Below are 71,665 nucleotides of genomic sequence, written 5' to 3'. Positions count from 1 at the left end.
GGGCATTGGGACACCCTCGAGCAGTACCGCCAACTGGCAGTGCGGTCGCTGCAGACAGCGATGACTATTATGGGGCGGGACTTGCCCGGTGTCACACAGGTAAGTACTTTCCTCTCTCGTGCCGCGTTGTTTTCTCTCCGAGCCCCCTCGCAGTGTTTGACGTGCGTTTTTTGTTTTGCCTCCTTAGGAGCTTGAGACCCGATCCCTTGGGAAATCGGTGTTCCTGCGAAATGAGAGGGATATCTGGGACCAGCTCCGGCGGCAGAAGGGCCTGCTTGCCGATGCCCAGGGGCTTTTGTCAGCGCGGAGTGCGGAAGTGGAGGACCTCCGCCTTTGTTGTGCTGACATTCAGGCCGAGTTGGCCACAGCTAAGGAGCAGTCCGCCCCTCTGGTGGCGAAGATCAAGGAACTAGAGGAGGAGCGAGACTCCTTCAGGTCTCGGGCCCAAGAAGCGACGGCCTCTGCCAAGGTCACAGCCGGGCAGCTGGGTGCGGAGCAGAGCGAGCATCAGGCGACGAAAGTCGCCTTGGCAGAGGCTACCAAGGCGGCCGAGGCCTCTCGGGTCGAGGTCTCAGCCTGGAAGAGCAAGGCCGAGGGTAAGTTCCGCTGAACCATGTTCCTCGTTCCATTTGCTCTGGTTCGCGTTTGACTCCTGACCCCTCGTCGCGACGTAGATCTGGAGAAAGAGGCCTCCCAGGCGGCAGAGGCCTCCGTCGTAGCGCAAGCGGCGCTGGATGTTGAGGTTCGGGAGCACGAGGCGCTGCGCAGCACTGTCCATACCGCCTGCGAGGCCCTTGACGTCGAGGGAGTCCAATCAGGCAGCTCCCTTGGGAGCCGCCTGATTGCGTTGAGCGGCCGCGTCCACGAGAGGCTCCGGGGGGCGTTGCACACGGGCGTCAAGCGCGCCCTGGCCGTCGTCTCCTCGCACTACGCCATCAACCTCGAGGCTGTCAGCGACGGCTACGTGTTGCCAGAAGATGACGAGGAGGCTGATGCGGAAGTCGTGAAGCTGTTGGAGGCGGCTGAGGCACCTAGCACAGCGCTGGCCGGTCTATTTGAAGAAGAGGTGGTCCCTCCCGCGCCGGCCGCCGACCCTTGAGCTTTGACCTGGGCCAAAAGGGGCCATGTAACCGGATTGAGTTAGTTGCCATACCGTGACGTTTTTGTGGCCGTCGAGGCCTTTAAAGTATTTGCGTATGTGCGTCTTTTAACTGTTTTCTGTTCTACTTCCGAGCCTGTTCCCTCTATCTCAATCTTGGGAACCCGCAAAGGAATTCCTCGGAACCTAAGCCGTCCTTTGGCGAAGGGTGGTGAGGGAGCTGCCGTAGCCCAGAGGCGTAGGCCGTTCTCATGACTCGACCGGCCCTTTGGCCTCGAGACAAGCTTTTGGTCTTTGGGTTTCCTGTGAAGGTCCCGCCGGAGCGCGAGAGAGTTTGGCGTAGAAATTTTTTGAAAGACCATTAACAAACGGTGTTCGGGACTTAGGGGGTTCCCCCTTTATAGCCCCCGAGGGAGGCTCGGCTTTGCAGAGGTAGAGCCGAGTCTCCCTTATATCGCTATTGTGATGTCGAGCCCCTATTGATAGACAAGCTCTCTGTACAGAACTTCCTTGGAGCCTATGCTGTCCTTTGGGTGAAAAGGTGGTGAGGGAGCTGCCGTAGCCCGGAGGCGTAGGCCGTTCTCACGGCTCGGCCGGCCTTTTCTCCTTTGAGACGATCGTACGGTCCTTGGGTTCTATACAATCGACTTGTTTATAAGGGGGTTCCTCGAAAGATTATAACAACTAAGAACGCTTCTTTATTGTATTTCGAGAAACAATGTAAACAACGTTTGGAAATTTAAGGGTAGAAACGACGTAGCTGTTCTATGTTCCAAGCGTTGGTGAAGATTTCGCCCTTCTCGTTGGCTAACTTGTAGGTCCCGGGCTTCAGCACTTGCCCGGAGCGGGGAATGGTTGCCCGTCCCCTCGTCCTCTTCGCCCGCCTTTGGCATCCCGAGCCCGACGTGGAAGCACTCACGAGATGGATCGTAAGTCCCCTCGTCGTCGGAATCGGAATAGCCGAGGCAGTAGTCGCTTGCGGCCAAGAATTGGCACAAAGCCCCAGGGTTGTGGAGTTCGGAGAAATCCACCCCGGGCCATGCCTCGTCCTTGTCCGAGGAGTCAGAGTGGGTGCTCAGGTCGAGAGCGAAGCGCTGGCGGCGTTCTGAGAGGTGCTCGTGAGCGGTAGTGTAAGCGTAGGCATAAGAGGCGGCGGCATTCCTCAACCCAAAGGGGTATGAGGATGGCGCCGTCTCCAGATTCTGCCCCGCCGGGGTCGGCTCTCCAGGGGGTGGTGGAGCGGAGCTGGACGACTGGGCATCGCCGCGAGCCACCGGCGATTTTCCTTTGTCCACGCTCAGGCCAGACAGGTCCCCAGCCAGGGACCCCGTACCAACAGCTGGTCGTAGGATATCGGCGGGGAGTGGCGTGCCGCCCCGGGTTCGTGTAGCGTCGGGGTCGCCTTGCTCACGTCGTGCCTGGCGAGCGCGGCGAGAGTGGCCGCCCGGACGCCGCCTGCGCCTAGGCTGCCGGGGCGTGACTTCCTCGTCGGACGGTGGGGCTCGGGGAGTGAGGAGCACCATGTCGTACTCATGCCCTAGAGATATGAACTCTAGGCTCCCGAACCAAACTACGGTGCCGAGACGCAATGGTCGTATGGGGTCCGCCATCCGGATCCTGCTGGGATGACGAAAACGACACGCAGCCGCCCCTACCTGGCGCGCCAACTATCGGCGTTTCGGACCGGGGGGGTCCTCAACCAACCGACTAGTGAATTTGTGCTGCGTGCTCCTGGACCGGATGGTGATGCAAAAAGACACAAGGTTTATACTGGTTCAGGCAATCGAGGCCCTACGTCCAGTCTGAGAGATCGATCTTGTATTCCTTGCACCGGAGTGCTCGTAGTAGGGGTTACAAGCTAGGTGAGAGAGGGAGCTAGCCCCAGGTCTCGGCGGGCGAGGTGCGGGCTGCTTGAGGCGTTGTTCTCAAGCAGCGTGGAAGCGTGTAGTTCTATTGGGGAGTTCGTCTTTCTGTTCGTTGCTCTCCCCTAGAAATGGTACCGGCTACCTCCTTTTATAACTGCAAGGAGAAAGCCAGAAGTACATGAGAAGGCTACTATTTGCTGACGTATTCTGCTCCCCGGAGCAGCGCGGCGTCGTGGGAGTTCCCGTCGGTGTCTAGTCGGTATGGTCTCCAGGCCGGCGACATGCTGCGCTCCTGTACATTTGTTGACTTGGTGAAGTGCCGAGGCCTGGGGACTGCTGTGGTCGGTTGTGCCGAGACCTGCTGTGCTGAGGCCGAGACCCGCTGCGCTGAGGCCAAGACCCGCTGTGCCAAGGCCTGCTGTGCCGAGGCCTTTGCAGACGGCAATGCGGGGTCTTGGCGGCCATCGTCGTAGTTGATTTAGGCGGAACAGTGCGGAACGTGCGTCTACAGGATATGGTACCCTGTATTGTCAGCAAGGGATGGTAAAAAGGCGATTTGACCGTTGTCCCGTCGCTCCTGTCGCGGTGCACTGCCGATCATGGCTTACGTAGTGGGTGCAGCTGGGCGCATTGATTGGATGCGACAGCCTGCTAGAGCGACTTTTGAGGTGGAGGCGACGAGGTTGCGGGACGAGCCCAGCCTCGGACGAGGCGGAGCATGGCCAGCTCGCCTGAGGCCCTACCGGGAGTCTCGGGCGAGGCGGAACTCGGTCAGTTCGCTGGTCCCGAGGTCACAGGAACCCAGTTCTGACTCCCCACGTCGTGTTCGTCCTTGGTGCAGGAGTTTAGGCAGCACAGTAGCCGGTAACCCCTGCATAGTCCCGTCGTGGATGGCAGGGCGCTGACGTGCTGGTCTGTCACTTCGCCGTACTGTGCCGTCATGTGGTTGTCGGAGTGGTTGAGCGCCTTGATTAGATGTGATGTCCAGCCGGGGTAGTCTAGTCAAAGCGGTGGTCGCGGGGCTGGTGGCGAGCCGGCCTCGCGCGAAATAGGAGAATCGTAGACCTTGGTGAGGAGGCCTCGGGCGAATCGGACAATCGGTACTTCTTCTGAGGCCTCGGCGAGAGGGCCTCGAGCGAAGGGGCCTCGGCGAGGGGCCTCGGGCGAATCGGAGATTTTTGGCTGAGACCTCGTTTGTCTTATTGGTTCTTGTTTTTAGGGTCTAAGCAGTTTTTTGGTTCTTGCTTGGGGTACCCCTTCTCACGGTATCCGACACCTAGATTCCCATTCGGATTGAACCCTAGAACAAACCCTAATTCCCCACAGTCGGTTCGGATAAGAGAAGAAAAATCCAAATCGGAGAAAGGGGAAAAGAGGAAGGAACAAACTCGCCGTGCGTCGGGTGGCCTTTCGCCAGCGCGGGAGAAGAAGGGCCAAACCGGGGCAGCTGCTCGGGGGCTCAGCCAAGGGGGTGTCGTGGCAAGCCGCTCGACGGCGGCGTGCTCAACCAAAGTGGGAGAGACGCGCCTCGCCGGCGAGGGGGCCGTCGACGCGCCATGACGAAGCCACCGCATCGCTCGCGCTCAGAAATGTCTCCCTCGGTCACCGCTGGATAGCGCGCCGTCGGCGAGGACGATAAGAGCCGGCCTCTGCCCCTCCAGCCGCGATCCGAGGAGAAACGCCAGAGAGGAAGAGAGAGAGAGCAAAGGAGCAAATGACCTAGGGTTTCTGGTCGGTGGCCGCGGCCACGGGTTTTGTTGGAGCGAAATCGACGCGTAGCCGTCGATCTCCATCGAACGGCTCAGACTAAGCGGGCCGGCTTTCAACCCAGGCGGACGAGCGCGCAGCGGCGCTTTGCTGGCCCAGGCACACATTGCGACCTGGGAAGGCAGCGCGCGTGCGAGACAGATGGGCCGGCCTGAGAATAAGGCTGGGCCGAGCCGTTGCCGGGGCTTTGAGCCCAAAACGAAGGAGTCATTTTTCAATTTTATTTCCCAGAAAAGGTTTTACTTCCTAGAAAATTGAAGATGCAAATTGGCTCAAAAGAAAAACCAAAAAGAAAAATAGAAAAAGGTATTTTACCTGTGGGTAAAATTCAAGAAATTGAGTTAGAGTTTTTCCGCTGCTAAAGAAAAAGTATATTCTCCAGTGATTTTGAACCGATGTGATATTTAACTGGAGAAAAGGAAAGTTTTTCCAGTAAATGTTTATTTCCTGGAAATTGATTAATGGATTAAAGAAAATAGAAAAGGCAATTTCCCTGTGGGTAAAATTCAAGAAAAAGAGAGTTTTTCCACAGTCAAAGAAAAGTTGTTTATACTCCAGTTATTTTGAACCAATGTGGCATTTAATTGGAGAAAAAGAGATTTTTTTCGCTGCTAAAGAAAATGTTGATTCTCTAGTTATTTTGAACCAATGTGGTATTTAATAGGAGAAAAAGAGATTTGACATGATTATGATGTTGTTATTTTCTGACCAACGTTGTTAATAATAATATCATAATTTTAATGATTTATGTATTAATTCTATTTCTGTCCAACGGTGATGTAGAATTAGTGTATAAGAACATATATTAATTTTAATGATTTATGCATTAATTCTATTTCTTCCCAACGGTGATGTAGAATTAGTGTGTAAGAATAGTTGTAAAAGTTAAAGATTTATGCATTAGTTCTATTTCTGACCAACGGTGATATAGAATTAGTGTATAAGAATAATTGTATGTTTTTATTTTGACCAACGTTAGAATCAAGGCATTCAAATGGTGTTATTTTTTTATGTTAAGAAAAGTTTTGACCTGGTTTTCATCTTGTCTAAGGTGGACTGGGTAGTCACCTCACCGTGTTCCTCTGAGTTTTGTGGCACCGGTGAGGGAGACAAAAGAGAATGATGCCACTTAGGCAACTAAAGAAAGGGATTTTGAATCCTAAAAGATGTCCTATGACTTTGAGCATAGGAAATAGGTCACTGCCAACATGAAATATTTGGCTGTGATAAAGAACATGATTGAGCCTGCAATTATGGGTTCAATCCTAGAGTGTGACACGGTCACCGAATACCTCGATAGAATAAAGAGTCAATTCACTGGCTCTTCAAAGACATATGCTACTCAGCTGATAAAGCAGCTGGTGACAAAGAGTCACTTTAGAAATGGTGGCATAAGAAAGCTCACGATGCGTCGTCAAAATTATGGCACTATCGTTTAGGCCATATTTAGAGGGGGAGAATAGAAAGATAAGTTAAGAATGATATTCTACCTCCATCAGAGCTCTCAGATTTAGAACAATACAGAGAATGCATAAAAGGAAAGTGAAGCGCAGGAATTTTATAGATTATTCACACAGACATCTGTGGTCAGTTTCCTGTAAAGAGTGTGGATGGTAATAATTCGTTCATAACATTCACAGATGATTACTCCTATTATGGCTATATTTATCCAATCAAAGAAAGAAGAGAAGCATTGGATAAATTTAAGATATTAAAGATTAAGATAGTCAGGTCTGACCGTGGGGGAGTACTACGGTCGGCATACCCCATATGGCCAAGATTCCTAGACCTTATGCAAGGTTCTTACTGGAGAATGGCAAAGTAGTCCAGTATTCTATACCGGGCGAACCTCAGCAAAATAGAATAGCTGAAAGACGATATGGTGCGCAGTATGATAAGTTACTCCACCTTACAGTTGAGCCTGTGGATGGAGGCGTTAAAAACCGCCATTCATATTCTTAATAGAATACCAAGTAAGTCGGTGCCCAAAACACCGTATGAGTTGTGGACAGAAAGAGTACCCTCACTAAACACTTACGTGTGGGGGGGGAGCACTACTGAGGCTAAAGTATTTAACCTAAACATTGGGAACCTAGATCCCACAACAATAAGTTGCCATTTTATTGGCTACCCAGAAAAGTTAAAAGGTTTTCGTTTCTACTGTCCAGAGAGAAATACAAAGTTTGTGGAAACAAGACACACTGTTTTCCTAGAGGATGAAAAGATGAGGGGGAGTATGGTAGCTCGAGAAATTGACCTTGAAGTGAAGCGGGTATATGCGCCCACTCCAATGATTCATGAGCCAATTTTCTCACTGCATGCTGTCGCTGCACCGATAGTGCAAGATACTATGGTGTCAGCACCTGTTGTTATTCCACCTGTGGCAACAATGAATGAAAATGAGGAACCTGTTCTTTAGGATCCTATAGAACCTATTGCCACACATGAGGGGGAGCAACAACAGGCTCAAACAGAAGATGTGCTAAATGTGGAGGCCCCTAGAAGGTCTCAAAGAGTTAGTAAATCAGCTATACCTGCTGATTATGAAGTGTACAACACTAAGAAATTTCAAATAGAGGATGATCCCACCTCATTTGAATAATCCATGAAAAGTAATCATTCATCAAAGTGGCTTGAGGCAATGGAAGACGAAATGAAATCAATGAATGCCAATATAGTTTGGGACTTGGAAATAATTTCTAAAGGAGCCAAAACAGTAGGCTGTAAATGGGTCTACAAAACAAAACTTGACTCTCAAGGGAATATAGAGAGATATAAAGCGCGACTTGTGGCAAAAGGCTTTATGCAAAGAGAATGGATTGATTACAATGAGACCTTTTCTCCAGTCTCATGTAAAGATTTCTTCAGAATCATAATGACATTAGTGGCACATTACGATTTACAATTACATCAGATGGATGTAAAGACGGCATTTCTCAACGGAGACTTAGAGGAAAATGTTTACATGGCATAACCGAAAGGTTTTGTCATGGAAGGAAAAGAACGCATGTGATGCCGTCTAAAGAAATTCATTTATGGATTAAAACAAGCTTCAAGACAGTGGTACTTGAAGTTTGATCAGACAATAAAGAATTTTGGGTTTAAAGAAAATGTAGAGGACAATTGTGTCTATACAAAGTTTAAGAATGAGAAGTTTATCTTCCTTGTCCTGTATGTGGATGATATCTTACTTGCTATTAGTGATGTCAATCTACTACTGGAGACAGAAGTTTTGTCCACAAAATTTGATATGAAAGATCTTGATGAACCTTCGTTCGTTGTAGGGATCGAGATTCACCGAGATAGAAGTAAAGGGGTATTAAGACTGTCACAAAAGGCATACATGGAAAAGATCTTAAAGAAATTCTGTATGCACAAATATAGTCCCTCACCTGTTCCTATAGTCAAGGGCGACAGATATGGGGATTTTAAATGCCCCAGGAACCAATATGAGATCGATCAAATGAAAAACGGTTCCACGGGCTTCAGTTGTTGGAAGCTTGCAATATGCTCAAGTATGTATGCGCCCTGACTTGACATTTGTTACCGGGTCACTTGGTAGATTCTAGAGCAATTCTGAAACAGAACACTGAAATTAGTAAAGAAAGTCTTGCGTTATTTGCAAGGAACGAAAGGCCTCATGATGACATATAGAAGATCTGATTTACTCCACATAGTGGGATATTCAGATTCTGATTATATGAGAGATGATAGAAAATTATGAAAGGATATGTATTCACTCTCGCAAAAGGGGAGCTATTTCATGGAAAAGCTCAAAGCAAACCATCACTACATCGTCCACAATGTGTGACAGTTTGTTGCGTGTTATGAGACAACGGGCAGGTGAACTGACTAAAGAAGTTCATACCCGGTTTGAATGTGGTTGACGACATCTATAGACCACTTAAGTTATACTGCGATAATAATTCGGCAGTACAGTATGCTCACAACATAAGTCAAGTGGTGCTGCCAAACACATTGACATAGAGTATTATGTTGTGAAAGATAAAGTCCGGGATCAAGTCATAAGTCTTGAGCATATAAGTACAGAAAAGATGCTCGCGGATCCGCTTACAAAAGGCTTACCACCCAACGTGTTCAGAGAATATAGTGTTCAAAGTACATGTAGCTAGCATGGGTTTAAGGGAAAGCCTAAAATTTCTGGATAAAAGAAGGCCCAAAGATAAGTATCTATTTCAGAACAGAGTAGTGTGTTGTAGCTGTTAAGTCTATCGGCAATGGACCGTGACGATGAGACATGCTCTATGCGCTAATCTGTAATGGAATGAACAAAAGTAAATGAAATTGAAAGATGGTAGTGAGATCAAGGGGTAGAATGTTAGTTGATCTCCACCAATAGGCCAACGACCTATTGGGCCCTTGTCTCTGCTTCCTGATCGGGGGAGCCCAACCCTAATACGGTTGGTGGGCCCCTATCGCACAGCACATATAAAAGGTAAGGTGGGGATCAGGGCTCGTACAACGATGTTCAACGGAGCCGCCGCCATCCCACCTACAGAAAACCTAAACCGATCAAAGTAGTGCTGCCAGCGATGAGAAGCCGATCCACCACACCGCCGTTTCCTCTTCAGGGTCACCACGGTCTTCACCAGCGTCACTGGACTTCATCTCCACCGCGCTGGAGGCCTACTACACCATGGCACCGGCGTCCACGAGGCTACAATCAAGATGTGTAAAGAAACCCGAAGCAGAGGTCTACCCGGTTCTACGGTTACACAAGGTACACACAAACGATCCTTACAGGTCATGCTGCAGGTGCTCAACCTATCGTCGAACAGGTTGTCCGGCACCATACCGCCGCAGCTCGGCAGCTGCGTCGCGCTGGATTACTTGAATGTCTCGGGCAACACGCTGCAGGGCAGCCTCCCGGATACCATCGGCGCCCTGCCGTTCTTGCAGGTTCTTGACGTGTCGTACAACAGTCTCACGGGTGCGCTGCCGCTGCCGCTGGCGACGGCGGCATCATTGCGACATGTCAACTTCTCCTTCAACGGCTTCTCCGGCGAGGTGCCCGGAACAGGGGCCTTCGCGAGCTTCCCGGCGGACGCGTTCCTCGGCGATTCTGGTCTTTGCGGGTCCGTGTCCGGTCTGGCTCGGTGCGGCGGCGGCGGCGCGAAGCACCGACCAGCGCTTCGTGACCGGCGCGTGGTGTTGCCCGTGGTGATCACGGTCGTCGTGTTCACTCGGTGTCATCGCGTGCCGCTCGGCAGCGAGAGCAGGGGTGCGGCGAGACTCACGCCGCTCGATGCTGCTGACCGACGCCGACGAGCCGACGGAGCGAGACCACCCGAGGGGGTCGCACCGGGAGTTCTCCGAGGCGACGCGCGGGTTCGAGCAGGCGAGCCTCATCGGCTCGGGGCGGTTCGGGCGCGTCTACGAGGGGACGCTCCACGACGGCACGCGCGTCGCCGTCAAGGTGCTGGACCCGAAGAGCGGCGGCGAGGTGAGCAGGAGCTTCAAGCGGGAGTGCCAGGTGCTGCGGCGGACGCGCCACCGGAACCTGGTGCGCGTGGTCACCGCGTGCAGCCAGCCGGACTTCCACGCGCTCGTGCTCCCGCTGATGCCCAACGGCAGCCTGGAGAGCCGCCTGTACCCGCCCGACGGCGCGCCGGGACGCGGCCTCGACCTCGCGCAGCTGGTCTCCATTGCCAGCGACGTCGTGGAGGGTCATGCCTACCTGGACCACTACGCCCCTTTGCAACTCCATGGCTGGATTGCTACAAGGTTCAGTCGGCTACATCGCACCAGGTACAGAGTCTTTGCTCATCAACCAAGTTCAAGAATCTAACCATGTCATGTACGTTTGCTTAACATTTTTGTGTGCTCTGCTCTGTTCTTGCATGGCTCATCAGAGTACGGAATGGGAGGGCACCCGTCGACGCAGGGCGACGTGTACAGCTTCGGCGTGATGCTTCTGGAGCTCATCACGGGGAAGAGGCCGACGGACGTGATCTTCCAGGAGGGGCTCACGCTGCACGATTGGGTGAGGCGGCACTACCCGCACGACGTCGGCAAGATCGTGGCGGAGTCGTGGCTGACGGACGCGGCGACGGCGGTGGCCGACGAGCGGCTCTGGAACGACGTCATGGTCGAGCTCATCGACCTCGGGATTGTGTGCACGCAGCACTCGCCGTCGGCCCGGCCGACCATGGCGGAGGTGTGCCATGAGATTGCCCTACTCAAGGAAGACCTCGCCAGGCACCAGGGCGCGGCGGCCGCCACGACGGGGAGGGTGATGACGGCATCGGCGACAATGACGGCTAGCGAGCGGTCCTACTCTACCCCGGATTCGTCTTTCTGATCTTACAATTAGGCAAATCCCGTCTAGAATTCTGATGTTTTGTGCTCTATAAGAAAAAAACTGTGATTTTTTAAAATTTTGATATTAGTGTTTAAATTGGTATTTTTATATATGTTCAAATCACATGTTCATCAGAAAAGTAAATCAATAAAATACAATTTATAGGTTTGATAATTGTCGGATACCGTGAGAAGGGGTACCCCAAGCAAGAACCAAAAAACTGCTTAGACCCTAAAAACAAGAACCAATAAGACAAACGAGGTCTCAGCCAAAAATCTCCGATTCGCCCGAGGCCCCTCGCCGAGGCCCCTTCGCTCGAGGCCCTCTCGCCGAGGCCTCAGAAGAAGTACCGATTGTCCAATTTGCCCGAGGCCTCCTCGCCAAGGTCTGCGATTCTCCTATTTCGCGCGAGGCCGGCTCGCCACCAGCCCCGCGACCACCGCTTTGACTAGACTACCCCGGATGGACATCACATCTAATCAAGGCGCTCAACCACTCCGACAACCACACGACGGCACAGTACGGCGAAGTGACAGACCAGCACGTCAGCGCCCTGCCATCCATGACGGGACTGTGCAGGGGTTACCGGCTACTGTGCTGCCTAAACTCCTACACCAAGGACGAACACGACGTGGGGAGTCGGAACTGGGTTCCTGTGACCTCGGGACCAGCGAACTGACCGAGTTCCGCCTCGCCCGAGACTCCCAGTAGGGCCTCAGGCGAGCTGGCCATGCTCCGCCTCGTCCGAGGCTGGGCTCGTCCCGCAACCTCGTCGCCTCCGCCTCAAAAGTCGCTCTAGCAGGCTGTCGCATCCAATCAATGCGCCCAGCTGCACCCACTACGTAAGCCACGATCGGCAGTGCACCGCGACAGGAGCGACGGGACAACGGTCAAATCGCCTTTTTACCATCCCTTGCTGACAATACAGGGTACCATATCCTGTAGACGCATGTTTCGCACTGTTCCGCGTAAATCAACTACGACGATGGCCGCCAAGACCCCGCATTGCCGTCTGCAAAGGCCTCGGCACAGCAGGCCTCGGCACAGCGGGTCTCGGCCTCAGCGCAGCGGGTCTCGGCCTCAGCACAGCAGGTCTCGGCACAACCGACCACAGCAGTCCCTAGGCCTCGGCACTTCACCAAGTCAACAAATGTACAGGAGCGCAGCATGTCGCCGGCCTGGAGACCATACCGACTAGACACCGACGGGAACTCCCACGACGCCGCGCTGCTCCGGGGAGCAGAATACGTCAGCAAATAGTAGCCTTCTCATGTACTTCTGGCTTTCTCCTTGCAGTTATAAAAGGAGGTAGCCGGTACCATTTCTAGGGGAGAGCAACGAACAGAAAGACGAACTCCCCAATAGAACTACACGCTTCCACGCTGCTTGAGAACAACGCCTCAAGCAGCCCGCACCTCGCCCGCCGAGACCTGGGGCTAGCTCCCTCTCTTACCTAGCTTGTAACCCCTACTACGAGCACTCCGGTGCAAGGAATACAAGATCGATCTCTCAGACTGGACGTAGGGCCTCGATTGCCTGAACCAGTATAAACCTTGTGTCTTTTTGCATCACCATCCGGTCCGGGAGCACGCAGCACAAATTCACTAGTCGGTTGGTTGAGGACCCCCCGGTCCGAAACGCCGATAGTTGGCGCGCCAGGTAGGGGCGGCTGCGTGTCGTTTTCGTCATCCCAGCAGGATCCGGATGGCAGACCCCATACGACCATTGCGTCTCGGCACCGTAGTTTGGTTCGGGAGCCTAGAGTTCACATCTCTAGGGCATGAGTACGACATGGTGCTCCTCACTCCCCGAGCCCCACCGTCCGACGAGGAAGTCACGCTCCGGCAGCCCAGGCGCAGGCGGCGTCCGGGCGGCCGCTCTCGCCGCGCTCGCCAGGCACGACGCGAGCAAGGCGACCCCGATGCTACGCGAACCCGGGGCGGCACGCCACTCCCCGCCGATATCCTATGACCAACTGTTGGTACGGGGTCCCTGGCTGGGGACCTGTCTGGCCTGAGCGTGGACAAAGGAAAATCGCCGGTGGCTCGCGGCGATGCCCAGTCGTCCAGCTCCGCTCCACCACCCCCTGGAGAGCCGACCCCGGCGGGGCAGAATCTGGAGACGGCGCCGTCCTCATACCCCTTTGGGTTGAGGAATGCCGCCGCCTCTTATGCCTACGCTTACACTGCCGCTCACGAGCACCTCTCGGAACGCCGCCAGCGCTTCGCTCTCGACCTGAGCACCCACTCCGACTCCTCGGACGAGGACGAGGCATGGCCCGGGGTGGATTTCTCCGAACTCCACAACCCTGGGGCTTTGCGCCAATTCTTGGCCGCAAGCGACTACTGCCTCGGCTATTCCGATTCCGACGACGAGGGGACTTACGATCCATCTCGTGAGTGCTTCCACGTCGGGCTCGGGATGCCAAGGGCGGGCGAAGAGGACGAGGGGATGGGCAACCATTCCCCGCTCCGGGCAAGTGCTGAAGCCCGGGACCTACAAGTTAGCCAACGAGAAGGGCGAAATCTTCACCAACGCTTGGAACATAGAACAGCTACGTCGTTTCTACCCTTAAATTTCCAAACGTTGTTTACATTGTTTCTCGAAATACAATAAAGAAGCGTTCTTAGTTGTTATAATCTTTCGAGGAACCCCCTTATAAACAAGTCGATTGTATAGAACCCAAGGACCGTACGATCGTCTCAAAGGAGAAAAGGCCGGCCGAGCCGTGAGAACGGCCTACGCCTCCGGGCTACGGCGGCTCCCTCACCACCTTTTCACCCAAAGGATAGCGTAGGCTCCAAGGAAGTTCTGTACAGAGAGCTTGTCTATCAATAGGGGCTCGACGTCACAATAGCGATATAAGGGAGACTCGGCTCTGCCTCTGCAAAGCCGAGCCTCCCTCGGGGGCTATAAAGGGGGAACCCCCTAAGTCCCGAACACCATTTGTTAATGGTCTTTCAAAAAATTTCTACGCCAAACTCTCTCGCGCTCCGGCGGGACCTTCACAGGAAACCCAAAGACCAAAAGCTTGTCTCGAGGCCAAAGGGCCAGTCGAGTCGTGAGAACGGCCTACGCCTCTGGGCTACGGCAGCTCCCTCACCACCCTTCGCCAAAGGACGGCTTAGGTTCCGAGGAATTCCTTTGCGGGTTCCCAAGATTGAGACAGAGGGAACATGCTCGGAAGTAGAACAGAAAACGGTTAAAAGACGCACATACGCAAATACTTTAAAGGCCTCAACGGCCACAAAAACGTCACGGTATGGCAACTAACTCAATCCGGTTACATGGCCCCTTTTGGCCCAGGTCAAAGCTCAAGGGTCGGCGGCCGGCGCGGGAGGGACCACCTCTTCTTCAAATAGACCGGCCAGCGCTGTGCCAGGTGCCTCAGCCGCCTCCAACAGCTTCACGACCTCCGCATCAGCCTCCTCGTCATCTTCTGGCAACACGTAGCCGTTGCTGACAGCCTCGAGGTTGATGGCGTAGTGCGAGGAGACGACGGCCAGGGCGCGCTTGACGCCCGTGTGCAACGCCCCTCGGAGCCTCTCGTGGACGCGGCCGCTCAACGCAATCAGGCGGCTCCCAAGGGAGCTGCCTGATTGGACTCCCTCGACGTCAAGGGCCTCGCAGGCGGTACGGACAGCGCTGCGCAGCGCCTCGTGCTCCCGGACCTCAACATCCAGCGCCGCTTGTGCTGCGACGGAGGCCTCTACCGCCTGGGAGGCCTCTTTCTCCAGATCTACGTCGCGACGAGGGGTCAGGAGTCAAACGCGAACCAGAGCAAATGGAACGAGGAACATGGTTCAGCGGAACTTACCCTCGGCCTTGCTCTTCCAGGCTGAGACCTCGACCCGAGAGGCCTCGGCCGCCTTGGTAGCCTCTGCCAAGGCGACTTTCGTCGCCTGATGCTCGCTCTGCTCCGCACCCAGCTGCCCGGCTGTGACCTTGGCAGAGGCCGTCGCTTCTTGGGCCCGAGACCTGAAGGAGTCTCGCTCCTCCTCCAGTTCCTTGATCTTCGCCACCAGAGGGGCGGACTGCTCCTTAGCCGTGGCCAACTCGGCCTGAATGTCAGCACAACGAAGGCGGAGGTCCTCCACTTCCGCACTCCGCGCCGACAAAAGCCCCTGGGCATCGGCAAGCAGGCCCTTCTACCGCCGGAGCTGGTCCCAGATATCCCTCTCATTTCGCAGGAACACCAATTTCCCAAGGGATCGGGTCTCGAGCTCCTAAGGAGGCAAAACAAAAAACGCATGTCAAACACTACGAGGGGGCTCGGAGAGAAAACAACGCGGCACGAGAGAGGAAAGTACTTACCTGTGTGACACCGGGCAAGTCCCGCACCATAATAGTCATCGCTGTCTGCAGCGACCGCACTGCCAGTTGGCGGTACTGCTCGAGGGTGTCCCAATGCCCCCCCTCTGCGGTATCTTCAAGGGCGAACACGGGCTCCCCCTCGGGGTCAGCCCGGTTCCGCCAGAAAACACGCGGGAAGTTCCACCCACGGGGCTCGGGCCGTAGCCGGACAAGGGCCGAACTCCCCTCGGCGGGATCTGGGACTGGCTGCTCCACGGTACTAGCCGCCTCGACGTCCGCCGCCTCCTTCCCATGGGAGGAATCATCAGACAAGATTGCCTGAACCAGGGGCGGCGCCAAAACTTGCTCCGTCTCCATCTCCATCGCCTCGGCCTCGATGGACCCGGGGGCTCTGGCCTCCGCCGTCTCTACCTCGTCGGCCCCGGCGTCCACCGCCCTGACTTCGGAGGCCTTGGGGGCTCCGGCCTCACCCTCAATGGCCTCGGCAATGGTGGACGCCCCAGCCTCATTCGCCCCAAGACCCACGACATCGCAGGGCATGGGCTCCTCCTCCTCCACTCGCTCCGCGGCCGCCTCGGCACTCTTTTCCTGGGCAGCCGCCTCCTCCGAAACGGCCCCGCCCGACACCGCGCCACGCTGCACGCCAGCCTGCGCCTCCGCTGCTTGATGGGCGGAAGAGCTAACGTTCACCTTGAGCGCCTTACGGGGTGCCAAGGCAGGATCTTCCACCAGATGCTTCTGGCTAGGAGCAAAGACACTCCCAAGGTCAGCATGCGACCAAGGGGCAAACAAGAAGTACTACGGACTCCACCAGAAAAAGGCGCTTACCGCGAACGGGGATGCAGCCGCTTCGACACCGCCAGCCTCCTCTGCAACGGCGGCGGTGGTGGCAGCAACACGGCCTCTGTGTCCACCGGCGCCAGCTGGCCTCCGCCGGACCCCGGCACCTCCTCGACCCTTCGCGGAGACAATGGGGTCGCCCCCACCGTCGCTCGCTCCACCTCCACCATCGAGCCCATTGGGCTGACGGCACGCTCCTCCGACACTCGCGCCTTGGGCGTGTCGGCCTTGGCCCCAGGACGGGCCGCCACCGGCCCCGGGACACCTCCTCCTAGGGGCGTCAGGCTCCTTGCCGACGCCCCGGGCACCATCTCCCTAATGTCGGGGAGGTTTTCCAGGCAAGCCGTCTCCACCTCGCGCCCGCCGCCGTCGCCCGAAGAATCCGACACCGACGGCGAGGGAGACGGCTCCAACGGGAGACCGTCGAGCCTCTGACGCCGGCGACGGGCATCCAGCTTTTCGTGCGCAAGGAGCTTCTTCGTGCGCTTCGCCTCCTTGGCATCTTTCTTCTTCTTCTGCTCCTCGGCGCGCGCCCTGTTCACGCCTCGCCGCCGGGCGTCCTCGGGAACGGGCGGCGGGGAGTTTCGCACGTCTCTTATCCCCTGTGGGAACGACGAAGTAAGACAACAGACAAAAAAGGCGAAAAACAAGAAGGCCGCGAAAGCCTCGGCAACATCCAACTTACCAGTGAAATGTGCCCCCGCGACGGGCGCATCGGGAACGGCGCCAAATCGTCAATCTTCGGCTTTCCGTCTACCGCCTCTCTCACCCGACGTAGGATCTCGTCGTCGGTAAGGGTGAAGGCGGACATCTTGATACCGGCGATCGGATCGCTTGGGGTCATCTCGAACAGCCGCCGCCGCCGGGCCATCAGCGGCAACACCCTCCGACGGTGAAAAGCCGCCACGACCACGGCCGCCGAAAGGCCGCGGTCACGCAGCTTCCCCAAGGCCCTCAAGAGCGGTTCCAGCCTAGGCTGATCGACCTTGATGACGCCGTATCCCCATTTCTCTGGCTGACTCTCTACAACCCGCCCGGTATAAGGGGGAAGTCCTCCGTTGTCGTTGCGGAGGTAGAACCAGCTGTCATACCAACAACGGTTGGACGATGACAGCTAGGCCGGGATGTAGAGGGACTGCCGGTCTTGGCGCACGTGAAGAGTGCAGCCGCCGGCCCTCGTCACTTTCCGAGCCCCCCTCGGTCCCCCGGCTTGGTGGTGAACGTCGCTCGGAACAAGTAGAGCCACAACTCCCAGTGGGGAGCGATCCCCAAGTACCCCTCGCAGACGGCGACGAAGATGGCCGCCTGCGCGATGGAGTTGGGGCTGAAATTGTGAAGCTCCATGCCATAGTAATGCGGGAGCGCCCGCATGAACTGATCCACCGGCGACCCGAGGCCTCGCTCGTGGAAGACGACGAAGCTCACCACGTAGCCGTCACGCGGCCTCGGCTCCGACTCGTTCCCCGGAGCGATCCACTCCGGCTCGTCAGGGTCGGTAATCGAGCGAAGAAGACCGGCCTCCACGAGCGACTGCAGCTTCTCCTTGGTGACGTCAGACCGCTCCCAGGGATCCGCCGGGAGGATGACGGGACCACCAGCCATTGCGCGGCGGAGGACGCTGCTACGGCGGTAATCTCTCTCCCTCTTTCTTTCAGTCTCTCTCTCTCGCCCTTCTCCTCCCCACTCTATGCTCTCAACAATGGCACAGAGGCAGCAAAAGCGAACGCGGAAAAGGTAAGGAGGGGGAGGGCGAGGCTCTTTGCGTATTTATGCAGGGACGAGACGAAACCACCGGGCGACGGAATCGGGGAAGTTTCCCCCAGAAAATCCGCTGCGGTTATCCAGATCCGGTCTTACCGCCCACGCACCCACTCCCTCCTCATTAATTGCGCGTGCAGTTACGTCCCGTCGGCTGACGCCACGTCGCGTCCAACCGCAGCAGCAGCAGGCGCCGTTTCGCCTCCCCGAAAAAGCCGCCTCAAAAGACGCGCCTGCCGTTGTTAGCCGTAGGGAGAGAAATAACCCCCACCCGATTCCTTTCACGCAAAGGAACTGGGCACCGAGCCTACTACGGTCCAGGGGTTCGAAGGCTGGGCCCTTAAGGGTTTCGACAGCCGCCCTAGGACAACAGAGTCAGGGGCGACAACGGGCGAGCCTATGCGAGGCCGAGGCCCAAGCAAGCGAAACGCTTGGGACGCCCTGTGTCACGTCCGAGACCGGCAGGGAGGTCTCCGAATGGGATCCCACCGTAGGGAGGCACCGAGCCACCGAGGCCCAGCGAACGGCCTCGGCACCCACTAGAGAAACCCTCCGGTACTCTTGGAGCGCGTCTCTGGACCACTAGCAGACCCCCAGCGAACGGGGTACGGGCCTCCACTCGGACTTACCCAATAACAGCTCACCGGAAATGCCGTCGCTCGCGCCCACCGAGGGTAGCGTGGCATCTTCCACCCCTCCTTCCGAGCGAAAAGGAAGCGCGAGGGTCAAACAAAAAGTCAGGAGAATCCCTGACGGCCCTCTTGCTCCGCGCAGAGGCTAAGGGACTCTTCCTGCGAAACATTGCCGAGTCCCAGCGACTTGGGCTCGCACACGAGGGGGCTCGGCAAAACAAACCCTCCTTCCGAGCGAAAAGGAAGCGCGAGGGTCGTTCAAAAAGCCGGAAGAACTCCTGACGGCCCTCTTGCTCCGCGCAGAGGCTAGGGAGCTCCTTCTGTAAAAGACGTCGAGACCCCGCGACCTAGGCTCGCACCCGAGGGGGGCTCGGCAGACAGACCCTCACGCGCGAGGGGCGAACCAAAAGCCAGGGGGACCTCTGACTGCTCTCACGCTCCGTGCGAGAGACTCGGGGGCTCCTCCTGCAACTTTGCCGAGACCCAGCAGCTCAGGCTCGCACACGAGTGGGCTCGGCAAACAACCCCCCGTCCGAGCGAAAAGGACGTGCGAGGGATGGACAAAAAAGTCAGGAGGACCCCTGACCGCCCTCTCGCTCCGTGCGGAGGCTCGGGGGCTCTTCCTACACCCAAGATAAAGACAAGCGACCCAAGCCCGTTATGGCCCAGGGGTTCGAAGGCTGGGCCCCCAGGGGTTTCGACAGCTGCCCCAGGGCAAAAGAGTCAGGGACGACTACGAGCGAGCCTATACGAGGCCGAGGCCCAAGCGAGCGAAACGCTTGGGAGGCCCTGTGTCGCGTCCGAGACCGGCAGGGAGGTCTCCGAATGGGATCCCACCGTAGGGAGGCACCGAGCCACCGAGGCCCAGCGAACGGCCTCGGCACCCACTAGAGAAACCCTCCGGTACTCTTGGAGCGCATCTCCGGACCGCTAGCCGACCCCCAGTGAACGGGGTGCGGGCCTCCACTCGGACTTACCCGATAACAGCTCACAGGAAATGCCATCGCTCGCGCCCACCGAGGGTAGCATGGCATCTTCCACCCCTCCTTCCGAACGAAAAGGAAGCGCGGGGGTCGTACAAAAAGCTGGGGGAACCCCTGACGGACCTCTTGCTCCAGGCAGAGGCTAAGGGGCTCTTCCCGCAGCATCGTCGAGGCCCAGCGATCCGAACTCGCATCCACGGGCTCGGCAAACACAATGTGAACCCCTCACTCGAAAGAGAAAAAAGCCCCTGAAGAAGTGAAATCACTCCTCCAGGGCCTCGGGGGCTACACCCGGCGGGTGCGCTCGCGCGCACCCACCGAAACCTTAAATACGGAACACCATCCCGACAGGAACTATCAAGAGCCAATTCTCGTCAGAACCTCAGGGGGAGTGCCTCCACTCCCCCCAAGGCTCGGGGGCTACTGTCGGATACCGTGAGAAGGGGTACCCCAAGCAAGAACCAAAAAACTGCTTAGACCCTAAAAACAAGAACCAATAAGACAAACGAGGTCTCAGCCAAAAATCTCCGATTCGCCCGAGGCCCCTCGCCGAGGCCCCTTCGCTCGAGGCCCTCTCGCCGAGGCCTCAGAAGAAGTACCGATTGTCCGATTCGCCCGAGGCCTCCTCGCCAAGGTCTGTGATTCTCCTATTTTGCGCGAGGCCGGCTCGCCACCAGCCCCGCGACCACCGCTTTGACTAGACTACCCCGGCTGGACATCACATCTAATCAAGGCGCTCAACCACTCCGACAACCACACGACGGCACAGTACGGCGAAGTGACAGACCAGCACGTCAGCGCCCTGCCATCCATGACGGGACTGTGCAGGGGTTACCGGCTACTGTGCTGCCTAAACTCCTGCACCAAGGACGAACACGACGTGGGGAGTCAGAACTGGGTTCCTGTGACCTCGGGACCAGCAAACTGACCAAGTTCCGCCTCGCCCGAGACTCCCGGTAGGGCCTCAGGCGAGCTGGCCATGCTCCGCCTCGTCCGAGGCTGGGCTCGTCCCGCAACCTCGTCGCCTCCGCCTCAAAAGTCGCTCTAGCAGGCTGTCGCATCCAATCAATGCGCCCAGCTGCACCCACTACGTAAGCCACGATCGGCAGTGCACCGCGACAGGAGCGACGGGACAACGGTCAAATCGCCTTTTTACCATCCCTCGCTGACAATACAGGGTACCATATCCTGTAGACGCACGTTCCGCACTGTTCCGCCTAAATCAACTACGACGATGGCCGCCAAGACCCCGCATTGCCGTCTACAAAGGCCTCGGCACAGCAGGCCTCGGCACAGCGGGTCTCGGCCTCAGCGCAGCGGGTCTCGGCCTCAGCACAGCAGGTCTCGGCACAACCGACCACAGCAGTCCCCAGGCCTTGGCACTTCACCAAGTCAACAAATGTACAGGAGCGCAGCATGTCGCCGGCCTGGAGACCATACCGACTAGACACCGACGGGAACTCCCACGACGCCGCGCTGCTCCGGGGAGCAGAATACGTCAGCAAATAGTAGCCTTCTCATATACTTCTGGCTTTCTCCTTGCAGTTATAAAAGGAGGTAGCCGGTACCATTTCTAGGGGAGAGCAACGAATAGAAAGACGAACTCCCCAATAGAACTACACGCTTCCACGCTGCTTGAGAACAACGCCTCAAGCAGCCCGCACCTCGCCCGCCGAGACCTGGGGCTAGCTCCCTCTCTCACCTAGCTTGTAACCCCTACTACAAGCACTCCGGTGCAAGGAATACAAGATCGATCTCTCAGACTGGACGTAGGGCCTCGATTGCCTGAACCAGTATAAACCTTGTGTCTTTTTGCATCACCATCCGGTCCGGGAGCACGCAGCACAAATTCACTAGTCGGTTGGTTGAGGACCCCCGGTCCGAAACGCCGACAATAATATATAACATAAGAAGTAATGGTAAAAAATGTTTTTGAATCCACTTAAATATTTAAGCGGCAATTTTGCTCTAAAACATCAATCGTAAATGATATTGGTCATTTTACACCATATTAGTCTATACTAGCAAGGTACAATTATAAAAAAGAAATGTGGTTAACACCGTAGTGATTATAAATTTTCTATTATTTTAATACAATATATTGAAAAGGGCAACCATATATTTACCAAGAGAGTCTAGAAATTACAAAATTAATTGTGGAAAAAAGAACATTGACAATTAGGTTTTATCATAATCTATCTGTTTAGATAAACCAAAGAGTTCAATGGCAAACACAATTTAAAATCATAAATTTTAAATAAAACTTGAGAGATAAAATAACAATTTTTCTTTCCCAGTGAGTTGAAAGAAAAAATACTTAAATAAAGAGCTCATTTAAACACAATTGTAAAGGCAGAATACAAATAAAAACTATGAAAAATTAATAGTTTTATCTCCAAATAGATCGTAAGGAAACAAAACACCTAAATAATAATCCATGCAAATTATAATTAATAGATGCCTACATTCTAAATTAAATTTTATAGAAAAAATACTCCATTCTAAATTGTAAATCGTTCTGGTTTGTTTAAGATACATCTTTCGCAAAAAAAGATATAGGCTCTGTTCGCTGGTCTGAAACTTGGCTGAAACTGGCTGAAAATACTGTTCCGGCTGAATTGTTGTGAGAGAAAAACACTGTACCGGCTGAAAAAAGAAGCCGAACAAGCCGAATATGGGGTAAGCTGAACAGAGTCATATAATTTTATTATGGCTCGGGGGCTCTTCCTACACCCAAGATAAAGACAAGCGACCCAAGCCCGTTATGGCCCAGGGGTTCGAAGGCTGGGCCCCCAGGGGTTTCGACAGCTGCCCCAGGGCAAAAGAGTCAGGGACGACTACGAGCGAGCCTATACGAGGCCGAGGCCCAAGCGAGCGAAACGCTTGGGAGGCCCTGTGTCGCGTCCGAGACCGGCAGGGAGGTCTCCGAATGGGATCCCACCGTAGGGAGGCACCGAGCCACCGAGGCCCAGCGAACGGCCTCGGCACCCACTAGAGAAACCCTCCGGTACTCTTGGAGCGCATCTCCGGACCGCTAGCCGACCCCCAGTGAACGGGGTGCGGGCCTCCACTCGGACTTACCCGATAACAGCTCACAGGAAATGCCATCGCTCGCGCCCACCGAGGGTAGCATGGCATCTTCCACCCCTCCTTCCGAACGAAAAGGAAGCGCGGGGGTCGTACAAAAAGCTGGGGGAACCCCTGACGGACCTCTTGCTCCAGGCAGAGGCTAAGGGGCTCTTCCCGCAGCATCGTCGAGGCCCAGCGATCCGAACTCGCATCCACGGGCTCGGCAAACACAATGTGAACCCCTCACTCGAAAGAGAAAAAAGCCCCTGAAGAAGTGAAATCACTCCTCCAGGGCCTCGGGGGCTACACCCGGCGGGTGCGCTCGCGCGCACCCACCGAAACCTTAAATACGGAACACCATCCCGACAGGAACTATCAAGAGCCAATTCTCGTCAGAACCTCAGGGGGAGTGCCTCCACTCCCCCCAAGGCTCGGGGGCTACTGTCGGATACCGTGAGAAGGGGTACCCCAAGCAAGAACCAAAAAACTGCTTAGACCCTAAAAACAAGAACCAATAAGACAAACGAGGTCTCAGCCAAAAATCTCCGATTCGCCCGAGGCCCCTCGCCGAGGCCCCTTCGCTCGAGGCCCTCTCGCCGAGGCCTCAGAAGAAGTACCGATTGTCCGATTCGCCCGAGGCCTCCTCGCCAAGGTCTGTGATTCTCCTATTTTGCGCGAGGCCGGCTCGCCACCAGCCCCGCGACCACCGCTTTGACTAGACTACCCCGGCTGGACATCACATCTAATCAAGGCGCTCAACCACTCCGACAACCACACGACGGCACAGTACGGCGAAGTGACAGACCAGCACGTCAGCGCCCTGCCATCCATGACGGGACTGTGCAGGGGTTACCGGCTACTGTGCTGCCTAAACTCCTGCACCAAGGACGAACACGACGTGGGGAGTCAGAACTGGGTTCCTGTGACCTCGGGACCAGCAAACTGACCAAGTTCCGCCTCGCCCGAGACTCCCGGTAGGGCCTCAGGCGAGCTGGCCATGCTCCGCCTCGTCCGAGGCTGGGCTCGTCCCGCAACCTCGTCGCCTCCGCCTCAAAAGTCGCTCTAGCAGGCTGTCGCATCCAATCAATGCGCCCAGCTGCACCCACTACGTAAGCCACGATCGGCAGTGCACCGCGACAGGAGCGACGGGACAACGGTCAAATCGCCTTTTTACCATCCCTCGCTGACAATACAGGGTACCATATCCTGTAGACGCACGTTCCGCACTGTTCCGCCTAAATCAACTACGACGATGGCCGCCAAGACCCCGCATTGCCGTCTACAAAGGCCTCGGCACAGCAGGCCTCGGCACAGCGGGTCTCGGCCTCAGCGCAGCGGGTCTCGGCCTCAGCACAGCAGGTCTCGGCACAACCGACCACAGCAGTCCCCAGGCCTTGGCACTTCACCAAGTCAACAAATGTACAGGAGCGCAGCATGTCGCCGGCCTGGAGACCATACCGACTAGACACCGACGGGAACTCCCACGACGCCGCGCTGCTCCGGGGAGCAGAATACGTCAGCAAATAGTAGCCTTCTCATATACTTCTGGCTTTCTCCTTGCAGTTATAAAAGGAGGTAGCCGGTACCATTTCTAGGGGAGAGCAACGAATAGAAAGACGAACTCCCCAATAGAACTACACGCTTCCACGCTGCTTGAGAACAACGCCTCAAGCAGCCCGCACCTCGCCCGCCGAGACCTGGGGCTAGCTCCCTCTCTCACCTAGCTTGTAACCCCTACTACAAGCACTCCGGTGCAAGGAATACAAGATCGATCTCTCAGACTGGACGTAGGGCCTCGATTGCCTGAACCAGTATAAACCTTGTGTCTTTTTGCATCACCATCCGGTCCGGGAGCACGCAGCACAAATTCACTAGTCGGTTGGTTGAGGACCCCCGGTCCGAAACGCCGACAATAATATATAACATAAGAAGTAATGGTAAAAAATGTTTTTGAATCCACTTAAATATTTAAGCGGCAATTTTGCTCTAAAACATCAATCGTAAATGATATTGGTCATTTTACACCATATTAGTCTATACTAGCAAGGTACAATTATAAAAAAGAAATGTGGTTAACACCGTAGTGATTATAAATTTTCTATTATTTTAATACAATATATTGAAAAGGGCAACCATATATTTACCAAGAGAGTCTAGAAATTACAAAATTAATTGTGGGAAAAATAGAACGTTGACAATTCGATTTTATCATAATCTATTGTTTAGATAAACCAAAGAGTTCAATGGCAAATACAATTTAAAATGGTAAATTTAAAATAAAAATTGAGAGAAAGATAACAATTTTTCTTTCCCAGTGAGTTGAAAGAAAAATACTTAAATAAAGAGTTCACTTAAACACAATTGGTAAAGGCAGAATATAAATACAATCTATGGAAAAATAATATTTTTATTTTCAAATAGATTCTAAGGAAACAAAACACCTTAATAATAGTCCATCTGTCCATGCAAATTATAATTAGTAGATGCCTACATTCTAAATTAAATTTTATAGAAAAATACTCCATTCCAAATTGTAAATCGTTCTGGTTTGTTTAAGATACATCTTTCGCAAAAAAAAAGATACATAATTTTGGCATTTAGACAAAACGTATAAAAGCCAGAACTGACTTACAATTTGGAATGGAGAGAGTAATATTTTGATTTCCATGAAAAATCATCTCTTTCACCTTTAATAGGCTAAAGACTACCACGTCCGCCTATAGTACATTGTGCAATGATGATCTAAATGTATCGAAAGATATGGAGAAAAATAAGAAAAGGTTTCAATACATATGCAACATGTATGGAAAAAGATGACAAATTAGATTAAAATTAAATCAAAATTACAAATTACGATTGATAATAAAAAAGTTTGACTTAAAACAATTTTAGAAGTTAATTTATTTGGGGACGTAGTGAGTAAAGACATGGCAATATACCAATCCCAACAATTCAAAGTTAATTGCATAAACATATACGCCACATACTTGAAGTAGTGTATCCTGCATTCGTACTTAGACTGTAAATCTTGCTTTGGAGTTCAGCTGCTTCTGGTCACTGGTTTTCAGATCCGTCACCCCGTGGTTCCTCCACGTACCGTCCCTGAGGTAAGCGATCTCGTGCGCCACGTCGTCCATGGTGGGCCTCATCGACGGTGCGAGCTGCGAGCACGCTACACCGAGCTCAAGCAGCTCCAAGACGACGACGACCTCCACCTCGCCCCGCGGCGGCGAGCCAAACTGCAGCAGCGAACGCTCGACGACGCTGCCCAAGTCGTGCTGCTGGTGCTGGAAGAGTTTCTTGGCCCAGTCGTGGAGGCCGTGCCCCTCCTCGGAGATCACGTCCGTTGGCCTCTTCCCGGAGATCATCTCCAGCAGCATCACCCCGAAGCTGTACACGTCGCCTTGCGTCGATGGCCGGCCTCCCAACCCATACTCTGCATGCATAAAAATTTAAGCCAGAGAGAGTGGCCGGGCACATCGCATGTCGGCATGTGTTGCTCACGTACGTACCGGGCGCGATGTAGCCAACAGAGCCTTGTAACAGCCGAGTGATGGAGTTGCACACGGACGTCGATGCGTCGCCCATCACCTCTGGATCTCTCGCGCCGTCGGTCATCGATCACCAGCTTCGAGATGCCAAAATCGGAGACGACTGCGGTCATGTCGCCGTCGAGGAGGACGTTGCTGGGCTTGAGGTCGCAGTGCACGACCTTGACAGGGGCGTGGTGGTGCAGGTACGCCATGCCCTCGGCGACGTTGCTGGCCACGCAGAGCAGCAGGTCCAGGTCCAGGCGCTGCGGTCCTGCTGCCGCCGCCTTGCCGCCACCGGCAGCAGCTCGAGGCGGCCCGTGGATGAGGCTCTCGAGGCTGCCGTTGGGCATGAAGGGGAGCACGGCCGCCTTGAACTCCGGCGTGCTGCACGCGGTGATCACACGGATGAGGTTCCGGTGCCGGATGCTCCTGAGCACCCGGCATTCCCTCTCGAAGCTGCCGGCAACCACCTCGCTGCTGGCCAGGTCCTGGTGCAGGACCTTCACGGCGATCACTGTCTCGCCGTGGAGGACACACTGTAGACATGTCCGTACCCTCCTTTCCTGATCAAATTCACCTCTGAAAAGCCATCAGTCGCGTCGACAAGCTCCAAATATGAGATCCTTAGATGCTCACCGCTCTCCTTTTCGCCGGTGGCATTGACTAATCTGTTAGATTGATCTCCACTAGTTGTCCCAACGGCCAATTAGGCCCTTGATCTGCGCCCTGATCGAGGGCGCCCAGCCGTACTCCTGGCTGATGGGCCCTCATCGCGCAACGCTATAAAGAGGAAAGTGGGGGCCAGGGCGCCAGACACGAGGTTCACCGTGGCCGCCAGCGCCCCACCATGTCCTAACACTAGTCCGATCCAGAAGGGTGCGCTGTAAGCGACGGGAAGCGCTATTGCCTTCGCCGTCGCCACTGGACCGCGCCTCCCTGCCGCTGCCCCTACTCCGACACCAGTGGCCACGTCGCTGCGGCACCATGGCCGTGACTGCGCTTGGCGACCCAAGTCTTCTATCTAAGCTAAGTGTTACCCACTAATCTATACCTAGAAGTACTTTCAGTTCTATCAATGGTATCAGAACCAGATTTTCTAGTGTGTAGATCTAGATCAGGGTAGAAAAGTGAAAAGAAAGTAGAAGGAGGGGATTTGTTTTCCGAATCGGATCAAAACCCTAACCCGAAACCCTAACCCTAACCCTAACCTTAGAAGAATGGACGGAGAGGGGAGGGACCTACTCGGTTTTTCTCACCGTCGTCACCACCGTCGTCACGCGGGGAGAAGCCCCGCCGTCGCCCCGCCGGCACGCGGGGAGATAGCCGAGCCGCGCTCGTCGCCGTGCGCGCGAGCCCCGGCCGAGGGCACCATCACAGGACCGCTCGACGGCGGCGCGCTCACCCACTGGGGAGCGCGCGCTCCGGTGAGGGGACCCGCGGCAACGCCGCACTTCGAGGTAGGGGTTCAGGACGAGCCCCAATGCAACGCGTGTGGGGGACAAAGAGCACCACCGCGGTGTCGCTCGACGGCGCCGCGCGTGGCTCCAGTCGCACGAGTGCACCGGTGAAGGGCGCCACGGCGGCGCCACCGGACATGTTTTGGGGTGAGAAAGGGGAAAGAAAACCAGTGCTGCGGTGAAGAGAGAGAAAGGGAAGAGGGAAATAGAATTAGGGTTTGGGTGAAGACGGCCGCGGCGGTGTTTTATTCGAGCTACACGCGCGGACGACCGTTCGATCAAGATGAACGACCGGTGATCGCTGGACTGAAAACAGCCCATGTGGGCGAGCGAATTCCTGGCCCAAGCCTAGATTGCGGCCTGGGCGCGAGGGAGTGGGCGCACGCGCTGTGTTGGGTCGTCGCTGGGCCGCGCGGGCGTACGCGACATAGACTGGGCCGCGTACTGTTCTGCTAGGTCGGGCCGAATGCACAGTAAAGGTTATAAATTTATTTATTTATTTTCAGAAGCAAATTTTGATGAATTTTAATTAGTTTTTCATCTCTATTCAATTTTGAACCAATGTGATAAATTATTGAGAGAGTAGATGAGTACAGTAAAATACTTCTAAAAAGTAGATAAATTATATTTTCATGTTTCTACTGCAAAGTTTAATGCTGATTAATCTTCTAATTAAATTTGAACCAACTGGAGAATTTAATTTGAAGGGCAGTTAGTTTTAGTAAATTATGATTATGATTATGATTATCCTCTAATTAAATTGGAACCAGCGAAAAAATTTTAAATTAGAAGAGTAGTCCGATTTGTTTATGTTAAATTATGGTATTGTTATTTTCTGACCAACGTTGATGATAACAATATTATAATGAGTTTAAGGTTGAAGTTTAAATCTCTGATAAATTTTACACCAACATGGTCAATTTTTCAGACAGTAGATAAGAGCCAAAGAAATGTTCCTGAACTAATAGAATATATCTCATATTTCCGCTGCAATGATGTTGATTATCTTTCAATTAAATTCGAACCAACAGGAGAATTTAAATTTGAAGAGTAGTTATATGTATTTAAGTTAATTTATGAGTTTTATGTATTAATTTTATTTTCTCCCCTGTAGAATTAATATAGTAGCACCTCGTATGTTTTAACCATCGAGATCACTTGGCAACAAGTCAAGAGGGCTACAAAGCTAGGGTATGTGAATGAAAAGGCTTAAGTTAAGTCAGTTCAGGACTGTTTACTAATTTTCTTAATAAATTAGAACTAACAGGAAAATTTAATTAGAAAATAAAGTATAAATGAATGTTGAATTTTTTTATTTTTAACACTTTTTGTAAACTAATTTCAAATTTAGCACTGTTTTTTTTTTCTTCAAAACTAACACTTTTGATCGCGTCTATTGCCATGACGTGATGAAACGCCTGTGCCGCGCCATGCATGGTGGCGCGATAGGAGGATGACATGGCGACGACCGAGGCTGCTAACCGGTGACGTGGCAGGGTCTGACGCGCCACCGATCTTGGCACGGCACTGACGCGCCATAGCCCACGGCGCGGCTGGACTTGGACGCGGACAGAAGATCGGCTACTATCGGTGAGGATCGGCAGCGACGCGACCATAGACCCTGTCTTCGCGTCGCAGCTGAACGGTACCTGCAGCTCCGACCCCAACGCCTTTGCCTTCCTCGACCCCTCGCCGGTGGGCTCCGAGTAGGTGCTCTAGTCCGACATGAGGTTGCGCAGCACGGTCGACTACTGCGCGTCCAACCAGGGTGCCTTCTTCAGCGATTTCGTGGCGGCGATGACCAAGCTCGGGAGGATCGGGGTCAAGACATCGGCCACCGACGGCGAGATACGTCGGGACAGACGGTTTCTGAACTAGTTGCTAGTTAATCTCACCGACAGTGCTGTCGCGACATATTGAAACGAATATGAAGCAAATAAATGAAGTCCGTGCGCAAGTTGACAAGCTGCCACATAACATTTTCATTTGTTCGACATAAGTTCGACATAACATAAACTAAGCCTGCAAGTTTCGGACGACAATATTCGTTTGACCTAACAAACTAAAACCTAGGAGTGTAAGGATCCCTCGGACGCCTCTGTCTCTTTGGATTTGTTGGCAACACATTGGGAGTGTAGCCAACGTCGGTGTGGTCGTGTTGTCGGTGCGTACGGCTCATACCCCGCAAGTATATGATATGCACAATTACTTATAATCTTTATGATCGTTAGTTCATGGAGCCTACGTATTTAAAGAAACTACCTTTGTTACTACCTGTGAGGCTTCTTGGGTACCAAGCGAGGCACCACCTAGCTGACATATGCCGATCTTGTCCTGCGGCCAATCGTCCTATTGGTGGTGCTGTCTACGGAAGCCCGGAGGATTGTTGTCGTCGTCCTCATTTGCAGGGTCCTTCCCAGCGCTATGATGTGGTAGTGTCCGCACTGCGGAAGTGGCACCTATCACCAGCTAAGAAGAGCCGGCTGGTGTCCTCAAAGAGCCAGAAGACGTGCCACCCGACCATGCCGGGACTGTCGGTTCCACCCAAGGAGTGTCCATGCAGCTCAGCTTCTGAGCTACCTTCCTATAGCTTCGCTTCACCTTCTGCATAAATTGATGTTAAAGTTAGTGTATTTTCCAAATGCATATACACTAAAGATACATTTTTGGAATGGATAAGTTTATATTTACCTCAACAAAAGCCTCGAGAACGCCTGACCCCTGCCCTGTAGACTCGTAAAGTTGAAACGCTGCTTCGTTCAACATCCTTGACAATTGTGTTGCCTGAGTATAGAAACACGGTTGGACAGTTTTAGTACACATACTTAATACCAAATGGATAACAAATTATACCATTCGAGTATCTTACCACGTATCTTTGAAGCGGGGCTCTCTGTAGTTGTGTGTCATCCCTAGTGGCAACGTCGTACACATCTTCCTCTGAGTCCTCGTTAATCGCCTTCTCAGTGTACGGGGGCTTGGTATGTGTCCTCGTAGACCTGTGAAGCCACCGTAGGTACTCATCAAAGGTGTGCTGGTCGTGTGGGGACCCGCATGGACCGGCTACCGTTCCCTATTCTGCCACAAGTGGATGTACGTGTTGTGTGTCACACGTCAATCCTTGGTCTTGTACCTTTTCCTACGGTCATAGCTACAACAAAACGATGTTAGTTGTACCACACACACCTCTGAATTGTAGCTTTGTTATTAATCGATAACGCACCCGTGCAATTCTTGGTTGGTGGAGTAAAACGGTGGTGGGTAGTCTGTCATTCTTCTAAACTATCTGTAGACCCTGATGGGCAAGTGAATCTTGACCATGTGGAAGAAAATAAGAGGGATGTTGCAGCGATACTCGTCTGACTTATCCCTAGTGACAGGACTCAGATAGTACTTGAGCTCCGGAGCATCCCAAGGACACCAATGCACCTAAACATTTCGTAATTGAGTTAGGTTGTGATATAGTGTATATCGAATAAGACACATGTATGATAGCAAAGAGAGCGTAACCTGGTGCTGTGCCAAGATGTTGAGACCGTCCGTGTACTCCCTGTACTTGCGCCTCGCATTCCCTCTAACTAACTCTGCTTCTGTCCAGATATACAGAGCTGTAGGGAGTGTATCCTGCTCGTTCTATTGCTGCATTGAACACGATAATGAATTAGCCATTACTAATTTCATCATATGTAACTGTCTCGAAGAATATAGTGAACTGAAGTACTTTCCGGTAAACCAGTATTAAGGGGACTCCCAACAGGCCATCGTTCCCAACACCAAACCTGAAGTAGGTAGGAGCAACCCCTAAGGTTCGCATACCCTGAGGTGCGACGGCAGACAACGCATAGCTGTCGATACGTCCATGCTAGGATTGCGCTGCCCCAGTTGTACGCTGCTATGTTCTCCCATGGCTGGTGTAGTATGTCAAGAAAGATCCAGCTGATGGTGTTGCCCGAGACGTCTAGGAATAGGAAAGCACCAAGGAAGTGCTAGAGCCACACTCTAGCGAATCTATCGATCACAGCCTCATCAGCCTGTGGGTCCAAGTAATCAAAGCGCTCTGTGATCCAGGACGACGAAACATCGGAACTTTTTTCTAAAATTCACCAAAGAAAATAAGACCCGATGGCTACAGGAAAGCAATGCAAGTATTAAATAGACTTGAATTGCTCACTTATTTTTCTTGGAAACCTCGTTGTCCGGTGAAAGAAAGCTAGTGAACTGAGCCACCAGCTCCCTCTAGTGATCGTTGTCAACTATACCTGTCACTGGAAGTCCCCCCAACCGAAGTCCAAAGATAGCCTTCACGTCCTGCATGGTCAAGGTCATCTCGCCGCAAGGTAGGTGGAACATGTGGGTCTCAAGCCTCCACCTGTTATAAGAATAGAACAATTGTTAGTTGCCTCAAATTTGTTATAAAAATATTTACGTACAAAGAAGGCACTTGCACCTGTCTACAGCTGCAATAAGTAGTGTTGGGTCAAGGGACAAAAGGCCATAGTTGATAACACGGACAAGCTCGAGAAAGCTGGCACGCCGTATGTACGGCGTAACGCTCGTCCCACTAGTGCGCCCTGGTGTGCGTGCGGAGCCTCAAAGGAGGCAAGGCCACCTCTGCATCGGTGTCACTTAAGATGTGTGCTCGATGCTGGTCGTCGTATTCCACCTTAAGGAGAAACAACGGGTGCTGCGTGGGAGGGGTCATCCTATTACAAATTGATAAACAAAGGGTTAGAGTATTCAAATTAACAATATTCAAATTAACATTATGTAGCATTGCAAAATTTGAACTACTTGTTATGCAATACAAACACAATATGAAAGCACATGTATATATTCAAAGTAACATTAACAGACATATTAAACAACTTCACTAGAAAAATAAGCATTTGACAAAACTTCATCAAGTCATCCAAATCGCCGTATCACGCACTACTAAGTACCGATACTTGAAAACTAGTATCTATAATGACAACCTTTACTACTATAAACTAACTAAATAATAAATACCTAATCAATCCCTAAATCCAAAATCCTAACTAACAGTAACCTAAACCCAAACTACCTAACCAAACCTTAACTATACTACAACACACAACCTAAACCCTAAAAACTACCTACCTAAATAAACAAATTCACTAACCTAACTATCCTAAATCACTAACCCTAACTAAAACAACAATCATAATAACATGAAATCGAGAGAGGGAGCTACCTTACCTTGATATGGGCGGGCTATTGCGACCGTGACGCGCCGGCGTTCGTGGTGCGGCCGGCGCGGGCGCTGTGAGGCAGGAGTGGGTGGGCGCGGCGGGGGCGTGCGGGCACGGCTAGCTGAAAGGTCCTAATGGCTAGAGGGAAGTGAATAGCCTAATAAAAATTTCTACAACAACACTTAACAAACCGGTTAGACAATTATGAGGCGAAGCAACTGTTGCGCTAGCCTACTAAAAATGCAAGCCACCTACCACAATTTTAGTTTATATTGTCTCTAACCACACAATAGCTGTGGCACTACACTAAGTTAGTGTGCTCTTAAAGACTAACTAAAGAGTCACACTAACCAAACTAACAAGATCTCACAATTAGGTACACTAAAGAGCTTGATAACTAGTTTGCGGTAATGTAAAGAGAGAGAGCAAGATAGTTATACCGTCGTGTCGAGGAGTGAACCAATCAATCACAAGAATCAATATAGATGAAGACCAATCACCTCGGAATCAAATGATGAACATAATGATTTTTTACCGAGGTCCACTTGCTTGCCGGCAAGCTACTTCTCGTTGTGGCGATTCACTCACTTGGAGGTTCACGCGCTAATTGGCATCACACGGCAAACCCTCAATAGGGTGCCGCACAACCAACACAAGATGAGGATCACACAAGCCACAAGCAATCCACTAGAGTACCTTTTGACTCTCTAATAGGGAAAGGTCAAGAACCCCTCACAATCACCATGATCAGAGCCGGAGACAATCACCACCCTCCGCTCGACGATCCTAGCTGCTCCAAGCCGTCTAGGTGGCGGCAACCACCAAGAGTAACAAGTAAATCCCGCAACGAAACACGAACACCAAGTGCCTCTAAATGCAAACACTCAAGCAATGCACTTGGATTCTCTCCCAATCTCACAAAGATGATGAATCAATGATGGAGATGAGTAGGAGGGCTTTGGCTAAGCTCATAAGGTTGCTATGTCAATGCAGATGGCCAAGAGAGTGAGCTTGAGCCGGCCATGGGGCTTAAATAGACAACCCCCACAAATAGAGCCGTTGTACCCCTTCACTGGGCACAACATGGGGTGACCGGACGCTCTGGTCATATCGACCGGACGCTAGACCTTAGCGTTCGGTCACGCGATGTGTGCCACGTGTCCCCTCTCTTCAAATGTTGATCGCCCAATCTCAACGTTTAAGTGATGACCGGACGCGCTGCTGCGAAGTGACCAGATGCTGGACCTCAGCGTCCGGTCGTTTCCAGTAAGCATCCAGAAACGAGAAATCACGACCGGACGCGTCCGGTCATGCTCGACCAGACTCACCTAGCGTCCAGTCACTCGGCGTCTTCTCTGTGGACTGCCATGTCAGTGGGACCGGACATAGCCCTCCAGCGTCCGGTCACTAAGTGACCCAGCGTCCGGTCAGAGACCGACGCTAGCGTCTTCGCTGCTTCTACTGACTAGACGCGTCGGTCCTTCCGAGACCAGCGTCCGGTCACTTACAGTGACTTCCGTCTTTTCTATATAGGGCACCAGTGGCACCGTCGGACTGTCCGCAAGTGTGCCAACCACCGAACACTCCGTCGGTGAAGTTTCTAACCCTTGCTCAAATGTGCCAACCACCAAGTGTATCACCTTGTGCACATGTGTTAGTATATTTTCACAAACATTTTCAAGGGTGTTAGCACTCCACTAGATCCTAAATGCATATGTAATGAGTTAGAGCATCTAGTGACACTTTGATAACCACATTTCGATACAAGTTTTACCCCCTCTTAATAGTACGGCTATCGAACCTAAATGTGATCACACTCTCAAAGTGTCTTGATCACCAAAACAAAATAGCTCCTACCATTTATACCTTTGCCTTGAGCCTTTTGTTTTTCTATTTCTTCTTTTCAAGTCCAAGCGCTTGATCATCACCATGGCATCACCATCATCATGATCTTCATAATTGCTGCATCACTTGGAGTAGTGCCACGTATCTCATAATCACTTTGATAAACTAGGTTAACACTTAGGGTTTCACCAATTCACCAAAACCAAACTAGAGCTTTCACCGGTGAGGGCGGGCGACCGTCGGGGCGGCGGGCGCTGCCGGCGGGGCGCTACGCGGTGGCGGGCGTGCGGGCGCTACGCGGCGTGCGGGAGGGCGGGCGAGCAGGGGCGGCGATGGGCAGGCAGACAGAGGGAGGGCGGCGGCTCGCGGGCAATATTTACCTAGGCCTGCCGCGCTGTGGGCTATGGCGCGTTAGTGCCGCACCAAGATCGGTGACGTGGCAGACCCTGCCACGTCACCGGTCAGCAGCCCCGGTCGTCGCCATGTCATCCTCCTACCGCGCCACCATGCATGGCGCGGCACAGGCGTTTCATCACGTCATGGCAATAGGCGCGGCCAAAAGTGTTAGTTTTGAAAAAAAACAGTGTTAGATTTGAAATTAGTTTACAAAAAGTGTTAAAAATTAAAAAAAATCTGAATGTTTTAGTCGTAATGAATAAGTTTTCGTTACAACAAATTGTATATAGATGTATCCCGCATGGGGAGAAGTTTGGCATAGTACTTATGCTAGTCAATCCTGTATGGCGGGAGATGTTTTGTGATGACTCATATGTTTTGTATCCCGCAAGCGAGAGAAGTTTGGGTAGCTCTTATGCTTCCTAGTAGTGACCATGGCACAATAAAAATGCACCGTCATGATCAATACTAATCAAAGGACAAGAAAAAGAACAAGCGTGACTTACAAAAGTACAATTAATAAAAGACCTTGTCGAGTTCTTGAAGTGGAATGAGGAAAGTGTACTACTATACGGATCAAGAAATAATTTTATTTGCATGACATAGTCATGTGAATGAAGTAAGTCATAAGTGTCTCCTCGTTCATAGTTTTCTGAATAGTTCTCGAAATTATGGCAGTATAGTTCATGCCATATTTCGAGGGGGGAATTGTGAGATAAATTAAGAGTAAGAATTAAGATCAAAAGAAACTACTCTTCATTAAGAGTGAGATAAAGATGCTGATGAATGTGTACTCTTCATTAAGAGTGAGATACAGATTTTGTAAGAAACTGAGTGAGATAAAGATTTTGATAAATGTGACCGTCGGTTATAACAATGATACCCCTAAGCAGAGAAACAACTAAATTCCTGGATTTTTTAATGTTCCGAGAGGAAGATAGCGTAGTCACCATCAAAGATATTAAAGCGGTGCTTAAAACGCCATATAAGGTTTTAAAAGATTGAACCCAAATAAGAAATTGAAAGATACATTATCTTTATAAAAGATGGGACGACCTGGGGGAGCTGCACGGTATGTAGAGACATATGGCTTGAAGAGAAGCAAGACTGCATGCCCACTTCAGTGATTCAAGACAACGAATTTCTCGATACCTGTTGATGTTGTATGACTTATACAACACCTGTTGTTGGCTCTTCGAAGAAGATGAATAATATAAACAAGGATATTTTGATACAGGAGCCTATAGAATCAATTGCCTCTTGGCAATGAAGAGCAACAACAACCCCACATGAAAGTGCCAGTCGCTGAGGCCCTAGAAGGTCTCAAAGAATTAGTAAACCAGTTTTTTCTGATGACTATGAAGTCTATGTTAGTGAATAAATTCAAATGGAGGGTGATCCCACCTCATTTGAATAAGTCATGAGCTCGTTTGAATGGCAAGAAGCTATGGAAGTTAAAATGAATTCGATCAATACCAATGATGTTTGAGACTTAGAAGAAATTCCTAATGGAGCCAAAACAGTAGGCTGTGAAAGGGTCTATAAGACAAAATGTGACTCCAAAGAGAATGTGGAAAGATATAAAGCATGACTTATAGTAAAAGGCTTTACGCAAAGAGAACGAATAGATTACGATGAGAGTTTTCTCTCTAGACTCATGCAAGGATTCTTTTAGAATCATAATGGTGTTATTGGCACATTACGATTTAGAGTTACATCAGATGAATGTAAAGACGATATTCCTCAACGGGGATTTGTATGAAAACGTTTACATGGCACAATCCAAAGGTTTTGTCGTGGAAGAAAAAGAACGTATGTGATGCCGCTGTAGAAATCCATTTATGGGTTAAAACAAGTCTTTAGACAGTAGTATTTGAAGTTGATGAAACGATAAGAAAGTTTGGGTTTAAAGAAAATAAGAAGGACAATAGCGTTTATGCGAAGTTCAAGAATGGAAAATTCTTTTTCCACATCCTGTGTATAGATAACATCCTACTCACTAGTAGTAATGTTAATCTGCCATTAGAGAAGAAGTCTTTGTCCCTAAGTTTCAATGTGAATAATCTTGGTGAAGCCTCATTGGTTGAAATTCACCGAGATAGATGAAAATAGGTATTAGGACTATTGCAAAGGCATACTTAGAAAAGATTCTAAAAAAATAAAGTATGCATGCGAGTAAACCTACGCCTGCTCTTATAGTCAAGGGTAATAGATTAGGGAACTTTTAGTGTTCTAGGAACCGATATGAGATCGATCAAATGAACATGGTTCCATATGCTTTAGCTGTTAGAAGCTTAATGAATGTACAAGTAAGAACTTACCCTGACGTAGCTTATGTATCCAGGATATTTTGGCAGAAGTCCAGTCTAGATATAGATAACTAGAATGGGGTTAAGAATGTTTTATAATTTTTGCAAAGTATCATAGGCCTCATGCTGAGTAAGAAAGAACAAGTACTCTCAAATAGTTGTGGGTACAAATGTTAAGTTTTGGCGAGATGTGTAGTGAAATCCACAGTAGTTGCTAACACTCGCAGCTTGAGTATTATTGTGGAAAAGCTTCGATGAAACAGTTATGGTGTCATCAATTATGCATATCATAGTATAGCTTGTCATGAGGCCTCAGGAACAGGCAAAAGTGGTTAAGGAAATATGTACCCGGATTTAACAATGATAGTCAACAGCAATAACCATTTAAAGTAGTTAACTCATAAGACAACAGGTCAAGTGTGCTGCCAAACACATTGACATTAAGTTATATGTTGTAAAGGAGAAAATTCAGAATCATTTTGAAAGCATTGAGCATATAAGTACCAAGCAAGTACTTGCGGATCTGCTTACCAAAGGCTAACCACCCAGTTCGTTCAGAGAACACACAGTCGACATGGGTTTACGGAAAAGCCTATGATTTCTAGATACTAAGGGCATAGTTGAGAATCTGTTTCAAAATAGAGAGGTGCATTGTAGCTGTTTAATCTAATGGCAACTGACCGTGATGATGAAGCACGCTCTATGTACTGATCTATGATGGAATGGGAAAAAAATAAAGTAAGTTAAGTTTAAGTCATAAGGTGAGGTCAATGGGAAGAATGTTAGATTGATCTCCATCAGTTGGCCCAACGGTCAATTGGGCCCTTGATCCGGGCCCTGATCGGGGGCGCCCAGCCGTACTCCTGGTTGATGGCCCCCCGTCGCGCAGCGCTATAAAGAGGAAGATGGGGGCCGGGGCGCAAGACACGAGGTTCACCGCAGCCGCCAGTGCCCCACCATGTCCTAACCCTAGTCCGATCTAGAAAAGCGCGCTGTAAGCGACGGGAAGCGCCATCACCTTCGCCGCCGCCACTAGACCACACCTCCACATCGCTGCCCCTACTTTGACACCGGTGGCCACGTCGTCGCGGCGCCATGGCCGCGACTGCGCTTGGCGACCTAAGTCTTCTATCTAAACTAAGTATTTACTACTGGAAACGTGTACTTTGCCGAGGGCCTGAGGCTTTGCTGAGGGCCAAATATCGGGCACTCGGCAAAGAGACTCTTTGCCGAGGGCCAGACATAGGAGCCCTCGGCAAAGAACGGCCCTCGGCAAAGAGGCCTTTGCCGAGGGTACGGCCCTCGGCAAAGACAGGCCCACGGCAAATCAAATCTTTGCCGAGGGCCTCGGCCCTCGGCAAAGATGCCCTCGGCAAAGTAGGCCCGTTGGGTCACGGCGGCCATTTCCCATCAAACTTTGCCGAGGGCCACCCGTTAGGCCCTCGGCAAAGGTTCGGCAAATTTTTTTTAAGTCTTTGCCGAGGGCCCCAGACCAGGCCCACGGCAAAGATTTTTTAAAAACCAGTTTTCGGCCAAATTTTTTTTTATAAATCGGATTTGCCGAGGGCCCGAGGCTAGGCCCTCGGCAAAGAAGACCTTTGCCGAGGACCAGGATGGGCCCTCGGCAAAGATTTTTTATTTTTATTTTTAAAATTCTTTGCCGAGGGCCACAGGGTCAGGCCCTCGGCAATTTTTTTTTGGTTTTTTTAGCCCAGTTTTTTTGTGGTGCTACAATACATTGTTTTGAACTCAATTTTAAAATTCAGGCCAATTTTGATTTTGTTTTGTATATTTCCTTAATTTATTTCGATTCTTTGATTTTTTTGAATATGTCAAATTTGAACTGCAGGTGCATGGAATATTGCAATGTAGTGTTTCGAAAAATGTTATTCATGTTAATTGGTGCATGTTGAGTCCCTATCCACGAGCTCGCATCAAATTTTCACGCATCTTGTTCGTGTAACATGGCGACCGACTTGCCGGGAAAGTGTTTTAAAATTATATAAAATCCATACGAAGTCCGAAAATCACGAAACTTGGCGAGATGTCATGTTATCGCATGTGTAGGCTGTGGTAAAAAATTGATGTCTGGGTTTCAGGCATCCGACGTCGCAACTCGCTCGAAGCCTTCTCAATTTTTTACCACAGCCTACACATGCGATAACATGACATCTCGCCAAGTTTCGTGATTTTCGGACTTCGTATGGATTTTATATAATTTTAAAACACTTTCCCGGCAAGTCGGTCGCCATGTTACACGAACAAGATGCGTGAAAATTTGATGCGAGCTCGTGGATAGGGACTCAACATGCACCAATTAACATGAATAACATTTTTCGAAACACTACATTGCAATATTCCATGCACCTGCAGTTCAAATTTGACATATTCAAAAAAAATCAAAGAATCGAAATAAATTAAGGAAATATACAAAACAAAATCAAAATTGGCCTGAATTTTAAAATTGAGTTCAAAACAATGTATTGTAGCACCACAAAAAAACTGGGCTAAAAAAACCAAAAAAAAAATTGCCGAGGGCCTGACCCTGTGGCCCTCGGCAAAGAATTTTAAAAATAAAAAATAAAAAATCTTTGCCGAGGGCCGTGGATCTGGGCCCTCGGCAAAGGACCGAACCCTAAAAAAAATTGCTGAGGGCTCTTTGCCGAGGGCCTTCCCCGTGGCCCTCGGCAAAGAATTTTAAAAATAAAAAATAAAAAATCTTTGCCGAGGGCCGTGCATCTGGGCCCTCGGCAAAGGACCGAACCCTAAATCGGGACGCAGCCCAAATTCCCGATCGGAAATTTAAAAAAAACGTCGACCGTCTCCCTCCCCACGCGCCCGCTCACAGCCGGCCCTCGCGCGTCCACCACCGCCGCCCGCGCGCCCGTGCTGCGCGCGCTGGCTGCCCCGAGCCCGGCCGCCCCCGCGCACCCGGGCGCCCCGCGCCTCCACCACCGCCGCCGCTAGCCCCGTCGCCGTGCGGCCGCCGCCGCGCGCCCGGCCGCCCCGAGCCCGGCAGCCCCGCGCGCCCCCACCGCCGCGCGTGCACGTGGGTCGCCCCGCGCCTCCACCACCGCGCCGCGCGCCCGCCGCCCCACCACGCCCAGTGGCGGCCGAGGTCGCGCCCTGCCTCCGTTCCCCGTCTCCGTCGAGCAAGGGGAGGTCGACCACCCCGGCCGGCCCTCCGGTGGCTCGCCCTCACCGGCCTTCCCGCCCCGACCCCAGCCCCCAGGCCGCCCCCGTCGTCGGCTGCTGTTGGAGGGGAGGAGGCAGAGGGTGAAGTTGGAGGAAGAAGAGAAGGAGAAGAGGAGAAGGAGGAAGGGGAAGAAAAGGAGAAGAAGAGGAGAAGGAGGAAGGGGAAGAGAAGGAGAAGAAGGGGAAAAGGAGAGAAGGGAAGAGGGGGAGAGGAGTACTCCAACGCCGCTCGACCTCGCCGGAGAAGAAAGTGACCTCCGCACCGCGACGCCCGACTCCACCGAAACCCTAGGTAAAACTCTCGTTGTCGGCCTTCGTGCCGTATGTGGTTGTGTGGGCCTTCGTGCCATAAGTTGTTATGAGGGCCTTCGTGCCGTTGTGGTTGTCGGCCTTCGTGCCGTTTTGGTTTTGTGGGCCTTTGTGCCGTAAGTTGATATGAGGGCCTTCGTGCCGTTGTGGTTGTCGGCCTTCGTGCCGTTGTGAATGTCGGCCATCGTGTCGTTTTTTTGTAGGTTTTGGAAATCTCCCCGTGCAGGGGAGGTGCTGCCGAAATTTTGAACAAAAAATAACCTATTGTCTTTTTATGCAGGAGAAGAGTACGTCGGAGGGGACCCGGAGGACCCCGATCGTCTTCGTCAACGTCGCGGTTCTGCCGTCACTGCGTCGCCTCGCCACTGCGTCGATGGAGATGTGGTGGTAAATGCCAAGGACATAGCAATGCTTGAGCGATTACTTCTAGGCAATGACGACGATGACAACATAGAACCTTCGGATAGTGTTGCCCATTTGGACAATTTTGACAGTGATGATGAGACCTATGATCCCAATCATGAAGATTATTCCTAATACATGTAATACTATGGGTTTTTAATTTATGTTTTGTTTATATATTTTGAATCTATTTCTAATATATGTACTAATTAGTCTTGTTCATTCTTTGTGATTGCAGGTGATTGGATAAAGATGGCGAGCAGACGTCCACGCCGTGACACGCCCTTGGTTTACGGGAGAGACCGCCCTCTCCTTCGAGGTGAGGGGTCGTCGTCCGGGGTAGCGTCCGCAGGAGGTGACGAGAGGAGGACCAGGGGCAGCCGCCGCAGGAGGCAGCGGTCTCCTCCCACGACACGTGATGAGGTGCTAGAGGAGGAGCACGTGACGGCCATGGCCTCGTCCTCGTCGGAGGACGAGAGGGGTCAGCAGACGGGCGAGGGAGACGAGGCGCTCGAGGGCGAGGGAGGCGAGGCGCGCGAGGGCGAGGGAGGCGAGGCGCTCGAGGGCGAGGGAGAGGGTACCGCTACCTGGACTCTCTACGAGCGAGGTCCCACGAGCCTCCCTCCGGTTCCGCTTCCTCACAACCGCTCAGTGATACGGCCTATGGCAAAGAGGTAAGTAACTATGGATGTTATCACAACTACTTCATAAGATATGTTGGAAATCTTAAAAGAAACTGATAAATTTTCTTAATCACTTGTGCAGGGCCTGGTTGGTTTTGTCGGGTACTCCAGCACGCACCCCCGCGAGCATCCTTGGTGTTTTGTGCATGAAATGGTACCCCGGCATTGTGCAACTGTCCGAAGAGCCGGTGGTGCGGGAGCCGGCCTCCAACTGGGATAGGTACGCGCTGGTCACGGATGACACTTACCGCAACAAGCAGGAGCGAGTATTGGCGGAGTTTTGGGTAAGTCTCTCTCGCACAACATTGCTTAATACATCGCATTCATTGGTTAAATCTTTTATTGAAATAATGAATGGATACATTGGTTTTGTATGCAGAAATATTTCAAGGCCGAAGAATGACTTGAGGTCCAGGCGGATCGGGCGGCTGCCGCAGCTTGTAGGAAGTACGTCACCGAGATGCACCACCATGGGCGCGTCCAGGCCCACATAGACTACTACAAGTCGGTACTTAGGCAGTTCCTCCCCAAGCCTCAAGCAAGACGGATTACGCTGACCCGGGACCAGTACCTTGAGGTAGGCGAATAACATTCATAATGATTCGTTCTGATATTAAGTAGGTTCAATTTCTTCTTATATGTCAAATACTCGATGACTTGTAGGTGATTCCCTGGTGGTGCCGATCGTATCCTGAGTGCTGGGCCATGATCGTGGACAAGTGGTTATCACAGGACTTTGTTGACACGCACGAGAGGCAGCGGGAACAGCGTCTGATGAGGCAAGGTCCAACTCACCATCAAGGCAGTCGTAGCCTCCTCGGATACAAACAAGCATACGTAAGTGATTTCTTTCATTTATTTTGACGCTCAATTCTATTTGATTTCTCACCATCTTCCCGTCTTTCTCGCAGGAGGCTGCGCACCCGGGCGAGGAGATCTCGGAGTTCTCTGCGTGGGCTATGTCTCACATGGGCAGGGCGTCGTCCTCTGTCTCCTTCGACCCGGCTGCCCCGCTCCAGGTGTACTCCGACCCGAACGTGTACACTAAAGTCCAAGAGTACACGTCAACGGTAAGGGGGATCTATGGGGAAGATTACAATGTGCGCACTGAGCCCATTGATGCAGAGACGATCATGAGGCTCGGAGGAGGCAAGAAGCACGGGCGGCTGTGGATTGCAGACGGCGCCATCGACTCCACCACTGTTCCCTCCCTCGACGCTATCCGAGCACGGAGCACGAGCTCCAGCCAGCCCATACGTCCACGGCCGTCTCCAGCACTGCAGCAGGTCCAAGCACTCCAGGTAATTCCTGTTTTACTCATCGTACGTACATATTTAAACACCTAAATTAGATTTGCATTACTGATATATTGGAGTGAAATATTGCAGGCCGAGCTGCAAGAAACAAAAAGGCAAAGTCAAGAGCAGAACGCGGAGCTGACCGCACAGCTGCAGGCCTAGAAGGTCGCGTTCGAGGCCGCGCAGAAGCAGATGGCGGAGATGATGGTGATCATGCAAAGTCTTGGGCAAGCATCGGGTGTACCTGTGCAGTTTTCAGCTCCTCCACCTCCTACTCCTGCAGCTACTCCTGTAAGTATGAAAGTTCACTTTTCGCTTGTGCTTTGCATGTATGTCGGCCTTCGTGCCGTTGTGGATGTCGGCCTTCGTGCCGTTGTGGATGTCGGCGTTCGTGCCGTTGTGGATGTCGGCCTTCGTGCCGTCGTTTCTTGCAGGTTTTGGAAACCTCCCCGTGCAGGGGAGGTGCTACCGAAATTTTCAATTGAGTCTAATCTTTTTGTATTCCTACAATACTAGATGCAATCTCTAAGTTTCAAAACTGTTTTCCCGGATTGCTCACACATGCAATCTCTGCTCCTTTGTGCAGCTTCAGTCCGCGGGTTCCAATCAACCCGCTAGTGCGTCACCGGGTGATCCTGCTTTTCCTTCACCATCGTCTCATAGGCTAGCTTGATGAGGACTCGTGCTAGGTGATGTGGTTGGACTTTAGCGTGATTTGTGATTTATGGTTGTGACTTGTGCTTGGATTTTATTAACTTGTCGTAATAAACATGTGAATGATGATGAACATGTGACTTGTCGTTGTAATATATTGTGATTTGTGGTTCACAATTATGGTTGTGATATATTGTGAGAAAATGGGTTCTGTGTGATATATATACGAAATGCTTGTGTCGATGGAATGCAAAAAACAAAAAAAAATTAAATTTCTGCCTCTTTGCCGAGGGCAATGACCAAGGCCCTCGGCAAAGAAGTGTCCTTTGCCGAGGGCCCAAGCAATAGCCCTCGGCAAAGATTTTTTGGAAAAAATCCTGCCAATTTCTTTGCCGAGGGCCAGGGAGTAGGCCCTCGGCAAAGGGTTAAAAAAATTCAAAAAAATCATTTCTTTGCCGAGGGCCGGCCCTCGGCAAAGAATTTTTAAAAAATCCTGCCAATTTCTTTGCCGAGGGCCAGGGAGTAGGCCCTCGGCAAAGGGTTAAAAAAATTCAAAAAAACCATTTCTTTGCCGAGGGCCGGCCCTCGGCAAAGAATTTTTAAAAAATCCTGAAAATTTCTTTGCCGAGGGCCATAGAGGAGGCACTCGGCAAAGATTTAAAAAAAATTAAAAACTTTTATTTGCCGAGGGTCGGCCCTCGGCAAAGAAATTAAAAAAAACGGCAAAGAAACCGCCAACAGTGCCGGCATCTGACGGCGTCTTTTCTTTGCCGAGTGCCCGATAAAGGGCCCTCGGCAAAGACCCATTCGCCGTCTAAAAATTCCCCGAGGGGTCTTTGCCGAGGGCAGCCCTCGGCAAAGCCTTTGCCGAGGGTTTCTAGTCCTTTGCCGAGGGCCAGATGCGCCTCCAGTAGTGATTATCCACTGATCTATGCCTAGAAGTACTTCGGGAAACGTGATAGTTGACTAGGTGGGGCTGTCAACCTCAAACGACCCCTCATCAGGTAGTCATCAAGAACAACGCACACCATAGCCAGCAACCCGACAGCAATGGTGACGACGACACCGATGGCTACGTACAGGAAGTGGCCATGTTTTCCGCTAATGCATGATGCCATGCCGGGGATAAACCCGCATAGGCCAGGATTGCCGAGAAATGAGTCGTCGGTGAGGTTTGCAAATGACCCTCCACTGCACACCTCGCCGGTGAAGTTGTTGTGTGAGAAGTTGGCAAACTGGAGCGGCGACCCTTGCAGAGACTGAGGAATCATGCCGGTAAGGCTGTTGAAAGAAACATCAAGGAAATGGAGTTTTTTCAAAGCGCCTATGGAAGATGGAAGGCCCCCAGAGAGTTTGTTTCCCGACAAGTCAAGAGCTTGGATCATCTCCATATTGCCAAATTCCAATGTTAGGGGGCCCTCTAGGAGATTGTTAGAGAGGTTAAGGTACATCTGGAAGCTACTAATAAGCCTAGGTACGCCAGTAGGAATCTGGCCTGTAAGTTTGTTGTGAGAAAGGTCCAGGATCAGTTGGCAGCTAAGACCAGGTGGTATGGCACCTGAGAGCTGGTTATTGTCAAGAAGAAGGTTCTCCAACATAGTGAGGTTCGATAAGGTCTCTGGTATTTCGCCTCGAAGACTATTATTCGATATGTCGATGGTAACTAGTTGTCGAGCTAAGCCGATGGATTTGGGTATTTCACCATTGATCTGGTTATTTGAGAGGATTATCTGTGTAAGCTGACGTGGATGGAACACCTCAGTGGGGATTGGCCCCTCCAACATGTCATATTGTAGCTCTAAATCTGTCAGCGAGTGGAGGTTTCCGATGGTGTATGGAATTGCACCCGTGATCTCGTTGTCTTCCAGGTAGAGCTTGGAGAGATTGGCTGACGACAGGTTGCCGATGATCGCCGGGATCTCGCCTCCGAGGCCGTTCGACTCCACTCCAAGCTTCCTGCAATCCGGTGCAGTTCACTAGAGAGGCAAGGAAAGGCTCAAGGTTGGTGTTACCGCTGTCACTTGAGAAGCTGTTGCCGGACTGGTAGAGATACTGGAGGAACGGCATCTTGTCGAACATTTGGGATGGCAGCACACCGCCAAGGGAATTGTACTGCAGAAGCACCCAACTAAGGCTGGTGAAGTTGGACATGGGCAAAGGGATGCTGCCTTCGAGCCTGTTTGCGTAGAGGCTGAGGTGCTGCAGGCGCGGAAGCCGGCATCGTGCAGAGAAAGGGATCTCACCGGTGAGGGAGTTGCTGTTCAAGGAAATGGAGGTCAAGGAGGTGCAGTTGCAGACGACAGCCTCCGGGATGCTACCGGTGAGACTGTTGTGGCCAAGTCTCAGTACCAGGAGCTGGGACAGCATGCCGAGCTCCGGCGGGATGATGCCGGAGAGCTGGTTGAATCGGAGGTCAAGCGTCTTGAGAGCGGAGAGGTTGCCGATCGCCGGGGAGATGATGCCGCTGAGGTTAAGGTGTGCCACACGCTCTGTCGAGTCACATGTGACACCAGTCCAGTTGCACAGTTTAGGGGAGCCCCAGTCGGAGAGGTTGCCCCGGACGCCGGACTTGAAGGCGAGCAGAGCAGCGCGGTCAGTGGCATGTGAATCCACTGAGCTGACAACAGCAACGGCGATGGCAATTAGGGTGAGGAATAATCGAGGCATTGTGGGGATTACAATTACAATGAGGTCTGGATTGTTCACGCATTGCTATGGATTGTAAGGGTGATGAAAGGCTACGCTATGGGTAGATGGTCGTCTAAATAAGGGAGTAAAGGGTGGGGGAGTGGGCCCTGGCAGGCGTTCTCTAAGGTCAAAGCTAATGGTGATTAGTGAATACTGCAAAAGCATGATATCATGGCCTACTACTGGTGAGATCACATTGACCTTATCCAGATTTGTTTTCTATCTTTCGACGACTAACTAAAGGCAGGCACACTACACGTGTTGGTCCTTAATCCTACGTAACTTGGAACGATTCTCCCGTTCCAAACAAGACCTTAGCTACGACACTGTATTTTTATTTTCTTCGTCTAATATACAAAGCTTTTGCCGCCCCTTCTAAAAAAAAGTGTTAGGATATATAAGTTGATATTCCTTAGGAACCATATAGGATATTCCTTGGTTTAGATAACTTTGGGATGAAATCCAAGCAAACCTAAACAGGCCTTTGTGGTTACTTGTCACTCCAGAATATTATGATCAATAAAGGGCATAATCCAATCCTTCATGCGAACGCCATCAAGTAACTCGGCAAAAGCGTCAGGTCGGTGTGGGGCACTGGGCAATATCATGATGGAGAGGCCTAGTTGGATTTTGGTGGAGATTAAGTCGTGGATTAGGCCAGAAATGGTCAGACATTAATTAATTGATAGAGATCACATTGGGTGTTGCTAACTGGCTAAACACAGCATACAGAATAGCGGCATAAACTAGCAATGCCGCGCGCATGCGTGGAGACAGCACCAGACGGATCCATCTGGACTCGGTACACAAACCAACTACACCAAACTACAGGTGAACCCAAGTCAAGGATTCAGGATGCTCCCAGCCAGTGCACCCCATAAGCTAATCCATTGGGCAGTGGACAGATGAACTTCGGAGTTGATAGTCCAAAATCTAATATAGTCTCATATTACATCTATAACCATGTATAGATAATGAATGAGTTATTTTACAAGAAAGAATACAATACAGAAAACATATATAATTACGTATTACTCTAGCTTCTAGACGAGGCCTATATACAGTCATACAGATACTCGACTGAAAGACTTGGAAGTACTTATGCCGCAAGGAGTTTCTGGATGTCCTTCTGCAAGAAAATTCATAGCAAGGAGGCTGTGAGCAACGTGGAATGGTAATGTAAACTGAAAACCGCAGGGAGGTCAGCACAAAGGGTTTGGATTTCTTTCTTAAGCAAGTGGCCTAAGAAATCATAACCGCAAGAAGACAGGTGAACGTGCGACTCGATGAAGCACAAAAGTGGGCATTTTAAAACTAAAACCAACCGAAAGATTTCAAAGCAATGATGTCTTAATGCACTGAAATGTGACAGGAAAAACAGGTTGAAAGCAAAATTGTTGCTCAAATCAATGGGAAGATAAATGGAACAAGAACTGATGGGATATGGCTTTCCACTTCAAAATGACAGCACAAAACACGATGAAAGTCGAAAACCGATCCATTACTGCAACTTGAGAATATTTTATACCAAAGCCAGTACTGGATGCTTCTTTTGACAAAGCGAGCTCCAGAACATCAGTAAAAGTATATCCCAGTAAAACTAAAGTTCTTAGCCAAACAATCTTAATGCCACAGTTGGCATGCTCAGGGCTGCTTGAGCATGGGTGACTCATGTATTAGTATTGTCACGACTTAATGAGCACTGAGAAATTCTTTCCATAGGCCCATTCTATTTGTCAGCACTGCCAAACACGAACTATTAGAGCCACATGGAAATTTCATATGAAGCTCTCTGTTATAGCCTTATAGCCCAAGTGTGACAAGGTTAATTTCAGGTGGATGCACCAAGCACCCTAGTTGCCTACCTATCAAGTACTTTCTGTGCTATTGGTGTACCAAGCACCAAGCATCAAGAAAAATTTAAAATGCCATTCCTCAAGATGGTCACTAAAGCAACTTTATGAGCAAAAAATGTTGAATGACACTTCAAAAGATGCTCGTCTAAGTCATCATCCCTAAACGTGATGTACACAAATCCATTATTGGGTCCACAGGTTGTTATTTTGTTCTATTCTATCTTTTATTTCAAATTTACTATGTAAAAATCAGCTGTCGAGGACAAATTGATTTAATTCTTAGTTTAAATGATTCTTCAAAAATGTTTCATAGGTTATAGATATTATGATTACATGCTTCCGCTTAATTGACACATGATATGCTCACATGATCACTACTTAATAGGGAAATGAATGATTGATAACACTGCACAGGCATATGTAATTAAGTGCCCATCACCTAATTAAGTACCAATCAGCCCTTATAACCATATGGAAAAGAAAATGTTCATTTTGAATAAGTGAATAACACAGAGTCCAAAAATAGACTGAATATACAAAGAAGGTGTGACTTGTAACATAGAGATGTAATCACGCACCTCAATCTGGAATGGTGAAGTTGTTGGTGGATATCTCTCAATAACTTTGCCATTCTTGTCCACTAAGAACTTCTCAAAATTCCACTTGACTAGATCACCCAAAAATCCTCCAGCACTGGACTTCAGAAATTTATAGATGGGAGCTGTATTAGGTCCATTGACATCAACCTGATATTGTAGAAGGAAGAGCAAAAGACATCATGCACTAATATTTTTTATTAGTAAAGTCAGACAATGTTAAGCAGGATAAACTATGGAACAGATGTCTGAGCTGCCTGCAATTACCATACCTTGTCAAAAATAGGAAATTCAGCTTTGAATCTTGTACATGCAAACTGCTTAATCTGAGTATTTGATCCAGGTTCTTGTGCACCAAATTGATTGCAAGGAAATGCCAGAATCTCAAACCCTACATGTCAAATAAGCTATTAAACAACACAATGCAGGATGCCAAATCTACTATTAACCCAAGAAGTCAAGGTTCATGCTAACATCAACATTTCCTTTTCATGTACCTGAGAGGAGAATGTGCATCAAAACTCTAAAGTTGACTTTTGGAACTAACTGTAGATTAGGGGAGGATCCTCTTCACAATGACAACATTTGGAATGGCTGTACACACTAAGGGGCATACCAGCCCAAAAATCAAGCAGGGGTCTGGTAACTACTGCGCTTTTACAACTACCGTAGATAAGGCCCAACATCCACTGAAACAGAAATATGAGTGTGGGCATGTGCCCTGGCTTGGCTCAATGTGGGTCTGCCCCCACACAGATATATTAAGCAAGAACTACTCACTTATGACGACTAAAGAAATATTGCAAAAAGCAATAGAAACCTTTAAACTCCTAGACCTATGCCCACTCAGACAAGAAATCAGGACAATCAGCAAATGCATTGAGATGATCCAGTAGAATAGGCGTACTGGATATATGTGACAAACAAAAAGGTCACTTACATAATAACAGGAGGCCTAATTGAATGATCCCATAAAGTGGCATAAACAAGAAACATCAGCGTATATTAGAGTTAAACTGCTGGTTTTGATTGTGTGGTTTTATGAGATAATTAGGATCAAACGTACACGTACAATTGAAAGGGTACAGCAACTTAAATTTTGGCAACTCTTTTAATTGGAAATATAATGTCTAGTTTAGATTTCCTAAAATGATAAGTATACACAACATTGTTCAGTGCAAATTGCCGTACCTTGAGTCTTGTACTTCTCGTAGATATGAGATAGTTCAGTGTAATTTGCTGTTGTCAACCCACTGAGATTCACAGATGAATGCCAAGTTAAATGCCAGAAAATACTAAATAAATTACCATAGAATGTGGTTGGTGAAAGATTTTTCAATGAATTACCATTGAGAAGCAACGTTAACAATCAACACCACCTTATTCTTGAACTTTTTAAGAGGAACATCTTTTCCATCAATGTCCTGAAAAGTGAATAATTCTTTCAGGTACAAGTGCATACATATTCGATCTTATTAAGGTAAAGTACTAAAGTTATTTCTTCATGTATTCGTATGTAAGATGCCAATAAACTACAACATGTGGAGGAAAAGCATTGGGGAAACCTAAAATTCACAAACTTCAGATTTCACCACTAAACAAATGGTATCCCATGAAATTTCTCATAATAAGCTCTCTTTGTTTTACTTATTTTCACTGTGACCCAGCCTGATATTTTTGCAACTAACCACCCTGCTATTTTAAGTCATTCACTAGCATATAGCTGGTTAACTGGTCCAATAAGTCTAGGACTACAAGAATTTCCTAATACATCTTAAAAACAATGTTTTAAAATGCCCACCTTCAAACTTTGCATGCACCTTAAATTTGCCAATAAAGTTGAAAGGAGGAATTGGAATCAATCAATCGAAAATATGCACATGAATGAACACATTATCGAACAGCAATATCCATGGTGGGTTTAACACTTTCATCTTAAAGCATGACTCAGATCGAACAGCAATATCCATGGTGGGTTTAACACTTTCATCTTAAAGCATGACTCAGATGCAAACTTAATTCTATCACAATCACGCATCTGAAAAGAAGAGGTTTGTTCTGTGAAAGTTTAGCGAATCATCTAGTTGGTTAACATTACATGCCAACAAACGACAATATCCATTTTTATAATCCATTTTATAATTTATGTGGAATGGTAGTTGGAAAACAAGCACAGTATACTTTGCATCCTTAAAAGTCAGAAGAATGGAGAATCATTCAGTCTACTGCTACAACACTCTGCGCCCTTGATACGTAACCTTACTACCTTAGAAGGACCTGATCTGCAAAAGTGGCTGTGACTCTGTCAACCTGATTTGGCCAACTTCAGCCAAGTTCAACAACCCTAAAAAAACATGTATATCGTAAAATTGAATTGGTCACGGTTACAAATTTGCGCCTACCTCAACAACTCCTTAGAACACATAATCCCATGAAACATTCTACGATTTGCAACACATTGCAACCCTGATAGTGATACTAATGTTGCCATACACATTTAGTAAACGCTTCAATAGCATCCACATGATGGATGTTTCAGCCGATTATCAAACATAACAGTCAGGGCCACGGAACACTTAAAACACTAATCATTACATGGTTGCAACGCCCCCACCGGCCACCTACCCCAACAACACCACCTCGATGCCTAATACAGATACAACAAGCAGCAAGACAAAAACAGTCTAAATCAGACGGTGCTTCCATTACGACCGCACAAACGATTTCAGGCATGTCAGGACGTCACACCGCAACGCCATCCATTGGAGCCACCGCAGCAGGCTATGGCAAAAAAAATCACGGGGCCATGGCAAGCGGAAATCTCAATCTCAACAGAACAGAAGAAAACAGGGCACCTTAACGGTGTAGTCGTAGATGCTCTTGTCGGTGGCGGCGGTGGCGTAGGCGACGCCGGGCGCCCGCCTGCGCGCCGCCGTACGCGCCGCCGCGACGGAGGCCCCAGCCCAGCCCGTCGGGTGATGCGGGAGACGCACGAAGGCGGATGCCGCTCCGGCGGCGGCCGAGGGGAGACGCGAGGTGGTCGCGGCGGCGGAGGTTGCGGCGGGGAGGAGGCTAGTGAACGCAGGAGCCATGTGGCGCGCGGCGCTGGTACGGCGCGTGGCGAGCAGGGAGGGAGGGAGAGAGGTGGGGAGTGGCCGAGTGGGAACGCTGGAGCGGCCGAGCACGGGGTGCTGCGTGCGGTGGCGAATAAAGGCTGCGGGCGGGCCGGCGGGTGGTGATGGACTGATGGGGGTCGGTTGCTTGCTGGAGGTGACGGATTGGCTCGCGGAGATTCTGGTAAGGACGGGCTACGGGAACGGGACGAGATTTTGTGGTATGCCCCCTCATCTATGCCGTATTTCGTTCTTTCAAAGGGGATTACGGGCGATATAGTCGAATTCGCATCGGGCAGATCGGTGTGAAACTTAACTAAATTCCATCTAATTTATTTAAATACACATAGATTAAGGTGAATATGATAACATCCAAACAAAGGCCCCAGGGAAATAGATAGTTATATAAAAAAATCAGAAAAAAATATTCTAGGCCGCTAGAGTTTTGGCCCGGTTCCTGTGACAGCTCCATCGTGCATTATGGCAAGACTTTTTTTTTAATTTCTCCTCTTACAATGAAATAAAACGGATGAAGTTATTGAGTCTGTTTGGTTGGTTTTCAAAATTTTGCCAAACCAATGATTTGATAACCAAAGTTACCAAAAAAAAATCACACCAACCTACAGCCCAATCGGCTGGGGCTGGCTGGCTGGGCTGGCTAGCCAGCCCCCTCACATGGATGCTATTCACATGAACCAGCCAGCAGTACTTCTCTCTCACATAAACAAATCAGCAACGATACGAACCAGCCAACCGAACAGGCTGCTTCCTGCAAACGGGGCGGATCGGAGCGCCCTGTTGCTGCCCCTCCGTCCCTGTTGCTCTTACGTGTGGACCAGGGTCGAATTGCCCCTCAGCTATGCTGGCCCCGCGGGGCACCCAGGGTCGAACTTGATGCAGAACGAAACAAGGGTACCGCTCCCGTCGCTCTCGCTCTCGTACACACCATTCTTCTGAACGGCGGCGGTGCCACCACCGTACTTAGCGCCATACGCTGCCCCTGCCGTGTCGACGTACTAGCCAACCAGATTTTCCAAACCGCGGACTCTACGGAGAGAGGCGGTGGAGGAGCGCACGCCGCGAGCGAGGCGACCCAAGTGTTGATGTGAGTCAACAAGTTTCGTACCCTTTGGACCCCCTCCCAGTTAGGAGCAACCGGCTTCAAACCGTTGGCTAAATCAAGGAGTAGAGCACGCTTGGAAATGGGTCGACCCGCCCCTGTTGCAGGCATACCAACCTACCTCAACACTTATGGATTGAGGGTGAATACATGGGCATAAAAAAAGGGGTCTATCTAGCTATCTGTTGACAGATTTATTTTGTCAAAATCTGTCAGATTTTTTTGGCCAATCAAAAGATGACAGCTCACATAAAAGAAATCTGACAGATAATGCACAGACAAATCTGTCAAGTTGAACGTTAACAAATTAGACACCCAATAACGGGTTTTACAAACCCAACATCCAATAGCAGGGAACAAAAGGAACATTATAGAATACTGAACATTGTAGCTGTTCTATGCTACAGTAAAGCCAGACAGTTCAGGTTTGGAGTCTAAGGGCAGCGAACTATAAGCTTGGCTTCTGAAGTCTGCATGTGCTATGTGACTGCGGTCCACCAAAGATTGGCCTCATGAACCTGTCATCGAACTTCCTCCAGTAGATGTGAACCATGTGGACAGGCCTCTCCAGCAGCATGGATAAGCTCCTCTTGGCTTGCTCCAAGACGATACTGCTGCTAGACGCGCCTTCATCGGACGAGAGAAATGGCAGGGCGAAGTCATCCTTCAGGAAGTTGCTGCCTGTGCTATGGCCTCTGGACAGCGCCCTCGACTGACGCGAGAGCATATGGTACTAATGAGGGGCCTGGTCTGGAAGCCAAACACCTGAAACAATGGGCAAGTTTCAGCTTTCTCAAGTCAGATGATCGCTTTAAGACATAATTTTTAGTAACTAGGAAACGACATAAATTCACATATTGCTCGGTTCTTTAATTAAGATACCAACCAGAGTGGTGAAAAAAAATACAACAACAATTGTGCTGGTGATGATGGTGGCATGAACTGGATCCAATGTTACACCTGAAAATGTGAACTATATAATACAAGGTTGAGAATTCAACAATTAGCTTCAAATCAGATACAATTTCTTCTAGAAAATATTTGGTCAACCAGAAAACAATACGGAGTAGCTAGCAAAAACATCTAATAAGCTCAGTGAACATAGATGCTGCTGCATAGATCATAGGGCCATAAAAAACGAAAATAGACACTGGTTGTGAAGAGTGAACATTATCAAAAGAGCATAATGTACATAAAACTAATGGTTCTTGATGCCATTTTCATATAAAAGTTAGAGTTGGGGACAGTGGCATCAGTAGGTTATAGTTATGTAATTTGGAGAAAATTTAGATCGCACAATAGTAAGAGGTTTACTTTCAAAGGCACAAACCTAGCATGACTTCAGGACATGCTCATCTTCAGGAAACATCTGCAGTTTTTTTTTTGACTTCAACAAAGAACCAAACAACGACACCTTGGAAGTCCAGTAAGCTACCAAATTTAATAAGCTTAGTGAGTGAAAGGATTTGATCCGCCATCTCAAAAAGCAGGGCTTGAGGTATCTCCTCTGCGAAGTAGACATTGAGATAACCACCTGAATAGTGACAACAAAAGAAAAATATCCTTAATCATAAGAACCTGTCAACTCACAATAGTACACCTAAAAAGGGCATCTGACTTTAACATTTCAAAAAACAAAGCTAAGGCAAACCAAAATGGTCAAAAGATACAGCCAATCCCAGACAAGTTCACTAGTATAGTCACTACAATTATCAACATACTTGACACATCTCAAACAAATACAAGAGAACTGGTCCAAAACTGAAAATATGAACCTCAAACAAACAGAGATATGCACCTATTATGAATTAACTAATATGAATGTAAAGTTAAAAACAAAAGCCTGAAACATGCCAATAGTAAGGCAACAAAGCTAAAAAGAAAAATGCCAAAAACAAAATGAAGTTGACCCTGAAACCAAAAGCCAAACAAACATCAACTCGTCAAGTCATCAACACTACACGTCCTCCTTACTCTTTTGGTCCCTTACATCAATAGATATCAATAATGAAACAAAAATCAATAGACAAAAAAACTTTAGAGATGTTCAGTTAACTTTCCAAATGATCAGGGTTGCGATGTGCCAACCTTAACATTGGTTAGATCAACCAAGTTGTCCTTGAGGAAGCTCTTGAACTATTGGAAGTTCTCCTCCGTCGTCCGGTGGTGCCCACTGTGCATCAAAGCTAGCACACATCTACACACAAACCAGCTACCATGTATGTGGCCTATTGAAATCTCAAAGTCATAGATTGCTCCAAACAAACAAAATACAGCCCATAGGCCACATGACCGTCATGCAGTACCCAAACATAACATCCTGCAGCTGCAACACTCGAATCAGTTATCTATGCATGCAACTCCCAGTAAAACAAACAAAACCATTTAACAGAATAACAACTGCAGTTTACTACTGCTCCAGCATCCAAGAAACAGCAGCAGCGCCTGAAAACACAAACACACACACGCATGCACGAGCACACACACACACACATCAAAGCTAGAAAACACATCTGCACACAAACAAAAAAGCCCACCAATTTCACTGAAAGGCAGAAAAACAAAACACATCCTCCATACTCTTAACACCAATCTTTTTACATATCATTAGCTACCAAAAAAAAATACAAAAATCAAATCAAATAAATTCAACAAAACAACTCTGAACAATAAAACTAGAAATAAAAAACTCAACTCCGTGCTTCCCTGTCTTGGAAGTGGAGACCTCAACAACCTGCAAATAAAGACCTTAAGTACAGGTTCTACAACATTCAAGTAATACAATTGGGACATCAAGCGGCAACTCTGATTAATTATCAAGAACTAAAGCATCAAGAGACTAGTCAAACACCAACCAAAGATCAAGACAGAATTACAAGCTAACAATTCACCTAAATGAGCATGTGAAAGACATTGACAAATCACATAAATCATGGCAATACAGAAACAAAATATAGTGATAGAAACAAAGTATAGTGACAATGGAGCCAAGGGACAACATAATCATCCGACCCATCATAACAACAGAATATAAATCCCATATAATATATGATATGCAAAAACTTCACACAAATCCAAGCAGTTGATAGCCAAGATTAAAAAAAAGTAGTACTAAACCATTCAATGCAGAGTGGGCACAGAAAGGACATCGCAATAGAAGCTGGGATCCCAAAACATAATAATACAAAAAAATGAAGTTAACAGGACAACTGCACACAACTCAGAGGCTCACACAACAGATAACACCAGACCACGGAAGCAAACTCAGAAAAAAATTGAAAAGAAAAAGGCCCACAAAAACACACACACAAGAAAAACACATACACACAGAGAGACCCACACACACAGAGAGACCCACACACACAACACATAAAACAAACACACACACTGATACTCGCTTTCCAGTAGCAGCAGCAGCAACCGAACTTGACCTTCACACACAGTATTCAAACTCGAACAAAAAAAATAAAAAACCATCAAACTTGCAAGCAATCATCAGATATAAAATGCAGATTACTGACACAACTCGGCTTGCAAGTCAAAACCAACCCATACAAAACTAAACATCAGAAATAAAAAACAAAATCAACATCAATCTAGCCACAAACCAGGTTCATCAATTCATATCCAAAAAAACTAAAAAAACAAAAAACCCACACGCGCGCGCGCGCGCACACACATACACACTAGCAAGCTCTTCAGCGGCTAGCATGGAACTTTTAACTCGATTGCACTTGCACCGGGTGTCCGAGCCACAAGCCTCCAGATCATGCGTTTGACGGTGAGAAACGTTTCATACTCTTGGTAGCATAGGATAGCCGTCAAAAGCTAACATTTCACAGAGAATCACTTGGAACCGATTTTCGTTTTTAGTGGTTCAGAGAAATACTTGAAACTTGGTTCCTTCTGATTTTAGTTCTAATTTCAAGAATTCAACGAGCTAGACAAATGGTTCCACAAAACGATTCTAATCGGTCAGAGAAACATTTTTGAAGGAAACCTAGATTTAAAACCTTTTTACGAGAATCTAGAACCCTAAAAACACAACTTAAAGCACTGCACGATAGCTACTCCATCTGATTTTTCGCCTATCAGGGCAAAGAATGAGCGCCTAATAAATACAAAAAGAACCGTGATTTAATGTGGGCCATTGGGTCAATTACCTCACAATACTATGGGCCCATGTAGCCAAAACTCAGCCTAGGCACTTTTAGACCGAAAACCGAGAACCAAACCGAATCCGACCAAAATGTTGGTTTTTCGGTTTGGTTTCGGTTTTTTGTTCCGGAAACTACGATTTTCGGCTCGATGCTCGGTTTGTACATCCAACCGAACCGTAAAACCGAGCAAACCGATGATTCATCGACTCCCTCCCTCTCGCTAGCGGCCCAGTGCACCAAGGACTCCCTCCGTCTTGCCTGCGCACCAAGGCCCAGCTAACGGCCCACTCGGCTAGTCCCCCACCCCTTCCGACTCCACTCGACTCGCCCCTGCGCACTTCCGCCCACGCCGTACCCATACGCGAGGAGAGAGACCTAAGCGACCGAGCGGGAGCGGCAAGCCACTCCAAACCCTAGCCTCTACCCTGTGGAGCGGGCGAACCAGCGAGCGCCGGAGCGGCGAGTTGCAGCATGACACGGTGGCTGCTATGAGTGCCGGAGCGGGCGAGCTGCGCGGCGGCGGCTGTGACTCTACAAGCCGCGCGACGATGGGATCTGCGGCAGGAGCAGCGGCGGCGGGATGTGCGAGCAGGAGGAGCCAGCGACGGCGGGATTTGCGAGCAGGAGGAGCCGACGGCGACGAGATCTACGAGTAGAGGTGCGGCGGTGGGATCCTGTGCTTCTCGCTCTCCCTCTTCTCTGTTCTAGTGAGATCAATCGGTTTAAATTGAAAACCAAACCGACGAAACCGAAACCGAAGTTGTCGGTTTCTTGTTTTCTACCCAACCGATCGGGTGCCAGTTTCTAGAAATCAAAATTTTTGGAAACCGAAAAAACCGAACCGATGTGCCCGATCGCCCGGGCTGAGCCAAAACCCTTCCAAAATTAAGCACAACTCGTTCCATACACACATTCGTTCGGCTTGCCAAACAGTTCTCTGGCGTCCATCATGGACGTCCATATACGATCGAACGGCCATGCTACGGTCACCCGCGCCGCCCCGCCGCACGGCACGGCAGCGGCCACGTCCAGCGACATGCCTCCTCCCCGCCTCGTCCTCCCTCCGCCCGCCGTCGACCCCGGCGGCGGCCTGCGGCGCTCGTACCTCCGCCTCGTCGCGCTCTCCTCCACGCTCCGCCACCTCGACCAGCTCCTCGCAGTCTCGCTCGCCTCCGGCCACTACGCGCTCGACCCGGCCCCGGCCACCGCGCTGCTGCTCCGCTACGCCTCCCTCCGCGCGCCGCCCCGCCACCTTCTCCGCCTCTTCCGCGCCTTCCCCCGCCCCGACCGGTTCCTCCGCAACGCGCTGCTTCGCTCCCTCCCGTCCCTCAGGCCGCACCTCCTCTTCCCGTCGCCGGACTCATTCTCCTTCGCCTTCGCCGCCACATCGCTCTCCTCTTCCTGTTCCTCCCGTGGGAACGACGCTGCTGCGGCACGCACGCTTCACGGGCTCTCCGTGGCCGCGGGGTACGCGTCGGACACGTTCGTGGCGTCGGCTCTGGCCAAGCTCTACTTCAAGCTGTCCAAAGTACACGACGCACGTAAGGTGTTCGACGCGGTGCCGTCGCCCGACACTATCTTGTGGAACACTCTGCTGGCTGGGCTGCCTGGCTCGGAGGCCCTGGAGGCGTTCGTGCGGATGGTGGAGGCTGGGAGAGCGCGACCTGACTCAACCACCCTTGCATCCAGTCTACGGGCAGCAGCAGAGGCGTCACATATGGCAATGGGGAGGTGCGTCCATGGATATGGAGTGAAGTGCGGGTTGGCAGAGCGTGAGCATGTTGTGACTGGGCTCATGTCGCTGTATTCCAAGTGCGGGGACATGGACTCTGCACGGTTTCTCTTTGATAGGATGGAAGATCCAGATTTGGTTGCCTACAATGCTTTGATCTCAGGCTACTCAGTCAATGGCATGGTTGAATCATCGGTGGAGCTGTTCAAAGAGTTGGCAGCCTCAGGCTGGAGGCCAAACTCAAGCACGTTGGTTGCCGTGATACCGGTGTACAGTCCATTTGGGCATGAGCTGCTTGCTCAGTGCTTACATGCGTTTGTTGTCAAGGTCAGGTTGGATGCAGATGCTCTGGTGTCAACAGCAATGACCACTTTGTACTGTAGATTAAGCGATATGGAGTCTGCAAGGAGCATATTTGATGCAATGCCAGAGAAGACCATGGAATCATGGAATGCAATGATATCCGGGTATGCCCAGAATGGCTTAACGGAGATGGCAGTTGCACTTTTCCAGCTAATGCAGGAGCTCAATGTCCAGCCGAATCCCACCACCATTTCGAGCACTCTTTCAGCCTGTGCACAGCTTGGAGCTTTGTCTCTGGGGAAGTGGGTTCACAGGATCATCACCAAGGAGAACCTGGAGCTCAATGTCTACGTCATGACAGCTCTCATTGACATGTATGTCAAATGTGGAAGCATTGCTGAAGCTCGGAGCATCTTTGACAGAATGGATAACAAGAATGTGGTCTCCTGGAATGCGATGATATCTGGATATGGCCTCCATGGCCAAGGTGCTGAAGCTTTGAAGCTCTACAAGGGTATGCTGGATGCATGCATTCTTCCGACAAGCTCCACCTTCCTGTCAAGTCCTCTACGCGTGCAGCCATGGGGGATTGGTTGACGAAGGGCAGAAAGTTTTCCGTGTAATGACTAATGAGTACAGGATCAGCCCAGGTATCGAGCATTGCACATGTATGGTGGACCTCCTTGGCCGGGCAGGCAAGTTGAATGAAGCTTTGGATCTCATCTCTGAATTCCCTCAAAGTGCCATTGGACCCTGGCGTGTGGGGGGCGCTGCTTAGTGCTTGCACGGTCCATAAGAATAGTGACCTAGCAAAATTGGCTTCCCAGAAGTTGTTCGAACTAGACTCAGAGAATGCGGGCTACTACGTGCTTCTATGTAATCTATACACATCCAAGAAGCATTACTCTGAAGCAGCTGTGGTGAGGCAAGAGGCCAAGAACAGGAAGCTAGTGAAAACACCAGGGTGTACTCTCATCGAGATAGGTGACAAGCCTCATGTCTTCATGGCTGCTGACCGTTTTCACCCACAGTCAGAGGCCATCTACTCATACCTAGAGAAGTTAACCGCAAAAATGATCGAAAGCTGGGTACCAACCTGTGACAGAGGCTGCATTGTACGATGTTGAGGAGGAAGAGAAGGAGCACATGGTGAAGGTGCATAGCGAGAAGTTGGCCATCGCTTTTGGGCTCCTCAGTACAGAGCCGGGGACAGAGATCAGGATCATCAAGAACCTTAGGGTGTGCCTGGACTGCCATAATGCTACCAAGTTCATATCCAAAGTGACACAGAGGTTGATTGTAGTTAGGGATGCATCGAGGTTTCATCATTTCAGAGACGGTGTTTGCTCCTGTGGTGATTACTGGTGATTCACAACAGATAACTTAGATTCTTTTAATTTTTTAAAAAACTAATTGTCCATGAAGCACATCTCATTGTGCTCAAGGGTTGAATCTTAAGTACAGGGCGTCATTTCCATTTAGCTGCCGGGAGCTGCCAGAACTCACTGATAACCAGCAGTCGATTTCGGACTTCCTCTGCAGGGACAGTTTCTAGTAATGCAAGCTACAATTTCACTGGATCATAGAAAGTTATACCGACCTATGGTCGAAATGTCACTGCCGCCAACAAAGACATCGCGCTGAAGCAATAAGGCATAACATATTGTAGATTGAATCAATTGTCAATTGGCCAAAGATGTTGTGTACAGAACGATACATAGTTTTGCCAAACAAGATAACGGAAGGAGCTGTAATGCTGTCACTAGAAGCCTAAGGCAAACTTTATCAGTTGTTTTGTTTGATGCCAAGGTATTATCACTTCAATTTTTAACGTTAATGGAGGGGTAAAGTACAATATCCCAGCATTGTTTGTATACTTTGTATTCGGTTATAACATCCCAGCATTTTTAACTTTATCAGACCAATTCAAGCTATACAACATATGAGTAGTAATCTTTGATAACATTATGAACAAAAAGATTAAGTAATTTGGGTCACGAAGAATCAAGAGAGACGAGTGATAAACACGCTTCATCAAATGTCAAGTAAGAAAAAGAAATAACTTTAAACTACTTTGGGTGTTGTTCCTACCTAATTAGTAATTACAGAATGCCATTGTCTGCCTGCGAGCTCAACCTAGATGGCATTCAGGATATGACTGGGACATTCCAGTATCCTCTGTAGGTCACTGAAGGTTCTTAGCAAGGACACATGAGCATAGCCTCGCGCATAGAACATTGGTAGCCTTGTGAATTGTGATTGTGGCCAGCTCAAGATAAACAAGTCTAGCACAGTCTAATTCACCACGACTTCACCATAAACAATGTTGCAAAACGAAGACTGAAATGCTGTGGCAATTGGAAGCACTTAGCATAGCCTATCTGTTTGCTGCACCTCCTCAAGAATCATGCTAAGATGAATGAACAATCTGATTGCTGCAACTGGATATAAACTCCAGAGAGTGTTACTACTTCTATCTTAATCTCACTCGGCCTCCTTGGCTGCTTCACTTTCTACTACCATAACAAATCAGCACATAAAAAATCTACACATCCTGTTTCCACTGCCATACTGCATGGCCCATACAATGTGAAAAGGAGAAACTTTTCTGTTCTGTTCAGTCATCCATTTTCACGACCAACGGAGCTGCACCCAGGTAACTTGACTAGTCCTTTTTCCTGCATCCATCTCCGGATAGCTAGAGATTTGTCCCACATTCCATTCGAGGTATACAGGTTTGACATCAGCACATATAAATCTGGTCTTTCGGGATGAAGCACCATCATCCTCTTGATAGCTTCTTCTCCAAACTGTAACCTTGAATGGAGCTCACATCCATGGAGAAAAGCTCCCCAGACACTAGTGTCTGCTTGCATTGGCATATTATCTATAAACTCCAATGCCTCTAGATTTCCTGCATGGGCTAGCACATCGACCATACAAGCATAATGTTTCATGGAAGGTGTGATGTTGAAATGTTGTGCCATGCTATCAAAATACCTCTTCCCTGCAGTAACCATCCCAGTATGGCTGCAAGCGGATAAGATGCTTGTGAATGCTACATCATTTGGGTGGACACCATCTTTCAGCATTTCACCGAAAAGATCAATGGAACCTGCGGAATTGCCTTGCATTCCATAACCGCCAATCATAGCACACCAAGTCACAGAATTACGGTCATTCATCTCATCGAACACCCTACGAGCAGATGGGAGATCACCACACTTGTTGTACAGATTCAGCAGAGCAGTGCTGACATAAATACTGGACAGAAATGCATGTTTAACAGCATAACCATGGAAGGATTTACCAATATGTAGATCACCCAGACAAACAGAAGCTGACAGGGCATTCACCACGGAGATGGCATCAGGTGAAGGGCCCTTCAGACTCATTTGTTTGAAGAGCACCAGAGCATCATTGCGCATGTTATTCTCAGCATAACCTGATAACATTGAATTCCACGCGACAACATCCTTGTTTGAAATTCTTCCAAATATGTTATTGGCCTCTGACATAGCTTGACACTTCGCGTACATGTCAACTAACGCATTCACCACCACAGTATACTCAACCAGACCTAACTTAACAGCTATCCCATGAATAGACCTTCCTAGAGACAAGTCACGTAATTGGGCAGAAGCTGAAATAACAGTTGCTGTGGTAACTGAATTCGGAACAATGTTTGCAAACTTCTTGTCAAGAAACAGCCGTAATGCATCAAGAGGGTTCCCGTTCTGTGTGTACCCCACAATCATCGTCATCCAAAGAACAAGGTCAATGTAGCTGAGCTCATCAAACACACACTGAGCATCCTCTAGCTCCCCACACTTGACATACATATCCAGCAAGGCTGCACTGATAAATGAGTTAGACATTAAGCCTTGTTTGATCGCTGATCCATGCATCCACCTCCCTTGGTGCAGACCAATGAGTGCAGAACAAGCTGTGATAACGGTTGCTATGGTGTACTCACTGGGAGGCACATTGTCCTGCCTCATCTGGTTGAACAGAAGGAGTTAATCTGCAGCAAAACCATTCTGGACGCACCCGCTGAGCATCGAGGTCCACGACACTACATTTCAGCCGGGAATTCTCTCGAACACTTTCCGGGCGCACTCCAAGTCCCCGGCTTTCGCGTACATGTCAACCAAGCTGTTCAACACGAAGCCGTCCACGCCGCCGGCTTTGACGGCGTCGCAGTGCAGCCTCCTTCCGTACCCGTACTCCGCGGACCTGATGCAGGCCTTGAGCGCGAGCGACAGCACGAAGTCGTCCTGCGCCTCGGGGCAGGGGCGCCGCCGCCGCATGTCCTGGTGCAGCGCGACAGCTTCTGCGTGGCGCTCCGTTTGGACTAGACACCGGAGCATGACCCCGTAGGAGTACGCGTCCGGGCGTGGGGTCCCGTCGAACACCATCCGCGCGGAGGCGAGGTCGCCCAGTGCCGCATAGCAGCTAGGGATGAAAACGGATCGGATACGGACGGATATCACCGATATTACATTTGTTTTCATATTTTTGTCTGGATTCGGATTCGAATACGGATAGTGTCAACTATGTCGGATATGATACGATTGGATATCGACATCATAAATATGCGATTTGAGTATTTGGATACGGATACGGTATCGGATGTTGGATATCCGGACTCGGATACAGACAAATCTCAAGCCCTTTAAACGGATTCGGTTTCAAATACGGTCGGAAAATATCCGTACCGTTTTCATCCCTAATAGCAGCTGAGCAGCTTGGTCCTTCCGCGGAGGCTGCCAAGGAGGAGGCCCTGCGGGTGTGTGAGGAGGCGCGCGTGGAGGACGTGGAGGGAGGGGAGGGTGCCGCATGAGGGGAGGTGACGTAGGAGATCGCCGGCGGAGAGTGCACGCGCCAGGTTTTCGACGCAGAGCGCGCGTCGGCGTCGGCGGGTGGCAGCGGCAGAGACAAACAGTGCGTGGGCTGGGTAATTGCGTAATTGGGTTGCCTTTTCTGCATTTTGGGCCTTTTGGCCCATCTGTTTAGTAGATATCCGTGTGGGATTCTCTCAGGCCCGGTCCAAACACCCAGAATTGAGATGTTTTTCCAAGATATATTTATTTTATTAAATTTGCTCAAAAATTATTTTATTAAATATAATATAATGATAACATAATATAAAAGTAACTATAATAAATACTCTATACATTCTAAACCGTAAGTCATTTACCCTTGTAACAAATAAGCAGCTATGGACGAGTTCTTCTAAAGCTAAGACCTGATTATAGCGGGCTAAAACAATTAAATTGAACTTAGTACAAATTGTGATATATACTGTCTAAAACAGCTGTAGCTGGCTCTAGTAGCACCTGTAGCCGGCTATTTGTTACCTTGGTTTTTACCATGTATCCTAGATGGACAACAAAAGTGCACATCAAAAGTTATCTACCTAGAAAATTCTAAATCACTTATAATTTGAAAGAGGGATCGAGTAACGTTTATTATCGAACCAGGGCTAGAGAAGCCATTTTTTATCGCTTTATCATTTTCATTTCATTTTGGAAAGAGAGTATGAAATGGCTTCATGCTAGCATTCTTAATAAGATAGGTTGCAAAAGATCTAGAAGCAGGAGCTGTTTTGAGAGGAACAAACTTCCCAATCGGGTCTTAATTAGATCGGGCTTGCTATCGCTCGGATTTCCAAACGCCTGCGTCTACAGTCTGTTTCTCATGCCATTTCGTGCGCCCACGTGGGGCCCGTGCCACCCTGAACGTCACTAGCATCGAGAAGAGGAGAGAGGGGGCGACGGATGTCCAACCAGCACTGGGAGAAGGATGAGACACCGAGGCGAGGCAACAGAAAGTGAGGATGGAGATGCAACACCCAATCTTCTTTTAAAACTTCCAAATACAACACTTGCAACATACGTCTGACGACATGTGAAACACTTGAAATATGCATATGAAACACTTGCAAAAACACTTGAAAAACATTGTAAAACATATCCAAAATCCAGATAAAACACTTGCAACATAGGTATGAAACATATGCAACATACATGTACAACCGTTGCAACATATGTACAACCATTGCAACATACATATGGAAAAATAGATGAAACATTGGGAACAGAAGCTTGCAACATATATGTACAACCATTGCAACATATGTAATATCCTAATCTACTTTTGCAACATCCACATAAACACTTACAACATACATCTGAAACAGGTAAAACACATGAAACATACGCTTAAAACATGCTTTTTCACCCTTCTTTTCTCTACAACGCAGCGCAGAGTGAGGGATGGGCAGGCGGAAGGCAGCACCGTCGTGACCCCTTCTGGAGGCGACCAGACGGGGTGGCGGGGACAGGCTATCGGCGAGCTTTGGCCGTGCTGTGGGCTACCGCCATAATAGGTGGGCGAAGAGGGAGGTGGGGATAGGCTAGCAACGAGCGCAGCCGCCGGCGGGCTCTGGCCGAGAGGAAGGGGCCGACCGTAGGCATAGGTGGCTGCCGGTGAGCTCTGGCCGGGTGAAAGGTCCTTGTTTGGTTTTGGTAATTAAGTAACAACCAAGGTGGACTAATGTGTTTAAATGTGAGATACACATGTGATTAGTCCATATGTACATGTGTGTGAGCAATACATGCCATGGAGGTGAAATGGCTTGGATTTATTACAAGGCTCACACATGTGATGAAGGAGATCATTGCATATAAGACATGACACTATGTGACTAAAGTAGAGAAGATCAAGATAAGATTTGGCTTGATGGACCGGTTGCAAGCGTGAAGGGCAAGTTGGAGGCTTTGGAGCGATGGACCGCGTGGCGGTGAAGCTTGAGCACGACTTGGCGCCGATGGATGAAGGCAACAGTGAAAAGCAAGTGAGGTCAAGATCGATGAACCAATATAGTCATGTGATGATATGAAGTGGATCATTTTATTTGGTGATTGGTTGGTGCATGTGTTGCATCAACGATGGAGGAGATGGAATGCAATGCGCAAGGCAAAGGTATATTTATAGGGTATTTCATTTCACTGGTCAAAGGTTGTGTAGAGAAGTGCATGACTGGGTTTAGGATAGATGGCCGTACTATTAAGAGGAGCAAACTTGTTTGCATATCGGTCATCTAGTGCCACTTGAGAGATCTAACTTTGCATACATGTTAGGATCGAGTGGCATTGAGAAAAGAATGCTAATCCTTTTGAAAAAAATGATTGTGAAAAGCTAACACACGAGCACAAGGTGGTGATCACTTGGTGGCGTTAGCACATTTGCAAAGGAGACGTCAAAAGGTGAAGAAAGGAGGCAAAACCGGGCTTGGGATGCTGTCCTTGGGGCACCGCCACCCCCTGTTCGGTGCACCGATCGGCTAGTCGAGGCCGAGAGTAGGGGTTGGAGCTAGCACCATCATACCTTGTCCGGTGGCACCGCTAGCCCTAGGGCGGTGCCCACATGGACTTGGTTTCGAGCAGCAAGCAGAAGGGTTGTCACCGGACGTGATGGTGTAGACCACCATGTGCAGGGCGGTGCACCGCCAGGTGTTGTCCGGTGGCACCACCACTTTTTTCCTGAGGGTAGTGAGTTCGGTGCTGAGGCAAGGGTGTCACTACCACAGTCACCACCATGGTGATGGCGGTGCACCACCCTATTTTTCTAGAGAGAAGGGTTTTTGGGGTGTTGGCCAGGGGTGGCACCGCCACCCCCTGTCTGGTGCCACCGTCGCCTGTCCGGTGACCATGGCTAGTCAAACTAGCCGTTGCATTCGACTGTTGGGGGGCACCACCACCCCATGTTCGGTGATTGCACCATCATATCCGGTGCCCTCATAGAAAGTGTAGCTTTGCTCCAACAGGTTGTATTTGGCTTGGGGGCTATAAATAGAGGAGCTTGTGCATTTGGCTGGTTGAGCACCTTGGGGTTGTGTTGCCCTTGTGTGTGCTTGGTTTGATAAGCCTCTAATTCACTTGTGCTTGTGAGAAGTGCGAATCCATTGCAAGTGAGTGATTCTAGTATGTTGCATTGTGAGATTGCATCGAGTGGCACTAGGTGATCAAGTAGCTAAGTTAGTGGTGCTTGTTACTCTTGGAGGTTGCCACCTCCTAGATGGCTTGGTGGTGGTCTCCGTCAAAGCACACAAAGAAGATTGTGCGGTGCTCCTGAGAAGTGATTGTAAGGGGAATTGAAGAAATTTCCTAGCTTACTGCAGGTATGACAATCACAGATCAAGAGCTAGAAGTAGTAGGAACACCACACACAAGTAGATCGACTAGAAACCCTAGAAATCACCTCAACCACAATATGTCATGCAAGTAATGTAAATCAAGCACAAGTGACACAATAATTTATCCCGTGGTTTGGCTCGCTACCAAGGCTTGCCTACCTCCACGTTGTTGAGGTTAGCCACTAAGGCTTAGGGCTTTCCAATCCTTCCTCATTCTCAAGTCAAGAGACTTAACTCTTGAGATGAGGGGTGAGTTTACTAGCTTCAAGAGATGGTTACAAACCTCCCGGGGCTACCACACAAGTTAGCAAGCTCCACGGGTGACACTCTAGCCAGCTAGGAGCCAAGCTCCAAGAGTAACAAACACAACCGTCGGCCAAAACGTGAACCAAGTGCTCTTTAGAGTTGGGGAATCAATGGAGCTACTCTCTAATCAAGTTTTGGACCCTTTTTCCTCAAGGATTGATGGGGAAATCAATGGATTTGCTTGGGGGCTCAAGGTCACCAATGGAGGGAGAGAGAGTGGCTCCTTTCTGTTTTGGACGAGCTAGAGTGAGAAAGAAGAGGCAATGTACCATTGCGAGGAAGGGGAAGGGTATAAATACCCCCAACGGTCACTTAAGTCGAGGCAGTGCCGCGGCACAAGTGCGGCAGTGCCGCACCACGCAAGACAACAAGGGTAAGATTGAAGTGTAGACTATCTTGGCTATGAATCTGAGGATGCATGTGTATGTTTAAGCACTTGGTAACACATATTGGCTTAAGCATTGTGTCCTCCTTTATAGTACGGTTTTCCTATACACAAATTCAAAATATAAAAGAATTTAAACCTCCTTTGAGTTTGAAGCCATCTATTTTTGTAATTGGGGGCTCCTCTATTTCATGTAGCATCCTCGAACATAAATTCCCTGCTTGTCATCTCGATAAATCTAATTAGTTCTCTAATTGCATGGTCATTATCACCAAAACCCACAATTAGGGCTTGATTGCACTTTCAATCTCCCCTTTTTGGTTATTGATGACAACCCAATTAGAGCTTATAAAAGATATAAAATAAATACTAAGATTTTCGAGCCATGGGTGTAGAGCCTCCCCCTAAATATGTGAATAGAGAATTGAATCCTCAAATTGACATAAGAAGCCAAGATTCACATTTTAGTGAAAGTGATGGGGCTCCCCCTACATCCATGCTTCTGTGGGGTGCTGCATACTGTGTTAGGTATGTAAAATGTGATGCAAATGACAGTTTATGCACAATATGGTTTGCTGCTACAGCTAGGTGCGGCACTGTCGCACCAGAGTGCGGCACTTCGGCACTTACTATAACAACACAGATCAGAACAGACACTGCACAACATGTGATAAACATATAAAGATATACATTCTAGCACAATTGTATCACAATCGATAGCATAGATTAATATATGTCCATATCCCACACATATATAAAGTATTTAAGTAGCATTATTATATAAATAGAGTTTGTAATGGACACTCAAACTCTCACCTAACGAAGACTACTCTAAATGGACACGAACATGACTCTAGCTGCAGCAACCTCCATGGCGTCAAAAAAGTTGTTGACCTCTCTAATTTTCTCTTCCTTTGGCATAAAGCACCAAAAAGAGAAGAAAATAAGAAACGCCAACACTCACTCCTCATCCTCTTGGATGGTGTCCCAACTGACATCATCCCCACCAGCAGCTCCACTAGCACCTACAACATCCTCCTCTCCACCACCACCACCATCATCGTCATCGTCAGAGGAAGAAGAAGACACCACCACCCTCCCTTGGTGATGAGTGGTTGAAGTGTGGTTGAAAGGTCCTTGTTTGGTTTTGGTAATTGAGTGACAACTTAGGTGGACTAATTGTGTTTATGTGAGATACACAGGTGATTAGTCCACAGGTACATGTGTGTGAGCAACATATGCCATGAAGGTGAAAATGGCTTGGAGATGTTGCAAAGCTCACACATGTGATGATGAAGGAGCTTAAATGCACATGAGACATGACATTGAGTCATGTGATCAAGGTGGAGAAGATCAAGACAAGACTTGGCTTGATGGACCGGTTGCAAGCGTGAAGGGCAAGTCAAAGGCTTTGGAGTGATGGACCGCGTGGTGGTGAAGCTTGAGCAAGACTTGGCGCCGATGGACAATGGCAACGGTGAAGAGCAAGTAGAGTCAAGATCGATGAACCAATATGATCATGTGATGATATGAAGTGGATCATATCATTGTTGATCGTGTTGGTGCATGTGTTGCATCGACATTGGAGGAGATGGAATGGAATGCGCAAGTCAAAGGTATAACCTAGGGCATTTCATTTCACCGGTCATAGGTGTGTAGAGAAGTTTATGACCGGGTTTAGGATAGATGGCCGTACTATCAAGAGGGGCAAACTTGTTTGCATATCGGTCATCTAGTGCCACTTGAGTGATCTAACTTTGCATTGTCGCTAGGATCGAGTGGCGTGGCAAGTTGAGTGGCTAACATCCTTTGGGAAATGATTGTGAAAATGCTAACACACATACACATGGTGGTGTACACTTGGTGGTGTTGGCATATTTACAAAGGAGGTGGTGTTTGCAGGGTTGAGATGGGTTTGGGTCCCTCTCTCCCTCCCGCCGAGCTTGCGAGGCGGGATTCGGCGCTTTCGGGAAAATGGAATGCCTATTTTCTATTGCGCCGGATGCAAATTCTTGTGGTTAGCACACTTGAGCAAGGGTGAAGAAAATGGAGAAGATGCTGGCGTCGGTCAACTGACCGGACGCTGGATCTGAATGCACCGGACGCTGGAAGGCTGCGTCCGGTCAGTCTGACGTACGGTGACGCAGTAGCTGGAGAGTGACCGGACGCTGGCTGCGTCCGATCGCGTTCGACCGAACGCGTCCGGTCATGCTCGGGAGCTTACTGGAAACGACCGAACGCTGAGGGTCCAGCGTCCGGTCAGTTGAAGTGCTGCGTCCGGTCGGCAGATGACCGTTGGGATCGGAAGATGACCGTTGAACGCAGGGGACATGTGGCGTGTATCGCGTGACCGGACGCTGAGGTCCAGCGTCCGGTCGATCGGACCGGAGCGTCCGGTCGGCCCGAGTTTTGCCCAGTGAAGGGGTAACGGCTCTATTTGCCCATGGGGTTATAAATAGAGGCCATGGCCGGCCTTGGGCCGGTAGCTGAGCACACTAGAGCCTTGGTGGCTTGTGTAGTAGTGCTTGGGAGCCCTCCATCTCACACATACATGATAGTGTTCATCCGATAGTGTGAGAGAGCGATTCTAGTGCGATTGCATCGTGAGGTTGCATCGAGTGACACTAGGTGATCGTGTTGCAAGCCGGTGGTGCTTGTTACTCTTGGAGGTTGCCACCTCCTAGACGGCTTGGTGGTGGTCTCCGTCGAAGCCCGCAAGAAGATTGTGCGGAGCTTCGGAGAAGAGCTTGTGAGGGGTACTTGTGCTCGCCCCGCGGGAGTCGCGAAGAGCAACATTAGTAAAGCGTGTCATTGAGCTACCCTCACTCAAGGGGTAGGTTCTTGCGGCGCCCGACGTGCGGGCTTGGCGGGTGATGCCAATTAGCCGCCGAACCACCAAGTGAGCGGTCGACACAACGGGGACTAGCGTGTTGGCAAACACGTGAACCTCGGGAGAAAAATCACCGTGTCACCCTTGTTCTTCCCGTTGGTTTGCATCTCCGTTACACAAGCTTGCGTTTACTTTCATATACATTAAGCTTGTGTTGTTGCTCTTGTAATTAGATAGCTTGCGTAGCTTGCTAATTATCTTCTTGCTTGTGTAGCATAGAAGTAGCTCCCTTGCGTGGCTAATTTGGTTTTAGTAACCTTGTTAGTCACATTGCTTAGTTTGTGTAGCTAAGTATTTGCGCTCTCTAATTAGGCATTGGTTGCCTTGTTATTGAGCATTGCTAGTGAGCTTAGTTAGCTTTGTGCTTTTGCTTACT

At 49.7% G+C, this 71,665-nt stretch overlaps 1 protein-coding gene, 1 long non-coding RNA gene and 4 pseudogenes across 2 annotated transcripts; 2 read left to right on the top strand and 4 right to left on the bottom strand.

Annotated features, from left to right (window-relative positions):
- LOC136525717 (putative leucine-rich repeat receptor-like serine/threonine-protein kinase At2g24130) overlaps window positions 1-11,053 on the top strand; it is a 12,665-nt pseudogene extending 1,612 nt beyond the window's left edge.
- Window positions 11,054-25,481: 14,428 nt separating this feature from the next.
- LOC136529315 (putative leucine-rich repeat receptor-like serine/threonine-protein kinase At2g24130) lies at window positions 25,482-46,607 on the bottom strand (annotated as a pseudogene).
- Window positions 46,608-47,539: 932 nt separating this feature from the next.
- Window positions 47,540-52,346, bottom strand: LOC136528171 (probable phospholipid hydroperoxide glutathione peroxidase). The gene is made up of 6 exons (XM_066521097.1): window positions 51,936-52,346; window positions 50,428-50,504; window positions 50,272-50,333; window positions 49,353-49,471; window positions 49,063-49,230; window positions 47,540-47,757 (listed from the first exon to the last, which is right to left on the bottom strand). The coding sequence occupies exons 1-6, from the start codon at window positions 52,170-52,172 to the stop codon at window positions 47,728-47,730; spliced, it is 693 nt and encodes a 230-aa protein (XP_066377194.1). The 5' UTR covers window positions 52,173-52,346; the 3' UTR covers window positions 47,540-47,727.
- Window positions 52,347-53,677: 1,331 nt separating this feature from the next.
- Window positions 53,678-55,718, bottom strand: LOC136526918 (uncharacterized). The gene is made up of 3 exons (XR_010776632.1): window positions 55,402-55,718; window positions 54,644-54,847; window positions 53,678-54,078 (listed from the first exon to the last, which is right to left on the bottom strand). It is a non-coding gene; the product is annotated as an uncharacterized lncRNA (long non-coding RNA).
- A 2,776-nt stretch (window positions 55,719-58,494) lies between these two features.
- Window positions 58,495-61,363, top strand: LOC136529360 (pentatricopeptide repeat-containing protein At4g30700-like; annotated as a pseudogene).
- Window positions 61,364-62,129: 766 nt separating this feature from the next.
- On the bottom strand, window positions 62,130-64,516 carry LOC136525716 (pentatricopeptide repeat-containing protein At2g03380, mitochondrial-like; annotated as a pseudogene).
- Window positions 64,517-71,665: the final 7,149 nt, after the last annotated feature.

Source organism: Miscanthus floridulus, chromosome 19 (assembly GCF_019320115.1).
Source record: "Miscanthus floridulus cultivar M001 chromosome 19, ASM1932011v1, whole genome shotgun sequence".
Lineage (NCBI taxonomy): Eukaryota > Viridiplantae > Streptophyta > Magnoliopsida > Poales > Poaceae > Miscanthus > Miscanthus floridulus.
Note: the sequence above shows the minus strand (reverse complement) of the source record. Positions and strands in the feature narration are given on the sequence as shown.

What these genes read in the sequence shown, in the direction of transcription:
- LOC136528171 (XM_066521097.1), bottom strand. Translation starts at nt 52,172, where the DNA reads ATGGCTCCTGCGTTCACTAGCCTCCTCCCCGCCGCAACCTCCGCCGCC. An exon ending in TCTACGACTACACCGTTAAG is followed by an intron (nt 50,505 to 51,935) that starts GTGCCCTGTTTT and finishes TTCACTTTTCAG; the next exon opens with GACATTGATGGAAAAGATGT. An exon ending in CGAGAAGTACAAGACTCAAG is followed by an intron (nt 49,472 to 50,271) that starts GTACGGCAATTT and finishes TTTGACATGTAG; the next exon opens with GGTTTGAGATTCTGGCATTT.